The 72,089-nt window shown below is 36.8% G+C and overlaps 1 protein-coding gene, 1 long non-coding RNA gene and 3 pseudogenes across 2 annotated transcripts; 4 read left to right on the forward strand and 1 right to left on the reverse strand.

Moving 5' to 3' along the window:
• The first annotated feature begins 1,029 nt into the window (after window positions 1–1,029).
• On the forward strand, window positions 1,030–47,607 carry LOC137724833 (disease resistance protein RUN1-like; annotated as a pseudogene).
• On the forward strand, window positions 1,736–6,412 carry LOC137725707 (disease resistance protein Roq1-like). Its single transcript, XM_068464478.1, has 5 exons — window positions 1,736–1,760; window positions 2,076–2,592; window positions 2,726–3,824; window positions 4,163–4,447; window positions 4,540–6,412. Exons 2-5 carry the CDS (start codon window positions 2,081–2,083, stop codon window positions 6,241–6,243), a joined length of 3,600 nt encoding a protein of 1,199 aa, XP_068320579.1. The 5' UTR covers window positions 1,736–1,760; window positions 2,076–2,080; the 3' UTR covers window positions 6,244–6,412.
• On the reverse strand, window positions 6,668–8,690 carry LOC137725709 (uncharacterized). The gene is made up of 3 exons (XR_011067537.1): window positions 8,358–8,690; window positions 7,352–7,528; window positions 6,668–7,264 (listed from the first exon to the last, which is right to left on the reverse strand). It is a non-coding gene; the product is annotated as an uncharacterized lncRNA (long non-coding RNA).
• Window positions 18,346–25,800, forward strand: LOC137725701 (disease resistance protein RPV1-like; annotated as a pseudogene).
• On the forward strand, window positions 27,565–31,512 carry LOC137726806 (putative disease resistance protein At4g11170; annotated as a pseudogene).
• Window positions 47,608–72,089: the final 24,482 nt, after the last annotated feature.

Consider the following 72,089-nt stretch of genomic DNA (forward strand, 5'->3'; position numbering starts at 1 on the left):
TAAAATAAAATATGAATAAGAAATATAAGTTAGAAATATAATTTTACACAATCAAATTTTATTTTATTTTTTAAATCTTATTTACATGTAATTTTAATATATTTTTAATTATAAAAGAAAAAAAATTTCTCACTCCCACGTTCTTCATCACTCAATTCCTCTCTCTTTCTATTTTAAAAACAAATAGAAATTTTCTCATACACTTTATGTGTGCTTTTCTGTTAATTTTCATTAAATATTATTTTTTATTAAAATACTATCTCTCCACTATACAGACCTTTTCCATTAAATACTATTTTTTTAGGAAAATATTATTTTCCATGGATTTTCCAAAGGCATGTGTCTGCTGACGAGGCTTTACCCAAACGCTACACGGCGGTGAAACAGACAAATTAAAATCCAGTGACTAAACCAATATGAATAAATCCATAATCTTCCAAGAAACGAGGTCGTGCATATATAAAACAACTGCAAAATAATTATACACAGAGCGGCTGTCTGTGAGATAATTTGGTTAAAATTCAAAAATTTTGAAGTTTTTTTTTATTAGTTTTCTTTAATTATTAAGATACATTTAATTTGATTTAACTATAATATAGTAAAGAGATTGATAGTTGTAACGATTGTGTAATATCTTATGGTAAAATCAAACAAATGAATCTATAACTTTAAATTTTTTTTATTAATAATTTAATGAGTTGATTTGTTACTTGTGCTCGGAAATACAGATTTCAAATCTTGTTCAATCTCCATTGGTGAACAACTATACCCTCAGCCCTCTATAATTATGTAGTGTGGAATTCACATATTTTTTTTATGGAAATTGTTTGGAAATTTCTTGAAAGAAAATGGTGATAGACTAATCAAGGAAAATTCAAAACCTGTGCGCAAAGCGCGTAAAGGGAGGGCCCCATCACATGTGCCCCTTTTATCCTTTTGTAACTGGTTGTCTCTTACTCAAAAGTTTTTCCAGAAGGGCCTCTGGAGCTTTGTGCATCTTGTCAAAAGCCAATTCAGGTAAAATCTGGGCTAGTCTCCCTCTACCCCTCTATCGTTTGTTTCATTAGATCCTCCTTAATTCTGAACTACTCTCTCTCTCTCTCTCTCTCTCTCTCTCTCTCGCTTTATTGTATCCTCCTTAATTTTGAACCAGTCTCTCGTTCTCTCTACTGCTGGATCTGAAAACTAAGAAGTAATTGTTTTGGATATATTATTTTGAAGGTGAAGTTTTCTTATTTTGAAGGTGGAGAAAACAAACAAGCCATTGTCAAATTGGTAACTTGTCAGAGGTTCGTCACTGTTTAATGTTTACCGATACTGTTAAAGGCTCTTTCTATATTTTTTGTCATTTCTTTTTAATTAATAAGTTTAGTTGTTATGTTATGCTGGCATTTAATTTACTAATTAGTATTTTTTATGTCTGCTGTTAATTTCTTCTCCGGTGACCTGTCACCGGATGTCAATTTGTTTTGTTCGCATCTTGATCAATTGTCTTCCTTTTGACGTTTGGATTAAACGGTTCTCTTAACAGAGGTTCTGAAAAGCTTCATTACAAAGGATTGAAAGAGAAAGCGCCAATGGAAATAGAAAACAAGGAAGAGAACAGAAGACAAAGGTCTCAAGTTGATTTTTTGCATCCTTTTTGTGTGGTGTTTTTTGGTATGCATGATAATCTGATTTATGTTTATTGACTATACGAAACATAACCAAAACATCACTTGCAGGAATCGATTGTGAGGGGAGCAAAGCAAGGAGAAAAGGTTTGCATTTATATCATTTTATGGTTTTCAAATACTAGTAGCTTTACATGCCGAGAAGTGAGATGACTTTGTTCATGTTAAGATTGCAAATATATGAATATCTTTATTTAAAGTATAGTTTTTTAAAGAAAATACGTGCCTATCATGTGCTCCATTCTCTACTTTCGGTCATCTCTCACTCATTGAAACTTTGTGCATCTACTCAAAAGCCAATTCTAAGTTCTCCTTAATTCCTGCAACGTCATAATATTATTTCTCTTTAATTAACAATTAATCTCTCTGCAACTACATCTTTTTGCTGGATCTGAAAACTAGAGGTTATGGATATCGCTTCTTCTTCTTCATCCACTGCTGCTCCTGCTGATGCTGATGCTGATGATACCAAAAAGTACGATGTGTTTATTAGTTTCAGAGGTGAGGACACCCGCCGTACTTTCACCAGCCACCTCCACGCTGCCTTACTTGAGAAAAAAATCACAACTTATATTGATGACAAGCTTAAGAGAGGAGATGAAATCGCACCTGCCCTTCTCCAAGCAATCAAGGAATCAGAGCTTTCAGTGATCATTTTCTCGAAAGACTACGCTTCTTCCACGTGGTGTTTGGATGAGCTTGTGCATATCCTAGCATGCAAGGAAAAACATGGCCAGTTGGTTATACCCATTTTTTACGACACCCTTCCATCGGATGTACGAAAACAACGGGGGAGTTATGAGGTTGCATTTGCTCAACTTGAGCAACGTTTCCAGAACAGTATCGACAAGGTGCACAAGTGGAGGGATGCTTTGACGAAGGCAGCAGATATATCTGGTTTTGATTCAAAAAATTATGGGTAACTAACTAATTCTTTTAACTAGTATAAAATTATAAATTTTCTTTAAACTTGTGATGATTTTATTGTGCTAAGATTTTGTAAGGTATGAACATTTAAGACTAACTATTACTTTCCTACGTATATATGCCAGGACGGATGCTGATTTAGTTAAGAAAGTTGTTGAAGATATTTGGACCAAATTGTGTCGCGCATCATCCTGCGATTTAAAGGGCTTTGTTGGAATTGAAAGCCGCATCGAGCAGGTCGAATCGCTATTAGGCATTCATTCATCGGATGCTTGCATCACTGTCGGTATTTTGGGCATGGGTGGTATTGGCAAGACCACCCTTGCTGAAACTATATTTCACAAACTTTCTTCTAAATTCGAAGCTTCTTGTTTTGTTAAGAATGTTAGGGAGAACTCAGAAAAAGCAGATGGACTACATCAATTGGAAAAAACACTTCTTAAGGAGATATTAAAGGAAGATGATCTATCCATAGTATCAACTGGTGTTCGAAAAAGGCTCAGCCGCACAAAGGTCCTCATTGTTCTTGATGATGTGAGTAGTTCAATGCAAATAGAACGTTTAGCTGGAGATCGTCTTCGGTATGGCACTGGAAGTAGAATCATTATCACAACTAGAGATAGGGGCACACTTGGGCAAACTGTTGAAGAGGATGATATCTACGAGGTTGAGGTACTAAAACCGGATGACGCTCTTCAGCTCTTCTGTTCGCGTGCTTTCAAGAATAACAGTACGCGTATAACAGATTATAAGGAGTTGGCAGAAAAGGCGGTGGCTTATGCCAAAGGCGTTCCTTTAGCTCTTACAGTTTTGGGGTCCTTGTTCTTCAATTGCAAGAGCAAAGAAGAATGGGAAGATGAATTCAACAAATTGAAACGATTTCCCAATGAAGATATTCAGAAAGTGTTGAGAATAAGTTATGATAGATTGAGAGAAAATGAGGAGGAGATATTTCTGGAGATAGCATGTTTTCATAAAGGGCAGTTTGTCGTTGAGGTAAAACGAATGTTAGATGTTCGTGGATTCTTTGCGACATCTGGAATTAGAATTCTCATTGAGATGTCTCTCATATCAATTGATTCAAAACTGAAAACCATAGAGATGCATGATTTGCTACAAGAAATGGGTCGGAAAATTGTTCAAGAACAAGGTATTAAAGATCCCGGTAAACGGAGTAGGTTGTTCAATCATGAGGATGTTGATCATGTATTGAGCAGTAACATGGTAAGAGCCAAATGCATTCTATTTTTTTTTCTTCTGTTTTTTAGAAAATAAAAATTACAAACTTGAGATGATAACACAACGAAGTAAAACTAATTTATAATAAAGAAGTGAAATTGTTAAAAGATGAATTTGATTGAATATTTATTGTGTTAGGAAGTGTTTGGAATATGAACAAATGTTTGTTTATTTAGACGAGTAGAGGAGGATACAATTATGTTGGATATTTGACTAGACTAAGACACTTGTACATGATTAACATTGCAAATACTCTTTGTTCCAAATGTGCGTTACATTTTAATATGTTAATATTCACATTTAAACTTTATTCTTATTCTCAGGAAACTCCAAATGTTGAAGCCATACGGGTTGATGATTGGTATAAGGAGCGTGAATACCGACCATTGAAACGTGCGGACTTCAAAAAGATGTCTAACCTAATAATGCTAATTGTACAATACGGTCATCTTGTCCTTCCTGATTCTCTAGACCTTCCTGATTCTCTTCGTTATCTTGAGTGGAGGTGGTATAGTCTGGAATCTTTGCCATCAAATTTTTGTCCGGAAAATCTAGTTGAGCTTCATATGCCAGGTAGCAAAGTTAAGGAGCTTTGGAAAGAAGAGCAGGTATATTATATTATATGCCTATTTTAATTCTTGTATAAAATCAAGTGTAGAAATTATATTAATTCTTTATATTTCTATTTCATTTGTTGCAGATACTTGTCAACTTACAAGTTATCGATCTGTCAACCTGTGAGGATCTAACTAAAGTTCCAAATCTCTCTAGGAGTCTAAAAATTGTGAAGATAAATCTCTGGGGCTGTCACAGTTTGGTTGAAATTCCTTTGTATTTTCAACATCTTGACAAGCTTATTCATCTTAGTTTGGGGGACTGCACGAGTCTCAAGTATCTTCCAAAGATGCCAGGAAGTATTCAATACTTAAATTTAAGTTACACTGGTATAAAGGAGGTGCCTGAATCAGTTTGGTCTAACGAAAATATTTCTTACTTGAATATAAGTTGTTGCAAAGACCTTAAGAAACTTCCAAGCAGCAGGTGTAAGTTGAAAAATCTCAATCTCCATAGGTGCCCTAAATTTGAAAACTTTCCAGAGATTTTGGAGCCAGTGGAACATTTGAAGTCCATAGTTTTAATTGAAACAGCAGTTACAGAGCTACCCTCATCGATCTGTAATTTGAAATATCTTGAGAGTCTTGATCTCTCCTTTTGCTCTAGATTTTCCAAATTCCCTGAAATCTTGAAGCCAATGGAACAATTGGTGTCTCTTTGTTTGGTAGGCACAGCTGTCGAAATGCTTCCTTCGTCAATTGGAAATCTAAATAGGCTTCAAGATTTAGACCTTAGTTGGTGCGAGCAACTTAAGGATGTCCCAACAAGTATCTCCAGTTTAACCAATCTTAAACGTCTCAAATTTGAGGGCTGTCGGAGACTTGAAAAATTGCCTTCCACTCTCTGTTTTTGCTCTTTAGAAGAACTAGAACTGAGCCGGAGCGGTATATTGGAAATACCAGCAAGCATCAAACAAGCTTCTCGGTTGTCTATGCTCGACTTAGGCGGGTGCGATCAGCTTCAATCTATACCAGAGCTCCCAGTGCTATGTGATGTTCACGCTCAAGGCTGCACGTCGCTGAAGATAGTGTCAAGTTCAAGGACAGCACTCACACAAGGTTGGGATAAACCTAAGTATTGTTGCAGAATCTTTACTAATTGCCCAAAATTGGATAATAATTCAAGGAGCAACATAATGGATGAAGCACAGATTGCAATTATGCGAATGGCAACTGTTGCGCCTTTTGAGTACCATCGCCGGCATCATAATCCCTGGCCTCAGATTAAGATTGCATATTCAGGAAAAGAAATTCCAAATTGGTTCAGCTATCAAAATGAGGGATCTTCAGTAGACATCGAGCTTTGTCCAGATTGGTTTCGAACAGGTTTATTTGGTTTCGCTCTCTCTGTTGTTGTTTCTCGGGTTTCAAATGTGCTGTATAAACCCTGGAGGGTAAGAGCCCATTTCATGGTCAAATTCTTGGGTGAAAACCATGAACTGTTCAGTTCTAAGTACATTATCCCAGGCAAAGGCTACCGTAACGGCCAACATCACGTGCATGTGTGGAATGAGGCCTTTAGAAGTGAAGAGGTAGGAAAAAACTGCTCCCCTGATGTTTACAAACTTGCCAAAGAGGCCTCTGTTGTCTTCTACCCGGAACTTGGAAATTCTGCTTCCAAAATGAAGGTGGAAAGCTGTGGTATATGCCCATTGTATGCGGAAGATGCTGAGAAATTCAAATTTGGTCATGTGTTCAAGTCGAGGGGACCAAAAGTAGAAGAAGAAACAAGACAAGATGATGATTCCAAAGGTGGTGGATCAAGTGATGAGTCTGAAGCAAATGACTGATTAGGAAAAACTTTTTAAGGCAAATTTGTACTTTGATAGCTCACTTGTCTGACCAAGAAATAAGACAACAACTAGGCAAGGGCTTTATTATTTTGGTATTGTTTATGCTTTATACATAATAAAGCGCTAGTTATGGAAGTGTATAATAGCCTATTTGTTATCTTTAAAACTTGATTTACCTTTATATCATAACCATAGACATTAATTAACACACCATGCCAGGGCAAAGTAAAAATCTCACAACCAAGCACGATAGTTTGAACATTCAACACGACAAAAATATGCGATTGTTCAATGGCTGAACTGCAATGAGCCAAAAATATGAACGGCCCGATTGGACTAACACCGGCAAAGCTCAGTGTTCTTGTTTGCACCAAACAAAGATCAGCGAAACAAATTTTATTAGAGAGGGTAAAAAATTACAGAGTATTAAGGCTGAAAATAGAAAGGCACAGCCCCAGTTTAATTATCCAGTCATCAAATTTGTAACAACGATAAAGTTATAGGGCTCTTTGCTTCAATAGGACTAGGAACTTTCCAAAATTAAGGAGAAAAATTATACGTCGCGCTACAAGCTAAAGGAAGAAAAGAATGAAGATACATTACAGGTTCGATTGCTGAACTGCATTTTGACCCGGAAATATTCAATTTTCTCTCTAGCATCCAAGATTTCTTTCCCCAAGTCTCTGGGATATTTGTTATGATTTGACACTTACCAGGAAGTAACATGCACACATAACTTTGCTGCTCAAGATGAGAAAATTGGGGAAACATTAAAGTTCTAAGTACCTTTTTATCAGCTTCAGTTGCTTCTTTGAACTTGAGTTCAGTGAGTTAACCTCCTCTGTACTCAGTTGATCTACAAGATGTTTCTCCAATTCCAGTACTCTGGGTTTCCGCTAATTGGCCTGCTGCTTTTCCTCAGCATGAGAAGGAGCAACTGTCTTCGGTGGCCTTCCTCCAGCTAGGGGTGCCATGTGCCGAGCACCAAGACCAGGCATCAGTTGCTGTTGTTGAAAGCCTTTTAAAGTGAAAAATAAGAAACTATTCTCCAACGAAGAAAGACATGTTTCAAAATATAAAAGTGATTTGTTTTATGGATGAATACCAGAAGCAGGTCTCCAGGCTACATTGCCAACATTGGAGTAATTATTTGCAGGTTCACAAATATTGGATTTAGCAAACATAACATTGCTTGGTAGCACTGCTGGAAGAGGGCATCCCTCCCTAAACCGCTCCATCAAAGATAATGCGGCATGATGGGTAGTCATTCTATCAATCTAGACTGCACATTTAGACATGACTCAGTTTAATAGTATATATTTATGGATGTTCGTATGTCAATTGGCCAGCAAAAGATTACTCCTAATCACAAATTAAATTTTATATCTACAAAATATCTATGGCATATGTAAGTTTTTACATCAAAATGCGAACACATCATGCAACGAATGAACATCCAGCAGCAAAGCATCTCGCAGAAAAATATGATTGATTGAGCCTGTTATGTTCAGCAATTCAAGCTAATGAGAGAGTGCATTCATATAATCAATATTTAACATAATATGCCCCTGGTTTATCATTTTATATGGCAATTCCTTCAGCAAAACAAGTATACAGCTTTAAGAACCTATTTGTCGATATGATCCTGACCCAAGAACATTTCCCCCGTATGCGACAATCCTAACTACTCCATAGTCATCTTATACTGCAGGTTTTCACTACTGCACAATTTCTAAAGTCTGCTTACCCCCTCAGGTCGAACGGATACACCAGAAGGTATATTAATGAACTGATAACATAACTCTCTCAACCTCACTAACTGTAGTATAAATTTTTCATCTACTTATTTTCTACCATTTGAACATCAATTGCGCATTTATACTAACACGAAATAAAAAACTCAGCTTAGATAAGAGAATTAAGCTACAATTAGACTACACATTTACCACTTCAACTACAATTAGACTACAAATTCAAAATCAATCTGATTCGGAACACAAATATAATCATACACACACATCCAATTATACATATACACACATGCATATACATATATATATATATATATAGAGAGAGAGAGAGAGAGAGAGAGAGAGAGAGAGAGAGAGTACCTGAGCAAGGACCTGTTTGGGTGACCAGAGCCCTGGAAGAAAGTGACGGCTTCATTGCCACTAATCCGGCCATCGCGGTCCAAATCGGCCCGTCGGAAATACGCATCGAAGAGATCCACATTTGCCGATTGGTTCTGCAGCGATGCCATCGCCACCGTCGGATTGCGATTCGCGGGAGATCAGACCACGGAATCAATCGAGAGCGCCGCGCGCTCAAGCTGCAGTACACATAAGGAGCGCCCGGAAGAATCAGAAAACCACGAATTCGGAGGACCATGATTTGGTTGCCTTTCTTCTCCGATTCGGAGGAAAATCAAAAGACGACGGAGACACTGAGCGATGCCGGTGGTTTGGGGTAGAAAAACGATGATTTTTCGTTTTGATTTTTTGTGACAAAAATGGTGCTGTATTTGTGTTATATTTCAAAATTACCACTGGTCGTAATGAGCCCGGCCCATTAGGTACTACCATTTAGAAATCGAGTTGGTTTGCAAGTTTATGTTTTCGATTTGTCGACTTAATGCGAGATTGAGAAGGAAGCTACAATTTAATGCGAGATTGAGAAGGTGCACATATAGAAAGGTGCAAATTCATGCGAGATTAAGAAGGAAGCTACAATTTAGAAATCAAAGTCATTTGTTTGTCGGATATTTGCTATGTTACATTGTGAGATTGTAAATCGCAGATGTACATTTGGACATCGTTCTGTAAATCCGTCTAAAGAAGAAACCTAATTGATAATCTATACACACCCATACGTATTAACTACTCTTATCATGGCCAACAAGTAGCTCATGTCCACAACGGTTTTGTGTTCACGTTTCGTCGGTTTCACGTCTTCTTTTTCTTTAAGGGCACGATCAATGATTAGCATTCTAAATATGATTATAAACCCTTCAAATAACTTCATTAGTTGGTACAATTAAGGCATTTTGATTGATCCCTTTTGTGATCACCTCATTTTTGCCATTTAATTAATCCCTGAAACTTCTTGCATTACATGATGTGCATGGAAAGGTCTATTAAATAAAACATTGGGGATCTTTGAAGTAGTACTATGTTTCATATCAAAATCAAAGAACCGGCCTAATAATTGATGTAATTAGTAAACATTGACACATAATGTAATGCATTCTTAATTGGAGCTACAACCTTGTCTAGTTTCCATTTTTTGTAAATGTATATGTTAGTTTGGCGTATGTCATCGGCCACTCTAGATTGAATTGGGCAACTTCGTTGTGGATGCTTCTTTTGTTCTCAGTTGTAGCAAAAATGTCTCAATCACTAAGACGAATTTCTCGAATTTTATCAAGTACATGTCAATTTATGTGCTCCTAACTATTTTTTAGTATAAATAGTTGCACCTTCTTATTTGCAAATATTAAGAACAGTTGCTCACGTGTGCGTAAACGGTAGGCTATGAATACAAACATAACTTATATTCTAATAGGATATTTGGTGTTAAAAGATAAATAATAAAGTTGAATATTTTTTAGTATACCGAAAATACGATCTAATACATCAAGTGCTGTTTTCCAATCATGGACTATATTTAATAAGTTACTATTTTTTTTTTTTTGAGATATATTTAATAAGTTACTATTAAAAGATAACTCTTGATTTGGTTAATATGAAAAGAAAAGGAAATTAGGGTATTATTATTTTATATTAATATGAATATTACTTAATTATTTTGTCAGACATTTATCCATTAGCTGGTGTAGCAGCTAATGGGAGGCCTGGACTGCATACGGCGCTTCCCCAACGCCCACTTCCACCGCCATTTATGTCCCCTGGCCTCTCCACCTCCTCCGTCTTCATCACCGCCGGCGAAAACCCTCCTCCTATTCTCTCCCACATCAAACACCCAAACTAGAACAATCAACACCAAAAATGCCAGTGCTGGGTACAAGAAGGAAAAGATGAAGATGGCAGAGATCTGACTCTCAGACCTCCTTTCTCCCTCCCTCAAAACCAACAAACCCAGCAACAAAAACAACAAAACGATGAGGATGACGATGACAAAGCAGAAGAACAAGAAGAAGGGGAAGATGAAAACATCATTATTCGGACTTTTAATCCAACAATCCTAAACATCATTATCCAATAGAATTAGGAAAAACCTCAGGTCGAACGGATACACCAGAAGGTATATTAATGACCTGAGAACATAACTCTCTCAACCTCACTAACTGTAGTATAAATTCTTCATCTACTTATTTTCTACCATTTCAACATCAATTCCGCATTTTACTAACACGAAATAAAAACCTCAACTTAGATAAGAGAATTAAGACATCCCCAACTCACATTTACCACTTCAACTACAATTAGACTACAAATTCAAAATCAATCTGATTCTGAACACAGTTCCACCACCATCAAATCCCGATCAACCACTACAATTACAAAAATATAATCATACACACACACATCCAATTGTACATATATACACAAGCACATACATATATGTATATAGAGAGAGTACCTGCGCAAGGACCTGTTTGGGGAGACCAGAGCCCTGGAAGAAAGCGACGACTTCATTGCCACTAATCCGGCCATCGCGGTCCAAATCGGCCCGTCGGACATACGCATCGAATAGATCCACATTCGCCGATTGGTTCTGCGTCGATGCCATTGCCACCGTCGGATTGCGATTCGCGGAAGATCAGACCATGGAACCAATCCAGAGCACCTCGCTCTCAGGCTGCCGTACGCGTGAGGAGCGCCGGAAGAATAAGAAAACCACTAATTCGAAGGACCAGGATTTGGTTGCCTTTCTTCTCCAATTCGGAGGAAAATCAGAAGACAACGGAGACACTGAACGATGATTTTTTCCATTTTATTTTTTTGTGACAAAAACGACACTGTAGTTGTATGATATTTCAAAATTACCACTGGCCCTAATGAGCCCAGCCCCATTAGGTACCACCACAACAAATACAATTTAGAAATCAGGGTTGGTTAGCAAGTTTATGTTTTCGATTTGTCAAATTGTACAAAGTGGGGAAACAAAAACGTGCACATTTGTCAACTTGTACAAATTAATGCGAGATTAAGAAGGAAGCTACAATTTAGAAATCAGAATAATTTGTGTTGTCGGATATTTGACATGTTATATTGCCAGATTGTAAATCGTAGCTGTACATGTAGACATTGCTCTGTAAAAATCTAAAGAGAAAACCTAATTGATAATCTGTACACACCCATATAGATTAACTACTCTTATCATGGCCAACAAGCAACTCATGTCGTTCACGCTTCGTCAGTTTCAGATCCTCTTCTTCTTTAACTAGACGATCAATGTTTAGTGTTTTAAAATATGATTATAAATACTTTAAATAACTTCATTAGTTGGTACAATTAAGGCATTTTGATTGATCCCTTTTGTGATTACCTCATTTTCTCTATTTAATTAGTCCGTAAAACTTATTGTATTACATGATGTGCATGGAAAGATCTATTAAATAAAACATTAGGGATCTCTGAAGTTGTACTAAGTTTCAGATCAAAATTACAAAACAGGCCAAAATCCTCAGAACTGGTCAGCTTAATAATTGATGTAATAAGTAAACATCAACACATAATGTAATGCATTCTTAATTGGAGTTACAACCTTGTCTAGTTTCCCTTTTTTTTTTGTAACTGCATATGTTGGTTTGGCGTATGTCGCCGGCCAATCTGCATTGACGTGTTCAACTCCATTGAGGGAGCTTCTTTGGTTCCCAGTTGTAGCAAATATCTCAATCACCGAGACGAATTTCTCAAATTTTGTCAAGTACATGTCAATTTATGTGCTCCTAACTATTTTTAGTATGAATAGTTGCACTTTCTTATTTGCAAATGCTAAGAACAGTTGCTCACATGTACATAAACTGTAAGTTATGAATACGAACATAACTTGGATTCTAATTGGGAATTTGATGTTACAACATAAATATTAAAGTTAAGCATTATTCATGTGGTATGTGTGATGGTATGTATCGCTCAAGTTTCAACATCCTTCCAATTACATTTAATAACAAAAGTATTCTGTGCAAAAGATCTGTTCTCTATTCAAAGAACAGTATTTCCATTATTTTTTTATCAATGACAAATTGCCACTCAATTCCACATATAGGAGAAATTTTTTTAATGTGCCGAAAATACGGTCTAATACACCAAGTGTCATAACATAAGTTGTTGAATTTTTGTTTTCTTCAAATATCGAATCATTTGTAATATGACATAGTATAATGGACCTTGTTTCAGACGCACTATCATTGCACACATAGATGGACTATATGAAAGGATCCTCTTTAAATCCCAATTGATTTAAAGAAAAAATGGAAATATTGATTCTAATATGGAAGGATCCTCTTTAAATTGTGTCCTCCACATAAAATGCTTGTAATGCTTGTGATGCTAATATGAAAGGATCCTCTTTAAATCCCAATTGATTGAAATTCACCATAGTAAACTTTGACTATTAACCCATTCGCACTTAAATAACATCACAACTCGACCCCTATCTCCTGCCTCGGTAGGACCACAATATTTAACCTCGAACATATCTACAACTCTGCCATAACAATTCACTTGCCCAATTGCTCCAGGAACATTTGCAGGTACAAAGACACCACAATTTTGATTCTTATGCTTATCATCCACAAATTTTATACGAAATTTGAACCCATGAACAATGTGACTTTTATATCTACTCACAACCCTACTAGGGTAATTAGCTAGCCAATGCAAGTCTTGAGATATCAACGTGTCATTAGCATGACATCTTGAATTCATCTGTAATAAGTATGAAGATAAAAATTGACAGAATAACTATAAACATGTTATAATTAAAATGCAAAACTTAATGTGATTGTTATATCAACTCACATGTTGCTTGAACCATTCTGGAAATTATTTCTTGCTTAGCTCCTTAATTTGTCGCATAGTTAACCTTTCTCGACGATGTTTAGTTTTCAAGAATTCCTCATGTTGCCTAGACAATTATGTCCAAATTTAGATAATTAATTTTTCAAAGTTAAGAACAGCAATAAAACATTAAGATGTATGATTAAACGCTCTTACCTTCTAAATGGGCTAACTTCATCATAATTATTTAGAATGTATTTATGGCACTGATCAAGAACATTTAGGTTAAGCTCCACATTTTGTCCTGAACCCATATAACATCTTTTCGAGTCAAAAATTGATAACCCACCAGATACTCCACGTCCAATACCATCTTCATTTCGGCCTCTACGGGTACGACGAGACTCAACATCTCTAAGATACATGGAACAAAAGGACAAACACTCATCCACCAAATATACTTCAGTAATAGAACCTTCAGGACGACCCTTATTACGAATATAGCGCTTCAATGTTTGCAAATACCTATAATTATAAAACGAAATACAAATTATTATAATTATTAATTAGTTATGACTACAATAAAAAATTTATAAAAATGTATTCATTACCGCTCAATTGGATATATCCATCTATATTGAACAGGCTCTGCAAGAGCTGCTTCATTTGCCAAGTGAACTGGGAGGTGCACCATTATATCAAAAAATGCATGAGGGAATATTTTTTCAAGTTGACATAATGTCGAGGCAATTCTTGAATTCAATTACTTGAATCCTTCCTCAGACTCATTCTTACTACACAACTGTCTGAAAATTGCACTCAACTCTAATAATACCATAGTAACAGCTTTAGGCAAAACCGAGTGTATTGCAAGCGGGAGTAACTGCTGCATTAAAACATGGCAACCGTGACTTTTCAACCCATTTATTTTTCATTCATTCACGTGCATATATCGCGACAAATTTGATGAATATCCATTAGGGACCCGAATAGTAGACAACACTTTGCAAAACGTAGTTTTTTCTTCTCTTTTCAACGTGAACAATGATGGAGGTCGAAATTTCTATTTCCTTCTCTACGTGGGTGTTGATAAAAAAATAGATGCCACCAATAAGGTAGTTCATAAAAAATAGATTTCTTCTTCCATTGATTGTTACTACTTGTAATGCTCGAAGTTCTTCTTCTGCGTTGCCAAATTGAATCATCTTTGTTTGGTTTTCCAAAAATAAATCTCAATGCAGAAAGTTCTTCGAGACATTGTAAACCAGTCCACTGCCTTGGTGCACTACGATATTCTCGACGACCATAAAAGTTATGGTTTGCCTTCAAAGCCTATGATTATCTTCAAGAAATCGTCGATACCCCATATAACAAATCTTACGACTCGCTGAGAAGTAAATAGATTCTTTATCATGCATGCAATGTGGACAAGCTTTATAGCCATGTGTACTTCATCCTGACAACATTCCATAAGCCGGAAAATCATTTATAGTCCATAAGACGGCAGCCTTCATCGTAAAACTTTGGTTGGAATACGCATCATAAGTGGGAATGCCCACCTCCCACAACTCATTCAACTCGTTAATCAATGGATGTATGTATATATCAATCTCTTTACCAGGACTGCGCGGTCCTGGTATTGAGACAACAACAAATTTGGTTGCTTCATGTACATCTAAGGCGGCAAATTGTAAACATAAAACACCATAGGCCATGTGCTATGGTCATGCCTCATTTTCCCAAAAGGATTAAATCCATCACTGGCCAACCCTAATCGGACATTTCGAATTTCCGACGCAAAATCCGAATATAAATTATCCCAATGCTTCCATGCTGGAGAATCTGAAGGATGTCTCATAAACTCATCCTTAGGACATTCAGTTGTGTGCCACCTCATATGTTCAACCATATGCTTCGACATAAAAAATCTTTGTAATCGTGGTTTTAAAGGAAAATACCATATAACCTTAGCTGCGATCTTTTTTCTCGAGCTATCCTCTTTTACCACAAACCGAGCACACGGTCAAATCCGAAGTGTCTTTCTAATAGATCATGTAATCATTGGGACATGCATCAATTTTCACATACGTCAGACCCAAGTCATTTATAAGTTTTTTTGCCTTATAACAGGATTAGGGCAAACAATCCCCTTCAGGCAACATTCTTTTAATTAACTTCAGTAAAGTGGTGAAGATCTCGTCTAGCATTCCCGCTAAACACTTGATATGATACAGTCTTACAACTGCTTCCAATTTCTTAAACTCCGTACAACTTGGCCACAAATCTTGATCTGCCTCTTCAAGCAACCTAAAAAAAGTCTCCACCTCTTCTGGACGCCCTTCCCAAATAGAGGGTTCAGTAGACGGCCCAACACCTTCTTCTGTTAATGGTTGGACAAATACATCATTAAGAAAATCATGCATGCCAATCACCTCATCTCATATTTCTTCTTCTCCAATTGCCACGTTTTGCTCGCCATGATGTCGCCACCAAGCGTTTTTATAATCTTTATCCATATCATACAATATGAGATGCTCAACAATAGTGTTCCTAACAAAAGTATATCGATTACAACATCTTTTGCAATGACATCTAAACTTATCAAGACCAACACCATTTGCAACTGCTTGATCCAAAAACAAATTAATTCCAGTTGTATACGCTTCAAAATTTTGGGGTATCGTCAACCAACTCTTGTCCATGTTTTACCACTTTACGAGGGCAAAATATTACGTTGACACTAAGATGCCTACAATCTTTCAATCCCTATCATGTAGGCATAACTATTAGAATTTTCAATTTTTATCTTTCAACCCTCGAACTCTATCACGATTGCAATCTTTTAATTTTCAACACCTATTATGGTAAAAACAAATTAAAATAACAATTAGAGTGCAAAACAAATTAATTTAACATAATATATTTTTATATTACTAAATATTATAAGTTTATGTTATATTTAATATTGTTAATTTAACATAAATGCTTATAAATATTATTCATTTTCATTTTTTCATAACATTCAAGTGACAAAATTAATTAATTCGACTAATTATTTATTAATTTAACAAAAATAGTAGAAATTTATCTAAGTACTTAAATTAGAATTTTTAAATAAATAAACTTGTGTATTATACAATTTAAAAATTAAAGAATTTAGTGATAGAAACATGAATTATGGAAGAATTCCGTTGTAGATCAATTATTTATGTACTCAACCAGCTCAAATTAATTCCCTACAAGAATAATTGAAATTCTTAATTATGCGCGGAATTAATCCTAGGCTTGGGTATCCCATTAGATGAATTAGGTCAGATACCCAAAGTTCTGGCAACGATGGAAGAAATTTATTCTACTTTTTTTAGTACCTTTGTTAGCCTAGAAACATGGTTAAGCTTTGCATTGTTAGCCTAGAAACATGGTTAAGCTTTTGCAGAGTCGGATAACTTTGTGTTCTGTGTATTGTGTATGGTCTGTGTTTTGTACGTGTGTGTTGTGTGTTTTATGTGTGTGCGCGCGCATTGCTTATTCGTGGAGTTTGATTGATGATTTTTCCCCTAATCTTGAACTTTTCCACATTAATCACTACATCTGTTCATATATTATTGTTGTTGGCATGCCATCCTTTATTTTTCTCAACTGTGTAGTCTCTCATCCTTTATTTTTCTCTACTGAATTGATATTTTAGTTGGTATGAAATTTCAGATTAGCTTAAGGTAAAAAGCTCAAATTTCAATTGATATGAAATTGGGCTGACAAAATTTTAAGCCGAAGTCCAAATTTCAACCCACAAGCCCAAAATCTCAAGTTTCAACCCACAAACCCAAAACCCAAAAATCCAGTCCCAAAATACAGAAAACATTTCGAGAATTTTGAAATTCGAGAATACTGAAATTTCGAATCAGGATCGGTCTTCAGATTCTTGTCTTGAAAATGATCGGTTCAGGATTCAACATCCCTTATCAAACCAGCCATAATCATGACTTTCTTACTTTGGCCAAGGCACATATATTCAGATGAAATTCTAGACCTTTTTATGACCTCTCGATAGCCTTGGAAATAGAAGTCATAAACTAACCCATTGAATTATTAATGAATAACTAAGGGAGCTTTAATGAAAATGACTTGGATTAAGTTTATTTTTAAAGAGAAAATTATAGAAATGGTCCATCAACTAAATATCCATTATCATTGGTTCCTTAACTCATCAAAATGCACAACTATGGTCTTTTTCGTTAACTTCGTTAGAATTCCTTCAAAATGAATTATATTGAAACGACCATTGCTCTAATTGGGTTATAGTTGAGGGACTGTTGCTTCAATTGGGTTAAGTTGAGGGACAATTTCTCTAGATGAGTTAAAGCCAAGGGACTATTATTACAATATTTCTCATTTGATTTGCCCCTCGATTCAGTCTCATAGCGTAGCACATGACTTTTTTTTTTTACGGAAGTTCTAACATAGTTGCTGCATATGAATAAATCCAATGACTATTTGTCCAAAAAATAAAAAATTCCAGTGACTAAACCAATATGAATAAATCCATAATCTTCCAAGAAACGACGTCGTGCATATATAAACAACTCCTGAATAATTTATACATAAAGTTGCTGCCTGTGAGATAATTTGGTTAAAATTCAAAGTTCTGAAGTTTTTTTTCATTAGTTTTATTCAACTATTAAGATCTGTTTAGTTTTATTTGACTATAATATGGTAGGGAGATTGATAGTTGTAACGATTGTGAAATATCTTATGGTGAAATCAAACAAAATAAGTCTGTAATTCTTAAAGATTTTTCATCAACAATTCAATGAGTTGATTTCTCACTTGTGCTTGGAAATATAGGTTCCAAATCTTGTTCAGTCTCTATTGGTGAACAACTATATTCTTAGCCCTCCATGATTCTGTAGTGTGGAACTCACTTATTTGCTTTTGGAAATTATAAAAATGTCCTCAATTGAAATTACTTGGAAATTGTCCGGAAAACTTAGCGAGAAATTGGTGACTTACTAACTGGGAAAATTCAAGACCGTGTACGCGTAAAGACCTTTTTAGTGAGAAAATTCAAGACCTTTTTAGTCATGGCATTTCCAGAAGGGCCTTTGGAACTTTGTGCATGTAGTCAAAAGCCAATTCAAGTAAAATCTGAAATAGTCTGCCTCTCCCTCCCTCTCTCTCTTGTTTCATTAGATCCACCTTAATTCTGAAGTCTGAACGTCTCTCTCTCTTGCTTTATTGGATCCTCTTTAATTTTGAACCAGTCTCTCTCTCTCTCTCTCTCTATTCACAGTTAATCTCCCTGCAACTACTACTTGCTGGATCTGAAAATTAGAGGTTATGGATATGTCGTCTTCTTCTTTGTCATCCGCTACCGCTCCTGCTGATGCCGATGATACAAAACAGTAATTGTTCTGGATATATTATTTTGAAGGCGAAGTTTTCTTATTTTGAAGGTTAAGAAAACAAAGAAGCCCTTGTCAAATTGGTAACTTGTAAGAGGTTAGTTAGTGTTTATTCATTGATACTGTTTAAGCTCTTTCTGTATTTTTTTGTGATTTCTTTTTAATTAGTAAGTTTTGGTGTTGTGTTATGCTGGCATTTAATTTTCTAATTAATTTTTGTTATGTCTGCTGTTAATTTCTTCGCTGGTGACCTGTCACCGGATGCCACTTTGTTTTGTTTGCATCTTTATCACTAGTCTTCCTTTACTTGCCCCATTTTCTATTTTCGTTCGTCTCTCACTTGTTGAAACTTTGTGCATATAGTCAAAAGCCAATTCTAAGTTTATTCTCCTTAATTCGGTGCAATGTCATAATATTATTTCTCTTTAATTAACAATTAATCTCTCTACAACTACATTTTTTTTGCTGGGTCTGAAAACTAGAGGTTATGGATATCGCTTCTTCTTCTTCATCCGCTGCTGCACCTGCTGATGCTGATGATACCAAAAAGTACGATGTGTTTATTAGTTTCAGAGGTGAGGACACCCGCCGTACTTTCACCAGCCACCTCCACGCTGCCTTACTTGATAAAAAAATCACAACTTATATTGATGACAAGCTTAAGAGAGGAGATGAAATCGCACCTGCCTTCTCCAAGCAGTCAAGGAATCAGAGCTTTCGGTGATCATTTTCTCGAAAGGTTACGCTTCTTCCACGTGGTGTTTGGATGAGCTTGTGCATATCCTAGAATGCAAGGAAAAACATGGCCAGTTGGTTATACCCATTTTTTACGATACCCTTCCATCGGATGTACGAAAACAACGGGGGAGTTATGCACTTGATCTACTTGAACAACGTTTCAAGAACAGTATCGACAAGGTGCATAAGTGGAGGGATGCTTTGACGAATGCAGCAAGTATATCTGGCTTTGATTCAAAAAATTATGGGTAACTAATTCTTTAACTTGTATTAAATTATAAATTTTCTTTAAACTTGTGACGATTTCGTTTGTGCTAAGGCTCTCTAAGGTATAAATTATGACTACTTAGTACTACGGTCTGGTGGTATTCCTTTTTACTTAGAAGTGAGAGGTCTTAGGTTCGAATCTTGTGTGGCTTAGTTGAAATGCCCCTCCTCTTAGTGTAAAAATATTGATGTATTTCCAAAAAAAAAAAAAAAAAAAAAAAAAAAGAAAAACTTTGTAAGGTATTATATTTAAGACTAACTATTGCTTTCCTTCATAATCATATATGCCAGGACGGATGCCGACTTAATTAAGGAAGTTGTAAAGGATATTTGGACCAAATTGTGTCACGAATCATCCTGCGATTTGAAGGGCTATGTTGGAATTGAAAGCCGCATCAAGAAGATTGAATTGTTATTAAGCATTCATTCACTGGATGCTTGCATCACCGTATGTATTTGGTGCATGGGTGGTATTGGCAAGACCACCCTTGCTGAAGCTGTATTTCAAAGACTCTCTTCTAAATTCGAAGCTTCTTGTTTTCTTATAAATGTTAGGGAGAGAGAACAAAAACAAGGGCTAGAACAGTTGCAAAAGACACTTCTCAAAGAGATATTAAAGGAAGAAGGTCTATCCATAGGATCAACTAGTGTTCGAAAAAGGCTTAGCCGCACAAAGGTCCTCGTTGTTCTTGATGATGTGAGTAGTTCAGTGCAAATCGAACGTTTAGTTGGCGATCGTCCTTGGTATGGCACTGGAAGTAGAATCATTATCACAAGTAGAGATAGGAGCATGCTTGGGCAAACTGTTGAAGATGATAAGATCTATGAGGTTGAGGGATTAAAACCAGATGACGCTCTTCAGCTCTTCTGTTCGCGTGCCTTCAAGAATAACATTACTCGTATAATAGATTATAAGGAGTTGGCAAAAAAGGCGGTGGCTTATGCCAAAGGTGTTCCTTTAGCTCTTACAGTTTTGGGGTCGTCGTTCTGCAATTGCAAGAGCAAAGATGAATTCAAGAAACTGAAACGATTTCCCAGTGAAGATATCCAAAAAGTTTTGAGAATAAGTTATGATAGATTGGGAGAAAATGAGAAGGAGATGTTCTTGGATATAACATGTCTTCATAAAGGGGAGCCTGTGGATAAGGTACAACGAATGTTAGATGTTTGTGGATTCTCTGCGACAAGTGGAATTAGACTTCTCATTGATATGTCTCTCATATCAATTGTTTCAAAATGGGGAAGGGAAACCATAGAGATGCACAATTTGCTACAAGAAATGGGAAGGACAATTGTTCATGAACAATGTATTAAAGATCCCGATAACGAAATAGGTTGTTCACTGGTGAAGATGTCTATCATGTATTGAAGAGTAACACGGTAAGAGCTAAACGTATTCAGTTTTTTTCCTTTCTTTTTTTTTTTTCAGCAAAAAAAAAGTTACAAACTTTAGATGATTACACAACAAAGTAAAACTAATTTATAACAAAGAAATCAGATTGTTAAAAGATGAATTTGATTGAATTTATATTGTGTTAGGAAGTGCTTGTAATATGAACAAAATTTTGTTTTTTTAGACAAGTAGAGGATGATACATTTTAGGGAACTTTTATGAATAGGGCTTGTGCTAAGTTTATTTTAACTAAAACCCAAGCTGTAACTTTAATGAAAAAATAATTAAATAGTAATGAAAAAGAATTAAATTTTAATAAAGATGATGAAGTAACTTAAATTTTAATGAAAATGACACAATTTTAATGTAAAGAAAATTAAAAAAAAAAAAAAAAACCTGATGCATGGGACCCGTATGTCCATCATAGACATTGTTTATGAAACTGAACACTATTTATGAAACTAAATAGTATTTATGAAACTGAACACTATTTATGAAACTGAACGGTACAACACTATTTATTGGTCAAGTTTCATAAATAGTGTCTAGTTCTTGGTCAACTTTCATAAATAGTGTTAGTTCTTGGTCATTTTTCATAAATAATGCCTAGTTATTCGGTCCAATTTTATAAATAGTATCTCTTTTTTGGTCCACTTTCATAAATAGTATCTAGTCCTTTGTCATATTTCATAAATAATATCTAGTTCTTGGTACATTTTCATAAATAATTTCAACCTATTGGTTTACTTTTAGAAATAGTGTCTAATTATTGGTTTCGTTTCATAAATAGTATCTACTTATTGGTCTAGTTTCATACAAGTGTCTAGTTATTGGTTTAGTTTATAAATAATGGAAAGGGATCCTCTCCGGATCCCTTCCACCAAATCCCTTTGAAATTTGATCAAACGGCTAAAAACAAGGGTCCCTTTAAAAGGTATAATAACTTTAGCTGTTGGATTAAATTTCAAGGGTCCGGATTGATTGATTGGGTGGATTTGACGGAAGATATCTGGAGAGGATCCCTTTCCATAAATAATGCCTACTTATTGATCAAGTTTTATAAATAGTGTCGAATTTTTGGTTCAGTTTCATAAGGTTTGAAACTCAAACCCTTTTTGGTCCTGTAACAGCACCCATTACACCGAAAAGATGAACCCAGAAGTGATCATTTAGATCAAGATCTTGAGAAGATTATATTCTCAGTAATTGTATTTGAAAAGCTGTTTTTGATTACCAAATTAAAATTCCCACATATTTTTTTACGTACCTACAATAATAAATATAGCTCTCCATCCGATTTCTTGAACTTGGGTGTCATCTTGAAAAAGAATTTCCTTGCATCCGGAACACAAGTGGTATATTGCATGTTATTATGTAAGTGGTGATAAATTTTATTTTTTATGTTATTAATTTTTTAACACAAGATCTCACCACTTGTAGAGACACGTGGTGTACCATCCCGTGTTCCGGGCACATTGAAAAATATCTCGTCACCTTAACTACTATTGAAAAACAACACCAAAAAAAATAAAACTGGGGAATGTAATTTAATATGAAGTTTTTTTTATTGTTCTAAGAAAAAAAAAAAATCTCTTAATGCAGCTAACAATGAGAGAAGAGGGGGAGTGCGGGGGGAGGGGGGGGCACCCAGCGCGTATTTGGTTTTTTGTATTTTTTTTTTTTATCATTAAATAAAATTAGTATATGATTTTTTATTAAAATGCAAAAATTTGAATCTCTTTTCTTTTAGTTTTCTTTATATTTTGCTAGACTAAGACACGTGTACATCATTACCATTGCAAATATTCTTTATTCCAAATGTGCGTTACATTTAACATGTTGAAAACATTATATATATATATATATATATATATATTCACATTTAAACTTTCTAGTTATTCTCAGGAAACTCCAAATGTTGAAGCCATACGGGTTGATTGGTCTTACGTTGAAAAGCGAGCATTGAAACGTTCAGACTTCAGAAAGATGTCTAACCTAATAATGCTAATTGTGGTTGGTGGCTACCAATTCACCGCTTCTCTAGACCTTCCTGATTCTCTTCGTTATTTTTACTGGCCTCTTTATCTACTAGAATCTTTACCGTCAAATTTTTCTCCGGAAAATCTAGTTGAGCTTCATATGCCCAATAGCAAAGTTAAGAAGCTTTGGAAAGAAGAGCAAGTATATTATATTATATGCCTATTTTAATTCTTGTATAAAATCAAGTGTAGAAATTAATTATACTAATTCTTTATACTTCTATTTCATTGTTGCAGATACTTGTCAACTTACAAGTTATCGATCTGTGTGACTCTGAGTATCTAATTGAAGTTCCAAATCTCTCTGGGTGTCTTAAAATTGTGGAGATAAATCTCTGGGGCTGTAAAAATTTGGTTGCAATTCCTTCGTATTTTCAACATCTTGACAAGCTTACTCGTCTTGATCTTGGAGCCTGCAGGAGTCTCAAATATCTTCCAAAGATGCCAGGAAATATTACATACTTATGTTTACAAAACACTGGTATAAAGGAGTTGCCTGAATCAGTTTGGTCTAACAAAAATATTTCTTACTTGAATATACGTCATTGCAAAGACCTTGAGAAACTTCCAAGCAACAGGTGTAAAATGAAAGTTTCTGATTGTTTTAATCTAGATGGCTGCACATCCCTTGGCGAGTTTTCTGAGCTTCCCAAGGATATAACCACATTATCATTGGTTGATTGCAAGAGACTTGTGAGTCTACCAACCAACCTTTGTAAGTTGAAATATGTGGAGGAACTCGATCTCTCTTGGTGCTCTAAACTTGAAGACTTCCCCAAGATCCTGAAGTCAATGGAACATATGAAGTCCTTAAATTTAAGTGGAACAGCGGTTAAAGAGCTACACTCATCAATTGAGTTTCTCCCTGCTCTCAAAAGAATTTATCTAGTAGATTGCAAAAGGCTTTCAAGGATCCCAAAGAGCATATGTAAGTTGAAATGTCTCGAGGAACTCGATCTCTCTTGGTGCTCTAAACTTGAAAACTTCCCTGAGATCCTAGAGTCAATGGAACATATGAAGTTCTTAAATTTAAGTGGAACAGCGGTTAAAGAGCTACACTCATCAATCGAGCTTCTCCCTACTCTCAAAAGTATTTATCTAGAAGCTTGCGAAAGGCTTTCAAGTATCCCACAGAGCATTTGTAAGTTGAAATATCTTGAGAGACTTGATCTCGAAAATTGCTCTAGATTTTCCAATTTCCCTGAAATCTTGAAGCCAATGAAACATTTGGTATCTCTTAGTTTGCAAGGGACAGCTGTCAAAATGCTTCCTTCGTCTTTTGAAAATCTATTTAGGCTTCAAACTTTAGACCTTAGTGGCTGCAAGCAACTTAAGGATGTCCCTGTCTGTCTCTTTTGCTCAAGCTCATTGGAAGAATTAAATCTGAGTGGAACCAAGATTAGGAGCATACCTGCAAGCATCAAACATGCTTATCGGTTGTCTATACTCAACTTAGTCGACTGCAAGCGGCTTCAATCTTTACCAGAGCTCCCAGTGCTATGTAATGTTGAAGTTCAAGGATGCACGTCGCTGAAGACAGTGTCAAGTACAAGGACAGCACCCACACAAGGTTGGGTTAAACGTGATGATCATGAGTTTGAAGCTAGTGAATCAAGTGATGAGTCCAAAGCAAATGAAAGTGATGATCATGAGTCTGAAGCCAATGGAACTGAAGATGATTCGGACTTTTAATCCAACAATCTTAAGCATCATAAAGCACAAGTTATGGACAAGTGTGTAATATCCTATTTTAAATATTGTTTTATTATTTTAGTATTGTTTATACTTTATACATATAAAGCGCAAGTTATGGCAAGTGTGTAATATCCTATTTGTTATCTTTACAACTTGATTTACAAGTGCAGTGGCATCTTGAAATAGACCTTTATATCATAAACTTAGACATTAATTAATACGCTATGCCAGGGCAAAGTAAAAATCTCATGACCAAGTGCGATAGTTTGAACATTCGACACTACAGAGATATGCGATTGTTCAATGGTTGAACTGCAATTTGCAAAAATTATGAATGGCCAAACTGGACTAGCACCGGCAAAACTCACTGTTCTTGTTTGAACCAAACAAGATCAGCGACACATTTTATTAGAGTGGGTAAAAAATTACAACAAATTAAGGCTGAAAAAAGAAAGGCACAGAACCAATTTAATAATATAATCATCAAATTTGTAACAACGATAAAACTATAGGAGTCTTTGCTTCAATAGGACTAGGAACATTCCAAAATTAAGAAGAAAAACTATACATCGCACTACAAGATAAAGGAAAAAAAAGAACGAAGAAAAAGCAAGATGCATACACAAAGAAATGAAATACAAAATATACATTACAAGTTCGATGGCTGAATTACATTTTGACCACGAAATATTCAATTTTCTCTCTAGCATCCAAAATTTCTTTCTCCAAGTCTTTGGGATATATTTGTTATGATTTGACACTTATCAGGAAGTAACATGGACACAAAACTTTGCTACTCGAGATGAAAGAATTGGGGAAACATTAAAGTTCTAAGTACCTTTTTATCAGCTTCTTTTAACTTTGCGTTCAGTGAGTTAACCTCCTCTGTACTCAGTTGATTTACAAGATGTTTCTCCAATTCAGGTACTCTGGGTTTCTGCTGATTGCCTTGCTGCTTTTCCTCAGCATCAGGAGGAGGAGGAGCAACTGGCTTCCGTGGCCTTCCCCCAGCTGGGGGTGCCACGTGCTGAGCACCAGGACCAGGCATTGGTTTCTGCTGATAACATAACTCTATCAACCTCACTGACTGTAGTATAAATCCTTCATCTACTTATTTCTACCATTTTAACATCAATTCCGCATTTATACTAACACGAAATAAAAATATCAGCTTAGATCAGAGAATTAAGAGATCCTGAGCTCACATTTACCACTTCAACAACAATTAGACTAAAAATCAAAATCAATCTGATTCGGAACACAGTTCCTCCAGCATCAAATCCGGATCATCACTATAATTACACAAATATAATCATACACATCCAATTATACATATATACACAAGCATACATATATAGAGAGAGTACCTGCGCAAGGACCTGTTTGGGGAGACCGGAGCCCTGGAAGAAAGCGACGGCTTCATTGCCACTAATCCGGCCATCGCGGTCCAAATCGGCTCGTCGGAAATATGCATCGAAGAGATCCACATTCGCCGATTGGTTCTGCGCCGACGCCATCGCCACTGTCGGATTGCGATTCGCGGAAGATCAGAACAAGGAATCAATCGAGAGCGACTCGCTCTCGGGCAGTACGAGTGAGGAATGCCGGGAAGAATCAGAACACCACGAATTCAGAGAACCAAGGTTTCGATGCGTTAGGAAACGACGACGTACAGTGGGGATTTGGTTGCCCTTCTTCTCCGATTCGGAGCAAAATGAAAAGACGACGGACAATGCCAATAGTCTGAGGTAGAAAAAGGCTCGTCGTCAATCGATTTTCCCGTTCTGTTTTCTGTGACAAAAATGGTACTGTATTTGTTGTGATATTTCAAAACTGCCACTGATCCTAATGAGCCCCGCCCATTAAGTACTGCCACAACAAATACAATAATCAGAGCTGATCAGAAAGTTTATGTTTGGATTTGTCAACTTGTACAAGGTGGGGAAACAAAAACGTGCACATATAGAAAGGTACAAATTAATGCGAGATTGAGAAGGAAGTTACAATTTAGAAATCAAGGTGCTTTATTTGTTAGGATTAGACATGTTATATTATCATAGTGTATGCAAATCGTTCTGTAAATCCGTCTAAAGAGGAAATCTAATTCATATCATGACCAACAAGCAATTCATGTCCACGATGGTGTTGTGTTTGCGTTTCATTGGTTTCACGTCCTCTTTTTTTTTTTTTTTAACGAGCGATCAATGATTAATGTTCTAAAATATGATTATAAACCCTTTAAATAACTTCATTAGTTGGCAAAATTAAGAGAATTTGATTGATCTTTTTTGTGATCGCCTCATTTTCGCTATTGAGTTAGTCCTTGAAACTTGTTGTATTACATGATGTGTATGGAAAGGTCTATTAAATTAAACCTTAGGGATCTTTAAAGTAGTACTAAGTTTCAGATCAAAATCAAAGAACCGGCCCTAGTAATTGATGTAATTAGTAAACATCGACACATAATGTAATGCATTCTTTATTGTATATGTTAGTTTGGTGTATGTCGCTGGCCACTCTCCATTGATGTGTGCAATTCCATTGTGGGAGCTTATTTTGTTCTCAGTTGTAACAAATGTCTCAATCACTAAGATGAATTTCTCGAATTTAATCAAGTACATGTCAATTTATGTGCACCTAACTATTTTTTAGTATGAACAGTTGCACCTTCTTATTTGCAAATGCTAAGAACAGTTGTTGTGCTTAAACTGTAAGTTATGGATACAGACATAACTTGGATCCTAATTTGAAATTTGATGTTACAACACAAATATTAAAGTTGAGCATTATTCATGTGGTATTTGTTGTAATATTTCAAAACTGCCCTTCTCGAAGCAATCGAGGAATCATAGCTTTCGGTGATCATTTTCTCGAAAGACTATGCTTCTTCCACTTGGTGTTTGGATGAGCTTGTGTGTATCCTAGAATGCAAGGAAAAACATGGCCAGTTGGTTATACCTGTTTTTTACGACACCCTTCCATCGGATGTACGAAAACAACGGGGAAGTTATGCACTTCATCTACTTGAACAATGTTTCGAGAACAGTATCGACAAGGTGCACAAGTGGAGGGATGCTTTGACGAATGCGGTAAACATATTTGGCTTGGATTCAAAAAATTATGGGTAAATAAAGTCTGTTTGTTACTCTACTTGAATCCAACTTTTTAAATTTAAAATCAATTTTCAAGTTTTAGGTTTTAAAAACTCGTTTGGTATGACTATTTTCAAAAATTGAACTCAAGACTAACTAAAAAATATAGTCTATTATCTAAAAACACAAAAAATGAGTTTTTAAAGTTTTTAAACTTAAACTCACTCCTTTCTTTTCTCTCCCTCCTCTCCTCTCACTTCAAATTTATCTCTCTTTTCTTCTTTCTCTCTCCCCCTTCTCCTTTTTTTTTTTTTTTTTTTTTTTTTTTTTTAACCTATTTCGTCTCTCCTTCAATCCACTCTCTTCTTTCTCTCACTCCTCTTTCTCTCCATCTCCTCCGATCCTTTCACTTCTTTCACTTTCCTCCGATCATTTCTTACTTTCTTTCCTCCTCTCTCATCTTTCTCTCTTGACCCCCTCTTTTTGGATCTCTTTGTCCAGTTTAAGTTGTAGGATTCAAAACTTTTAAATCACATGCCAAACAATTTTTTTAAGTCTTAAAGATAATTGTTTTCAAGAAAAATTCTTAAGAAATGTTTTGAGAAATTATAAAAATTTTCAAATACGATACCAAACAAGCCCTAACTAATTCTTTAACTTGTATTAAATTATAAATTTTCTTTAAACTTGTGACAATTTTATTTGTGCTAAGATTTTTAACGTATATATATATTTAAGACTAACATTTGCTTTCTTTCATAATCATATATGCCAGGACGGATGCCAACTTAGTTAAGGAAGTTGTAAAGCATATTTGGACCAAATTGTGTCGCGAATCATCCTGCGATTTAAAGGGCTATGTTGGAATTGAAGGCTGCATGAAGAAGATCGAATCGCTATTAAGCATTCATTCACCGGACGCTTGCATTACTGTAGGTATTTGGGGCATGGGTGGTATTGGCGAGACCACCCTTGTTGAAACTGTATTTCACAAACTCTCTTCTAAATTCGAAGCTTCTTGTTTTGTTAAGAATGTTAGGGAGAACTCAGAAAAAGCAGATGGACTAGATCACTTGGAAAAAACACTTCTTAAGGAGATATTAAAAGAAGAAGGTCTATCCATAGGATCAACTATTGTTCGAAAAAGGCTCAGCCGCACAAAGGTCCTCATTGTTCTTGATGATGTGAGTAGTTCAATGCAAATGGAACATTTAGCTGGCGATCGTCTTCGGTATGGCACTGGAAGTAGAATCATTATAACAAGTAGAGATAGGGGCACACTTAGGCAAACTGTTGAAGAGGATAATATCTACAAGGTTGAGGTATTAAAACTGGACGACACTCTTCAGCTCTTCTGTTCGCGTGCTTTCAAGAATAACAGTACTCGTAGAATAGATTACGAGGAGTTGGCAGAAAAGGCCATGCATTATTTCAAAGTCATTCCTTTAGCTCTTATAGTTCTGGGGTCCTTGTTCTTCAATTGCAAAGCCAAAGAAGAATGGGAAGATGAATTCAACAAATTGGAACGATTTTCCAGTGGAGATATCCAGAAAGTGTTGAGAATAAGTTATGATTGATTGGAAGAAAAAAAAAATGAGGAGGAGATATTTATGGATATAGTATGTTTTTATAAAGGGTGGCCCATGGATGAGGTAAAACGAAGGTTAGATGTTCGCGGATTCTTTGTGACAGTCGGAGTTAGAATTCTCATTTATATGTCTCTCATATCCATTGGTTGAAAAGGGGGATGGGAAACCATAGAGATGGAGGATATATTTTTCTTAGATATGTCTCTCATAGAGATGCACGATTCACCACACGAAATGAGAAGGACAATCGTTCAGGAACAAAGTATTAAAAATCCTGGTAAACGGAGTCGGTTGTTCACTTATGAGGATGTCTATCGTGTATTGAAGAGTAACACGGTAAGTGCCAAATGCATTCTCTTTTTTTTTCTTTCTTTAGGAAAAAAAATTACAAACTTTAGATGATAACAAAACAAAGTAAAACTCATTTAAAATAAAGAAGTTAGACTGTTAAAAGAAGAATTTGAATGAATTTTTATTGTGTTTGGAATATGAACAAAATTTTGTTTATTTAGAAAAGTTATGAGGGTACACTTATGTTGGATATTTGACTAGACCAAGAGAGTTATACATCATTACCATCGCAAATACTCTTTGTTCCAAATGTGCATTACATTTGGAACATGTTGAAAAAAATGTGCGTTACATTTTAACATGTTGAAAACATATATTCACATTTAAACTTTCTTCTTATTGTCAGGAAACTCCAAATGTTGAAGCTATAAACGTTAATTGGTCTATGATTGAGGAGCGAGCATTGATAGATATGTGCAAACTTCAAAAAATGTCCAACCTAATAATGCTAAGACCGTTTGGCGGAATGACCGCTTCTCTAGACCTTCCCGATTCTCTTCATTATCTTGAGTGGCCTCATTATCCATTGGAATCTTTGCCGTCAAATTTTTGTTTGGAAAATCTAGTTGAGTTTCATATGCCAAGTAGCAAAGTTAAGAAGCTTTGGAAAGAAGAGCAGGTATATTATATTAGATGCTTCCTTCGTCTGTTGAAAATCTAATTGGGCTTCAAACTTTAGACGTTAGTGGCTGCAAGCACCTTAAGGATGTCCCTGATGGTCTCGTTTGCTCAACCTTATTGCAAGAATTAAATCTGAGTGGAACCAAGGTTAGGAGCATACCTGCAAGCATCAAACAAACTTCTCGGTTGTCTAAACTCTTCTTAGTCGGCTACAAGCAGCTTCAATCTTTACCAGAGCTCCCAGTGCAATTTATTGTTGAAGCTCAAGGCTGCACGTCGCTGAAGACAGTGTCAAGTACAAGGACAGCACTCACACAAGGTTGGGTTCTAACATGATTGTTTTTGCAAACATTTTATTAATTGACCAAAATTGGATAACAATGCAAGGAGCAACATAATGGAAGAAGCACAGATTATAATTATGCGAGAGGCAACTAGTGTTCCATCAAAGGACACTCCTTGGCCTAAGATTAAGGTTATATGTCCGAGAAAAGAAATTCCAAATTGGTTCAGCTATCAAAGTGAGGGATCTTCTGTGAACATCAAGCTTCATTCAGATTGGCTTTCAAAGCGGCATTGTTACTTGACTGCAAATGCTAATTTCATTGGCAAATTCATGGGTGAAAGACCGTTCACTTCTAAAATCCATATCGGAAGCAGCCGCCAGAACTACTATTACAACCAACAACACGTGTATGTGTGGAGTGAGGCCTTTAGAATTGAAGAGGTAGAAGAAGAATGCTCCCCTGATGTTTACAAACTTGCCAATGAGGCCTCTGTTGTCTTCTGCCTGGTGGTTTTAAAACAACTTGCTTCTGCTTCCCGTATGAAGGTGGAAAGCTGTGGTACATGCCAGTTGTATGCCAAAGATGCTGAGAAATTCAAATTTGATCATGTCTTCATGTCAAGGGAACCAAAAGTAGAAGAAAAAACAAGACAAGATGACGATTCCAAAGGTGGTCGATCAATTGATGAGCCTAAAGCCAGTGGATCAAGTGGTATGTCTGACACAAATTTTTTTTTGAGTTATGAAGATGAACATGGTCTGAAGCCAGTTGAACTTATTAGGATTTGGACTTTTAATCCAACAATCCTTAGCATCATTATACAATAGAATTAGGAAAAACTTTATGAGAAATTGTACATTGAGAGCTCACTTGTCTCCAAGAAATAAGACAACAAATAGGCAAGGCTTTTATTATTTTGGTATCTTTAAAGCGCAAGTTATGGACAAATATGTAATATCCTATTTGTTATCATTAAAACTTGATTTCCAAGTCCAACGGCATCTTGAAATTTGCCTTTATATCATAAACATAGACATTAATTAACACACCACACCAGGGCAAAGTAAAAATCTCACGACCAAGCGCCCTAGTTTGAACATTCAACACTACAAAAATATGCGATTGTTCGATGGCTGAACTGCAATGAGCAAAAAATATGAATGGCCCAATTGGACTAACACAGGAAAAACTCAGTGTTCTTGAAACACAACTCAGTGTTCTTGTTTGAACCAAACAAAGATCAGCGAAACAAATTTGATTAGAAAGGGTAAAATATTATAGCAAATTAAGGCTGAAAAAAAAAGGCACAGACCCAATTTAATAATACAATCATCAAATTTGTAACAACGATAAAACTGTAAGGGTCTTCGCTTCAATAGAACTAGGGACATTCCAAAATTAAGGAGAAAAATTCTACGTCACACTACAAGATAAAGGAAAAAAAGAATGAAGAAAAAGCGAGATGCATACACAAAGAAATGAAATACAAAAGAAACATTACAAGTTCGATGGCTGAACTGCATTTTGACGCAGAAATATTCAATTTTCTCTCTAGCATCCAAAATTTCTTTCTCCAAGTCTTTGGGATATTTGTTATGATTTGACACTTATCAGGAAGTAACATGCGCACATAACTTTGCTGCTCAAGATGAAAAAATTGGGGAAACATTTATGTTCTAAGTACCTTTTTATCAGCTTCGATTGCTTCTTTGGACTTTGAGTTCAGTTAATTAACCTCCTCTATACTCGGTTGATTTACAAGATGTTTCTCGAATTCTGGTGCTCTGGGTTTCTGCTGATTGCCTGCTGCTTTTCCTCAGCATGAGAAGGAGCAACTGGCTTCGGTGGTCTTCCTCCAGCTGGGTTTGCCATGTGCCGAGCACCCGGACCAGGCATCCGTTGCTGTTGTTGAAAGCCTTTTAAAGTGAAAAATAAGAAACTATTCTCCATCGAAGAAGGACATGGTTTCAAAAAATAAAAGCGATTTGTTTTATGGATGAATACCAGAAGCAGGTCTGAGGTCTCCAGGCTACATTGCCAGCATTGGAGTAATTATTTGTAGGTTGAGAAATATTAGATAAATTAAACATAACATTCCTTGGTAGCATTGCTGGAAGAGGGCGTCCCTCCCTAAACTGCTCCATCAAATATAATGTGACACAGTGACAAGTCTAAGGGCATTGTAAAACTCCGCCCGACCAAGGAAACCAGTCTGCCTCTGGTCTGCATGTGCCCATGTCTGCCAATAAATATAAGCAACCAATATAAACTAGAACAGATCCAAACTTCTGTTACGAAAAGATAATGAGAAAGTGCATTCGTATAATCAATATTTAACATAATATGCCCCCGGTTATCATTTTATACGGAAATTCCTTCAGCAAAACAAGTATACAACTTCAAGAACCTATATGTCAATATGATCATGACCCAAGAACATTTCTCCTGTACGCGACAATCCTAACTACTCCATAGTCATCTTATGCTGCAGGTTTTCACTGCTACACAATTGTACAGTAAAAAACCATCCTTGGGTCATATAACACATTTCAAACGGATACACCAGGTAAATTAATGACTTGATAACATAACTCTCTCAACCTCACTAATTGTAGTATAAATCCTTCGTCTACTAATTTTCTATCATTTGAACATCAATTCCGCATTTATACTAACACGAAATAAAAATTTCAGCTTAGATAAGAGAATTAAGACATCCCGAGCTCACATTTACCACTTCAACTACAATTAGACTAAAAATTCAAAATCACTCTGATTTGGAACAAATTTCCACCAGCATCAAATCCCAATCAACCACTATTATTACACAAATATAATCATACACACTACAATACACATCCAATTATACATATATACATACATATAGAGAGAGAGAGTACCGCGCAAGGGCCTGTTTGGGGAGACCGGAGCCCTGGAAGAAAGCAACGGCATCATTGCCACTAATCCGGCCATCGCGGCCCAAATCGGCTCTTCGGAAATACGCATCGAAGTGATCCACATTCGCTGATTGGTTCTGTGCTGACGCCATCGCCACCGTCGGATTGCGATTCGGGGAAGATCAGACCATGGAATCAATCGAGAGCGCCGCGCGCCCAGGCTGCCGTATGCTTGAGGAGCGCCAAGAAGAATAAAAAAATTAAAAAAAAAAAACTAATTTGAAAACTAATTTTAATGATAAGAACGAAATAAATGATAAAGTGAATAGTACCGGATTGATTTTTTAGTGTAAAAATATGATTTTTCGTTAAAATAAACAGTACCGTGGACTTTTCGTTAAAACTTCCTAAAAAAAACCACGAATTCGGAGGACCAAGATTTCGATGCCTTTAGAAAACGACGACGTACAGGGTTTTGGTTGCCTTTGTTGTCCGATTCAGAGGAAAATCAGACTCTGAGAGATGCCAATAGTTTAAGGTAGCAAAACGACCGTCGTTAATCGATTTCAAGATTTCGATGTCTTTAGAAAACAACGACGTACAACGGGGATTTGGTTGCCTTTCTTTTCCGATTCGGAGGAACAGAAGACGATGGAGACATTGAGAGATGCCAATAGTTTAACCTCACAATGGATTATCAATAATGTAGTTCAAATTCGTCTTTGGCGAGAATCGAATCTAAAACCTTTCACTTGCAAATGAAAAGGAATACCAATAGGTCATAGTACTAAGTGGCAATATAGAAATCAGAGTTAATTAGCAAGTTTATGTTTTCAATTTGTCAACTTGTACAAAGTGGGGAAACAAAAACGTGCACGTGGAGAAACGTACTAATTAATGCAAGATTGAGAAGGAAGCTACAAATTTGAAATCAGGGTGATTTGTTTGTCGGATATTTGACATGTTATATTGTTAGACTGTAAATTGCAACTGCACATTTAAGCATCATTGGGTAAATCCGTCTAAAGAGGAAACCTAATTCATAATCTAAACATACCCATAGATTATCTATTCTTATCAGGGCCAACAAGCAGCTCATGTCCACAATGGTGTTGTGTTCATGTTTCGTCGGTTTCATGTCGTCTTCTTCTTTAATGAGACCATCAATGATTAGTGTTCTAAAATATGATTTTAAACCTTTTAAATAACTTCATTAGCTGGTACAACCATTTTGATTAATCCCTTTTGTGATCGCCTCATTCTCGCTACTTAATTAGTCCCTGAAACTTGTTGTATTACATGATATGCATGGAAAGCTCTATTAAATAAAACATTAGGGATCTCTAAAGTTGTAGGATCAAAACCTAAGAATGGGACCTAATAATTGATGTAATAAGTAAATATCAACACATAATGTAATGCATTCTTAATTGGAGCTACAACCTTGTCTAGTTTCCATTTTTTTTGTAATTGCATATGTTGGTTTGGTGTATGTCACGGGGCACTCTACATTGGAGTGTGCAACTCCGTTGTGGGAGCTTCTTTCGTTTTCAATTGTAGCAAATCTCTCAATCACCAAGATGAATTTCTCGAATTTTATCAAGTATCAATTTTTTGTGCTCCTAACTATTTTTTTTAGTTTGAATAGTTGCACCTTCTTATTTGCAAATGCTAAGAACAATTACTCACGTGTGCATAAACTGTAAATTATGAATATAGACATAACTTGGATTCTAATTGGAATTTGGTTTTACAACATAGATAATAAAGTTGAGCATTATTCCTGCGGTATGTGTGATGGAAGGGATTTTTTCATGGAACAGAGATTCCAGGGAAGACAAGATAACTTTGGCAATGGTAGGACAGAGCATCTTTACAATGACTAAGGTAAACGTTAATGCTAAAGGTTTCTTGTGTGCTGGCGTGGCTATCTTGTGTACAAATACACCAAATTGTATGCATCACTCAAATTTCACCATCCTTCCAATTGCATTTGGTAACAAAAATTTTCTATGCAAAACCTATGTTCTTCGTTCAAAGAACAAAATCTCCATCAATGTTATAAAATGACATATTGCCACTTAAATCTAAAGTTATGAGAAATTTTTCAATATACCGAAAACACAGTCTGATACATCAAGTGCCGTTTTCCAATCACGAAGGACTATATTTAATATGTTACCATTAAAATAACACTTGATTTGGTTAATACGAAAAGAAAAGGAAATTAGGGTATATTATTTTATATTAATATGAATTAAATACTTTGTCAGACATTTATCAATTAGTTGGTTGGGATTGGACTGAACAGTTGGCTCAACTGGTGTAGCAGCTAAGAGCAACTCCAGCCCATGCCCAATGGACTGGCACCAAGTGAAGAAAATGGACTGGCACCACATTTTTCTGCTCCAGCCCGTGCAATTGACTGGCACCCAGCCCGTGCCAGTCAACAGCCCAGCCCAAAATGGACAGACCCATTCCCCGGTCTGTTTCTGGCGCGTGCAACACACGCGGTGCCCGGGGCGCGTAGCCGACAGGCTGTGCAGGCGCTGGGGCCCGCGTGCAGGCCTACTTGCAGTCGTCCGGGGTGAAGGATACGTAGCCTCCTCAGAGCCGTTGGATTTCCAACGGCTAGTTTTTTAGGCCGTTGGATTTCCAACGGTAAAAAAAATTTAAATTTAAATTTTAAATTGGACCGTCCGATCACAGATCAACGGTCCACGTTTATTTCACCAAAAAATTTTTTTTAAAAAAAAAAGGCCCAACGGTCAGAAATTTGACCGTTGGCCACGTGGCGTAATGAGTGCTGTTGGATTTGATTATTTTTCAAATCCAACGGTCCCGATTAATTACAACATTAAAATTTATTAAAAATTAATTAAAAAATGTCAAAAATTTTAAAAAAATACAAAAAAATTTTAAAAAATTAATTTTTTTTTTCTATAAATACCTAACCCTCATCTTCCATCTTACACCACATTTCAATATTTTCTACACTTTCTACACTTTCTACATTTGAATATTTTGTACACTTTGAGAGAAAAAAAAATGACTTCGTGGAAGCTCAGTGAAGATGTTACGTTGTGTGAATGTTGGGTTCGCACTACTTGAAAAAAATGACTTCTGCTGCTCTTGCAATTGTTTATACGCTCTCCTTGAAGAAGACATTGTAAAAGAACTCAAGATTTGAAAACGATAAAGAAGAATTCTGAGCTAAAAAAAAGGATTGAGTTTAGTGTGAGGATGGATGTAGGGATGTAGGGTTTATATGGACAAAAAAAAAGAAGATGAGGTTCTGGACAATGCCACGTGGCACTACATGATTGGTTGAAAATCTTAGCGGAAATCTATTCAAAAAATAGTACGTTCAGATAATGACACGTGGCGTGACGAGATTGGTTAAAAATCTTATCGACATCTTGCCTAAATTATTGTAAACAGGAAGTGACACGTGGGTTGTCGGGATTGGTTGAAAATCTTAGCGGAAATCTATTAAAAAAATAGTACGTTCGGATAATGACACGTGGTGTGACGAGATTGGTTAAAAATCCTATCCGAAATTAAAACTATTTTTTTTATTTTATAAAAAAATTATTTAATATTTTAAATGGACTGGGTGCCAGCGTATTTTGTAGGGGTGGAGATCGTTTGTGCCAGCGCATTTTTTAGACTGGGTGCCAGCACATTTTTTTTGGGGTGGAAATGCTTTGGCCTATTACTGTTCATTGGGTCTATTACTGTTCAATTAAGTGGATAAATGCGCTGGGTGCTGGCGCAAAGTGGATAGGGGTGGAGTTGCTCTAATGGGAGGCCTGCACTGCATACGGCGCTTCCCCAATGCCCACTTCCACCGCCAATTATGTCCCCTTGCCTCTCCTCCTCCTCCGTCTTCATCACCGCCGGGAAAAACCCTCCTCCTATTATCTCCCACATCAAACACCCAAACCAGAACAATCAACACCAGAAATGCCAGTGCTGGGTACACGTCAAACACTAGAAGAACTATTAAACCCATAAAAAATGGCAGAGCTCTGACTCTCTCAGACCTCATTTCTCCCTCCCTCAAAACCAACAAACCCAGCAACAAAAACAACAAAACGATGACGATGACGATGACAAAGCAGAAGAACTAGAAGAAGGGGAAGATGAAAACAGAGCACAAGGCCGTGGCCGAGGGAACTGGACGATAGTGCTGTCGTCGAGCTTGGTGGGTCTGCTCACCAGAATCGGCGTCGTCCTCTTCAACTACTCTGTATGTTTGATTTTTACCCATTACTCAATTGTCCATTTTTGCTTTTCTTGCTTGCTTGTTTGCAAAGTTTTGAGCTTTTATCCGAAATTTTACGCAAATTGTAAATATTTATGAGATGCATTAGCATTGTAGTCTGCTAGTGATCTTTAAGTGTTTTTGTTATTCGTTGTGAGGATGTTAAAGAATTGGCTCACATAGGAATGTGTGTTGTCCATCTGTTTGGCTTGAGTGCTGCAACATGTGAGGGGCACATGAGGTTATGAAAAACTGTACCACATCAGAAAGTTAAGGAACCTTGCATTAACTTGAAAGGAGTCGGGCTACTCCCCAATTTCCAATTTGGGGCGGAACCTCAGATTCCGTCACTCATTACCCACTTTTTCTCTGCTTTTTTCTTGCTTGCTTATACATAAAAGTTTTGAGCTTTTTCTGAGTTATTGATATGAATGGGAAGGTCCTAGCGTTGAGATTGGAACTTCTGTAGCGAAGGGTAATGGTGCTGTGTTCGATAAAAGTTCACTCTTGTGGCTGCCGGATCATCTGCTGGAATTGCTTCTGGTTGGTATTCAGTTTTGTGTATGTCTGTGCTGCCATTATCAATACATGTTTGCCCTCATTGTAATTGTTGTTGTTCTGTTTTGACAAGGTTTAATGCTGCTGTTTCCGGTTGTTTCTTTGCCGAAGAGTCAGTCCTGTGGCCATCACCACCTGATTCCTCATCCATTTCACTTGTGAATACCACTTCTATGGTCATACTTAGACCTGGTTTGGTACTGAGGTGATTCTGAAAAAAGCTGCTATCAAAAAAAGCTGGGAGCTGTTTTTGTGTTTGGTAAACACTCAGCTTCAGCTTTTTTTCACAGTTTTGGGTGAAAAAAAGCCAAAAACAAGAAGCTGCAAAACCTAGCTTTGAAAAACCGGCTTTTTTCACATCTGTTTTACATAAAAGTTTACCAAACACTCTAATACTGTTTTTTTTTTCAAAAGCACTTTTACAAAAAAGTTTACCAAACACTCTGCTGCTTTATTTCACAGCTGCTTATTCTCACAGCACAGCAGAAGCAGCTTTTTTTCAAAGCACAGCAATACCAAACCAGCCCTTAGTGCAGTGATAGCTTCTGTAGTTTCAGAAGTTGGTCTTGGTTCTGAACCAGCCTTTAAGGTCTCATACTATGACTTCTGCTTACCTACTCGTACACTATCATTTATCTGTCGATTCTTGAAAATGATACGTAAAAAAACCTGGATTAGTTGGAAATGCTAATTAACTATTTTTTTATTAGGGCCAATTTATGTGCTCTTTAACTATTTTTTGGTATGAATAGTTGCAACTTCTTATTTGCAAATGCTAAGAACAGTTGTTCACGTGCACTTAAACTGTAAGTTATTAATAATAGATATTAAAGTTGTGCATGAATCCTGTGGTATGTGTGATGGAATGGATTTTTCATGGAAAAGAGTTTCCAAGGGAAGCCAAGATAACTATGGCAAATGTGGATCTTCACGTGTTTTTTACGCATCTAAGCTATTACTAGCAAAAAGACCCACGTGATGTTGCGGGTGTTTAAAATATTGTGAAAATATACTATAGAAAACAAAGGTTATAGAAGTTAGATTTTATAGCTAAGTTCTTTGTTATCAAAAGATTGGTTGCTCACTGTTCAAAAGATAATTTCAATATGGACAAAGTCTAACGTCTGAAATCAATCAAATGAAAAAGGTTTCCCAAGCGTAGGCGCAGTACTGCTGTGTTTGTCTAGAGCACCATATAAACAAAGTTTATATTCTTATAATCATATTACATCTATAGATATGCATGCATAGTACGTACCAATATATTTAAGCATGCCGAGATTAATAAAGATCCTCAGTTCATTACTCCGAGCATTCGAAATCAGGTCTGTAACAAACCTGAAACGGAAGGAGAACTTGTCATAAATTATTTCGTCGAAACTTGTGACAGCAATGCATAAAGAGTGCTTTAATCAACAAAGTATCTGCAGAAGCTCAACATAAAACACGATGGGGATTGAAGTAGAGCAACTTTTTGTAATATTCAAGGTTTAATCCGATGCCATACGTACCATTCACCCACACTTATACAAAGAGAGTGCTTTATATATATATATCCTCTCAAAATTACCTCAATATGCCACTTAATTTAAAACAGAGTGAATTGCACTATATGCAATTGAAAAATAAAGAAAAAATAGCTAGTCAAACAAAGAAAAGATGGATTCAAGCTGTCCACTACAACACATAATACAAATTACTGATGTATATGAACATATCAGTTTAAGACAGTCACTATCACATACATTTAAATTGATATTTCACGGACATGATCTTTATAAAACGAATATGTGTTCAAGTAGCAAGGGAGCAATCCCTAGTTTATTGTTTTATAAGAAACCCATGAATATGTATGAGCATAGTTGGTTTCGAATGCCATGCAGCAGTCAAGGTGTTTGTTACCAATTTTGCGGTTCCATTGGGAAGTATTTGTATATTGAAATATAAAAAGCTAAGTATACAGACTCTATACCCCTCCCAAAGAAATGCTTGGAATGCAACTGATGGAATGTTATGTTCGGGTGACTGGAAAAGTGCCGCATGTGTACCGAATGATCTTTGTGAGATTTAACATTAGGTTCAAGAATTGAGGTAAGAAATTCACAAAGTTGCCTTTTGGTATCCTCTTTTTGAGTTAGAGGCAACTTTTCAGGCTTATCTTTAAACTCCAATAGAAGGATGTCCACACATGGCCATATGTGTCATTCGAAAGTTCATGGTTATGTAACCAATTTTTATCTCTAGCTTCCAAAATTATTCACGTTTCTTTTTACACGTCCTGACTTTGAATGGACAATTTATGAGCCGAGATCTTGAGTTTCTCTTTCTTTCATCTAGTGAAGTTTTAAAAGCTCAATAATACCCATCTCTATCACAACCAATAACAACATATGTATTTGTCTTAGATCTTTTAATAACGGTCGCAAACCTTTGCATTAATACTATCTTACGAACTTCACCGATGAGGTCTTCTCGACTTCAAAACATTTCGCCAACAAAGATAGCATTTTATCGGGCTCATCAATTGTTGATTGACTTCCTGTTTATCACACACCTACACACACACATATATATATATATAGAATATACATATACTTTTTATCAAAGGGCTATACATATTTTAGTTTGCTTTTATCTTTAATTGAAGAGTCGTGTACATTTTGGTACGTTACTGAGTGCTACGGTGACTCACTAGGTGTAAGTTAGATGTCTTTGTCAAGATTAAATTTCATTGAATGACCTGCTGATCTAAGCTGAATCTAGTAAGATGGAAAAAAAAAAAAAAAAACTTTGTACATAAAGCGCGTAAGGGATGACTAGTAAGTTGTGACTTGTCAGCTGTAATGAAGGTTATGAACTTATGTTGGTGTGCCCTTATTTTGTCTTTCTTCATATGTGTGAATGCCTTGCATTTTTATACGGGGAAAGGAAGGTTCTTGAGTTGGGTAATTTTATTTGTCCGTTTTCTTTATTTGACATCTCCGTCGGATTGTCCGGAGCCTATAAAACTTTTGTAACCTTTGTGTAAGTCAAGTCAACTAGTACAATTGCTGAACTCAACTGATCTAGTCTCGGTGGGCAACTACTCTATCCTCCCTTGCTTGCTTTTCATTCCCAATTTCTACCTCTGTTTGTCTTTTACTTAGTTTAGTGCCTAGATAAATAGAGAGAGATGGTGGATCATGACTCGCTTACTTGGGACAAGTCACATAATTTTAGGCGGAGTGATGGACTCTCTCTTATGACCTCTCGATAACTTCAGAAATAAAAGTGACAAACTAGCCCATTGATTATTAATAAATAACTATTAAGATCCGTTTAGTTTGATTCTTATCATAACATGGTGGTGAGATTGATAGTTATAATGATTGTGTAGTACATTATGCTGATATCAAACAAAATAACTTTGAGACTTAATGGTTTTTCATTAATAGTCCAATAACTTAATTTGTCACGTGTGCTTGGAAAGTCAGATACTAAATCTTATTCAATCTCTATTGATGAACAACTATATACTTTTTTTTTTTTTAAATGAGAATAAATAGTAGCAAATCACGACTATTTATGCGCTTTTTTGTGTGAAAATTATTAAAAAGTCTTCAACCGAATGTATTTGGAAATTTCTTAAAAGGAATTGGTGACTAATTAATTGGGAAAATCCAAAATCGTGGACACAAAACGCGTGAAGGGAGGGCCCCATCCCATGTGCCCCCTTTTTATACTTTTGTAACCGGTCATCCCTTGCTCATTGCTTTTCCCAAAGAGCCTTTGGAACTTTGTGCATGTAGTCGAGAGGAGACTTTTTTAGTGTGATTGTCACACGAAATGGTACATCACGTGTTTCTATATAAATGATTGGTTATATGAATTAAAAGGTTAATAACTTAAAAATTAAAAATTTTCATTACTACATAAAAATACGTAATATACCATCTGTATTTTCGTCATAATTAAAAAAATTTTGCGCTCAAAAGCCAATTTCTCAGTAAATTCTGAAGCCAATTCTTTGTAAATTCTGAACTAGTTTCCCTCTCTCTCTCTAGTTTCATGAGATCCGCCTTAATTATGAACCACTCTCTCTCTCTCTCCCTCTCTCTCTCACTTTACTGGATCCTCCTTAATTCTGAGCCAGTCTCTCTCTCTCTTTCTCTCTATTCACAATTAACCTCTCTGCAACTGCTACTTCCTGGATCTGAAAACTAAAGGTTATGGATATGGCCTTTTCTTCTTATTCTTCTTCATCCGCGATGCTGATGATGCAAAAAAAAAAAAATTGTTTTGGATATTATTTTGAAGCTGGAGAAAGCAAATAAGCCCTCGTCAAATTGGTAACTTGTCAGAGGTTAGTCAGCGTTTATTGATACTGTTTAAGGCTCTTTCTGTATTTTTTGTCATTTCTTTTTAATTAATAAGTTTAGGTGTTATGTTAATTTCTTCGCTGGTGACCTGTCACCGGATTTCCCTTTGTTTTGTTTGCGTCTTTATCAATTGTCTTCCTTTTGACGTTTGGATTAAACGGTTCTCTTAACAGTTAACACAGGTTCTGAAAAAGCTTCAGTACAAAAGATTGAAAGAGAGAGCAAATGGAAAAAGAAAACAAGGAAGAGAACAGGAGAAAGAGGTCTCAAGTTGATTTTGCATCCTTTTTCACATCTGATTTTTGTTTTTTGACGGTATGAAACATAACCAAAACTTGATTTGCAGGAATCGATCAGGTGACGATGATGATACTGATTGTGAGGCGAGCAAAGCAAGGAGAAAAGGTTTACACTTGTTCATATTAAGATTGCAAATATATGAGTATCTTTCTTTAAATTATAGTCTTTTTAAAGATAATAGGTCCTCTCATGTGCCCCATTTTCCACTTTCGTATTTCTCACTCGTTGATTTCGAGCCTTTGAAATTTTGTGCATGTAGTCAAAAGCCAATTCAAGTAAATTCTGAACTAGTCTCTCTCCCCCCTCTTGCATCCTCTTAATTCGGTGCAACGTCCTAGTATTATTTCTCTCTAATTAACAATTAATCTCTTTGCAACTACATCTTTTTGCTGTTTCTGAAAACTAGAGGTTATGGACATTGCTTCTTCTTCATCATCCGCTGCTGATAACCCCCCACGTCGAGAAAAGTATGATGTGTTTATCAGTTTCAGAGGCGAGGACACCCGCCTTGGTATTACCAGCCATCTACATGCTGCCTTACTTCAGAAGAAAATTGAAACCTACATCGATTACAAACTTCAGAGTGGAGAAGAAATCGGACCTGCCCTTCGACAGGCAATCGAGAAATCCACGATTTCGGTGATCATTTTCTCTCAAAACTATGCTTCTTCCACATGGTGTTTAGATGAACTCGTGCATATACTCGAGTGCAAGGAAAGATATGGCCAGATGGTTATACCCGTATTCTACCACATCAATCCATCTGATGTACGAAAACAGCACGGGAGTTATGCGGCTGCATTTGCTCAACTTGAAAAACGTTTCGACAACAGTATCGACAAGGTGCACAAGTGGAGGGATGCTTTGACGACTGCAGCCAATTTATCTGGGTTTGATTATTCAAACAAATCCGGGTAACTAACTCATTCTTTAACTTGAAGTTATAAATTTTCTTTAAACTTGTGACAGTTTGATTTGTGCTAAGATTTGGTAAAGCGTATTTGAGACTAACTATTGCTTTGCTACCTAATCATATACGTCTATACTCCAGGACGGAGACGGAGGCAAATCTAATTCAGAAAGTTGTCAATCATATTTTGGCCAAAATGTGTCGCGAATCATCCTGCGATTTAAAGGGTTTTGTTGGAATTGAAAGCCGCATCAAGCAGATTGAATCGCTGTTAGGCATTTGTTTACCGGATCCTTGCATCACTGTAGGTATTTGGGGCATGGGTGGTATTGGCAAGACCACCCTTGCCGAGGCTGTATTTCTCAGACACTCTTTTAAATTCGAAGCTTCTTGTTTTCTTAAGAATGTAAGGGAGAACTCAGAACAAGCAGGTGGACTAGATCACTTGGAAAAAACACTTTTTAAGGAGATATTAAAGGAAGAAGTTTCTTTGCCCGTAAAATCAACTTTTCAAGAAAGGCTCAGTCGTACAAAGGTCCTCATTGTTCTAGATGACATGAGTGATTCATTGCAAATGGATCGTTTAGCTGGCGATCATCTCCGGTATGGCAGTGGAAGTAGAATCATTATCACAAGTAGAGATAGGGGCAAACTTGGGCTAACTGGTGAAGAGGCTAAGATCTACAAGGTTGAGGGATTAAAATCGGATGACGCTCTTCAGCTCTTCTGTTTGCGTGCTTTCAAGAATAACGGTGCTTGTGCTTTCAAGAATAATGGTGCTTGTAGAACAGATTTTAAGGAGTTGGCAAAAAAGGTGGTTGCTTATGCTGGACGCGTTCCTTTAGCTCTTACAGTTTTGGGGTCCTTGTTCTTCAATTGTAAGAGCAAAGAAGAATGGGAAGATGAATTCAACAAATTGAAACGATTTCCCATTGAAGATATCCAGAAAGTGTTGAGAATAAGTTATGATAAATTGGGAGACAATGAGAAGGATATATTTCTGGATATAGCATGTTTTCATAAAGGGAAGTCTGTGGTTGAGGTAAAACGAATGTTAGATGTTCGTGGATTCTTTGCGACATCTGGAATTAGAATTCTCATTGAGATGTCTCTCGTATCAATTGATTCAAAAGGGAGAATGGAAACCATAGAGATGCACGATTTGCTACAAGAAATGGGAAGGAAAATTGTTCAAGAACAAGATATTAAAGATCCCGGTAAACGGAGTAGGTTGTTCAATGATGAGGATGTCCATCGTGTATTGAGAAGTAACGCGGTAAGAGCCAAATGCATTCAATTTTTTAGAAAATAAAAATTACAAACTTGAGATGATAACAGAAGAAAGTAAAACTAATTTATAATAAAGTAGTGAGATTGTTAAAAGATGAATTTGATCGAATAATTATTGTGTTAGGAAGTTTTTGGAATATGAACAAATGTTTGTTTATTTAGACAAGTAGAGGAGGATACAATTATGTTGGATATTTAAACTTTCTTCTTATTCTCAGGAAACTCCAAATGTTGAAGCCATACAGGTTAATTGGTATAATCTTCAAAAGCGACCATTAAATCGTGCAGACTTCAAAAAGATGTCTGACCTAAGATTGCTAATTGTTGGCTCGGGGTTTTCTCTAGTGCGTACCGATGTCAAATTCAACACTTCTCTGGAGCTTCCCAATTCTCTTCGTTATCTTGAGTGGTGGAGATATCCATTGGAATCTTTGCCGTCAACTTTTTCTGCGGAAAATCTAGTTGAGCTTCATATGCCAAAAGGCAAAGTTAAGAAGCTTTGGAAAGAAGAGCAGGTATATTATATTATATGCCTATTTTAATTCTTGTATAAAATCAAGTGTAGAAATTATATTAATTCTTTATATTTCTATTTCATTTGTTGCAGATACTTGTCAAGGAGTAGTACAGATCTAACTGAAGTCCCAAATCTCTCTGGGAGTCTAAAAATTGTGAAGATAAATCTCAGGGGCTGTCAAAGTTTGGTTGAAATTCCTTCGTGTTTTCAACATTTGGACAAGCTTACTCATCTTGATCTTGGATTCTGCAGCCGTCTCAAGTATCTTCCAGAGATGCCTGGAAATATTCAATACTTAGATTTACAATGCTCTGGTATAAAGGAGTTGCCTGAATCAGTTTGGTCTAACGAAAATATTTCTTACTTGAATATAACTGATTGCAGAGACCTCGAGAAACTTCCAAGCAGCAGGTGTAAGTTGAAAAATCTCAATCTCCATTGGTGCTCTAAATTTGAAAACTTTCCAGAGATTTTGGAGCCAGTGGAACATTTGAAGTCCTTAAGTTTAATTCAAACAGCAGTTACAGAGCTACCCTCATCGATCTGTAACTTGAAATATCTTGAGAGTCTTGATCTCACCAAGTGCTCTAGATTTTCCAAATTCCCTGAAATCTTGAAGCCAATGGAACAATTGGTGTCTCTTTGTTTGGAAGACACAGCTGTCGAAATGCTTCCTTCGTCAATTGGAAATCTAAATAGGCTTCAAGATTTAAACCTTGCTGGCTGCTGTCAACTTAAGGATGTCCCAACAAGTATCTCCAGTATAACCAATCTTAAACGTCTCAACTTTAATGGCTGTTGGAGACTTGAAAAATTGCCTTCCAGCTCTGTCAGTTTTCGCTCTTTAGAAAAACTAGAACTCAGCTGCAGCGGTATATTGGAAATACCAGCAAGCATCAAACAAGCTTCTCGGTTGTCTATACTCGACATACGCTGGTGCCATCAGCTTCAATCTATACCAGAGCTCCCAGTGCTATGTAATGTTAAAGCTCAAGGCTGCACGTCGCTGAAGATAGTGTCAAGTTCAAGGACAGCACTCACACAAGGTTGGGATAAACCTAATTATTGTTGCAGAATCTTTACTAATTGCCCAAAATTGGATAATAATTCAAGGAGCAACATAATGGATGAAGCACAGATTGCAATTATGCGAATGGCAACTGTTGCGCCTTTTGAGTACCATCGCCGGCATCATAATCCCTGGCCTCAGATTAAGATTGCATATTCAGGAAAAGAAATTCCAAATTGGTTCAGCTATCAAAATGAGGGATCTTCAGTAGACATCGAGCTTTGTCCAGATTGGTTTCGAACAGGTTTATTTGGTTTCGCTCTCTCTGTTGTTGTTTCTCGGGTTTTCGATAGGCCGTGTGACGTCTGGAGCTTAAGAGCTAATTTCATTGTCAAATTTATGGGTGAAAACCATGAACTGTTCAGTTCTAAGTACATTATCCCAGGCGAAGACTACCGTAACGGCCAACATCACGTGCATGTGTGGAATGAGGCCTTTAGAAGTGAAGAGGTAGGAAAAAACTGCTCCCCTGATGTTTACAAACTTGCCAAAGAGGCCTCTGTTGTCTTCTACCCGGAACTTGGAAATTCTGCATTTCATAATTCTGCTTCCAAAATGAAGGTGGAAAGCTGTGGTATATGCCCATTGTATGCGGAAGATGCTGAGAAATTCAAATTTGGTCATGCGTTCATGTCGAGCGGATCAAAAGTAGAAGAAGAAACAAGACAAGATGATGATTCCAAGGGTGGTGGATCAGGAGATGAGCCTCAAGTTAGTGGATCAAGTGATGAGTCTTAAGCAAATGAAAGTCATTAGGAAGAACTTTTTAAGGCAAATTTGTACTTTGACAGCATACTTGTCTGACCAAGAAATAAGACAAAAAAAAAGGCAGGGCTTTTATTATTTTGGTATTGTTTATGCTTTATACATTATAAAGCGCTAGTTATGGGCAAGTGTGTGATAGCCTATTTGTTATCTTCAAAACTTGATTTACCTTTATATCATAAACATAGACATTAATTAACACACCACGCCAGGGCAAAGTAAAAAACTCACGACCAAGCGCGATAGTTTGAACATTTAACACGACAAAAATATGCGATTGCTCGATGGCTGAACTGCAATGAGCAAAAAATATGAATGGCCCGATTGGACTAACACTGGCAAAACTCAGTGTTCTTGTTTGCACCAAACAATGATCAGCTAAACAAATTTTATTAGAGAGGGTAAAATATTACAGCAAATTAAGGCTGAAAAAAGAAAGGCACAGCCCCAGTTTAATAATACAATCATCGAATTTGTAACAACGATAAAACTATAGGGCTCTTTGCTTCAACGACCAGGAACATTCCAAAATTGAGAAATATTAAACGTCGCGCTACAAGCTTAAGAAAGAAAAGAATGAAGAAAAAGCGAGATGCATACACAAAGAAATGAAATACAAAAGATACATTACAAGTTTGATGGCTGAACTGCATTTTGACCCGGAACTATTCAATTTTCTCTCTAGCATCCAAGATTTCTTTCCCTAAATCTCTGGGATATTTGTTATGATTTGATACTTAACAGGAAGTAACATGCACACATAACTTTGCTGCTCAAGATGAGAAAATTGGGGAAACATTAAAGTTCTAAGTACCTTTTTATCAGCTTCAGTTGCTTCTTTGAACTTTGAGTTCAGTGAGTTAACCTCCTCTGTACTCAGTTGATCTACAAGATGTTTCTCCAATTCTGTTACTCTGGGTTAACCTCCTCTGCTTTTCCTCAGCATGAGAAGGAGCAACTGTCTTCGGTGACCTTCCTCCAGCTGGGGGTGCCATGTGCCGAGCACCAGGACCAGGCATCAGTTGCTGTTGTTGAAAGCCTTTTAAAGTGAAAAATAAGAAACTATTCTACATCAAAGGAAGACATGTTTCAAAATATAAAAGTGATTTGTTCATGGATGAACACCGGACGCAGGTCTCCAGGCTACATTGCCAGCATTGGAGTAATTATTTGCAGGATGAAAAATATTGGATAAATCAAACATAACATTGCTTGGTAGCACTGCTGGAAGAGGGCGTCCCTCCCTAAATCGCTCGATCAAAGATAATGTGGCATGATGGGTAGTCATTCTATCAATCTAGACTGCACATTTAGACATGACTTAATTTAATAGTATATATTTATGGATGTTTGTATGTCAATTGGCCAGTAAAAGACTACTCCCAATGACAAATAAAATTTTATATCTACAAAGTATCTATGGCATGTGTAAGTTTTTACATCAAAATACGAACACATCATGCAAAGTATGAACATCCAGTAGCAAAGCATCTCGCAGAAAAATATGCTTGATTAAGCCTGTTATGTTCAGCAATTCAAGCTAATGAGAAAGTGCATTCATATAATCAATATTTAACATAATATGCCCCTGGTTATCATTTTATATGGAAATTCCTTCAGCAAAACAAGTATACAGCTTCAAGAACCTATTTGTCGATATGGTCGTAACCCAAGAACATTTCCCCTGTATGCGCCAATCCTAACTACTCCATGGTCATCTAATGCTGCAGGTTTTCACGACTGCACAATTCTAATGTAATAAACAATCCTCGATCAATCCTTGGGTCATATAACACATTTCTAAAGTCTGCTTACCACCTCAGGTCGAACGGATACACCAGAAGGTATAAAAACCTCAGCTTAGATAAGAGAATTAAGACATCCTGAACTCACATTTATCACTTCAACTACAATTAGACTACAAATTCAAAATCAATCTGATTCGGAACCACCATCAAATCCCAATCAACCACTAAAATTACAAAAAATATAATCATACACACACATCCAATTATACATATATACACAAGCATATACATATATATATATATATATAGAGAGAGAGAGAGAGAGAGAGAGAGAGAACCTGCGCAAGGACCTGTTTGGGTGACCAGAGCCCTAGAAGAAAGCGACGGCTTCATTGCCACTAATCCGGCCATCGCAGTCCAAATCGGCCCGTCGCAAATATGCATGGAAGAGATCCACATTCGCCAATTGGTTCTGCGGCGATGCCATCGCCATCGTCGGATTGCGATTCGCGAAAGATCAGACCACGGAATCAATTGAGAGCACCGCGCGCTCAGGCTGCAGTACGCGTAAGCAGTGCCGGGAAGAATCAGAAAACCACGAATTCGGAGGACCAGGATTTGGTTGCCTTTCTTCTCCAATTCGGAGGAAAATCAGAAGACGACGGAGACATTGAGCGACACCAATAGTTTGGGGTAGAAAAACGATGATTTTTCGTTTTTATTTTTTGTGACAAAAATGGTGTTGTATTTGTGTTATATTTCAAAATTGCCACTGGTCCCAATGAGCCCGGCCCATTAGGTACTGCCACAACAAATACAATTTAGAAATCAGAGTTGGTTTGCAAGTTTATATTTTCGGTTTGTCAACTTAATGCGAGATTGAGAAGGAAGCTACAATTTAGAAATCAGAGTCATTTATTTGTCAGATATTTGACATGTTATATTGTAAGACTGTAAATCATAGATATACATTTAGACATCGTTCGGTAAATCTGTTTAAAGAATAAATCTAATTGATAATTTGTACACACCCATGTAGATTAACTACTTTTATCATGGCCAACAAGTAGCTTATGTCCATGACGGTGTTGTGTTCACATTTCATCAGTTTCACGTCCTCTTTTTATTTAAGGAGACGATCAATGATTAGCATTCTAAATATGGTTATAAACCCTTCAAATAACTTCATTAGTTGGTACAATTAAGGCATTTTGATCGATCCCATTTGTGATCACCTCATTTTCGCTATTTAATTAGTCCCTGAAACTTCTTGCATTACATGATGTGCATGGAAAGGTCTATTAAATAAAACATTGGGGATCTTTGAAGTAGTACTATGTTTCAGGTCAAAATCAAAGAACCCGCCTAATAATTGATGTAATTAGTAAACATTGACACATAATGTAATGCATTCTTTATTGGAGCTACAACCTTATCTAGTTTCCATTTTTTGTAAGTGCATATGTTAGTTTGGCGTATGTCGTCGGCCACTCTAGATTGAAGTGGGCAACTCCCTTGTGGGAGCTTCTTTTGTTCTCAGTTGTAGCAAAAATGTCTCAATCACTGAGACGAATTTCTCAAATTTTATCAAGTACATGTCAATTTATGTCCTGTAGGTTATGAATACAGACATAACTTGGATTCTAATTGGATATTTGGTGTTACAACATAAACAATAAAGTTGAGCATTTTTCAGTATAGTGAAAACACAATCTGATATACCAAATGCCATTTTCCAATCATGGACTATATTTAATAAGTTACTATTAAAAGAGAACTCTTGATTTGGTTTATATGAAAAGAAAAGGAAATTAGGGTATATTATTTTATATTAATATGAATATTACTTAATTATTTTGTCAGGCATTTATCCATTAGCTGGTCGTGATCGGACTGAATGGTTGGCTCAACCGGTGTAGCAGGTAATGGTAGGCCTGGACTGCATAAGGCGCTTCCCGAACGCCCACTTCCACCGCCATTTATGTCTCCTGGCCTCTCCACCTCCTCCGTCTTCATCACCGCCGGGAAAAACCCTCCTCCTATTCTCTCGCACATCAAGCACCCAAACCAGAACAATCAACACCAAAAATGCCAGTGCTGGGTACAAGAAGAAGGGGAAGATGAAGATGGCAGAGACAATCAACCCTCCGTCTTCATACCTTCTTTTTAGAAGTAGAATGTGTTTCCTGCAATTGTATTGGTTCTAAAGTGTCGAATGGTCTTTTGACAATTGACAATGAGGGTACATAATATCATTCTCCATGGTAAACTTGAAAAGTCCGAACTTTTCTCGGTGAATATATTATTTCTCTTTCTGGTATTTGTCTGCTAAATTCTGAAGGTATCCCAAAATCTGGATGGAGTTGACAATCGGAGAGATTCCATTTTCAGGTTGGAATGGGTGATAGTCTTGCAGGAGTCTGTTGCTTTTTGAATTGACACAAGATTATCGTATTGTGCTGCCGCCACTTGGAGCTGTGGGGTTATCTTCGTGGATTACATCTGGACAGACGAGGACAAAAGTTATCGGGAAGACTAAGAAACTCAAACAGGGAAACATTAGTAGCATTCAACAACCTGAAGTGCTTTCCCCTACTGCAAATGGGATATCTTCAAGTGGTGCTTCAGCTGAAAGGACATCTAATGCAAGTGACCTGTGTGAAATTGAAAGTTCACTCTGTATAGATGGGTCTGATACTGATACTGAACACTCAGCAAGTCTTCCAGTCGATGCTCGATAGCTGAAAAGGGCTGAGAGTTGGTTCTGCCTGAATAACTACAAATCTAAATACAACTGATGGACACAGGAACATAAACAAAGTTATTGGAAGAGAAACCGTCAAATTGGGGTTTTCCTTTTACCATTTTGCCTTGTAAATTGTAATATAGTTACTGGTTTTACTGCAATACCGTATAGGTTATCGTTTGTTAATGAAAAATGAAAATTCTTTTGAGTAAAGAAATGAGTTAAGCAGATTATAATCCTAATTTCTGACATCCAAACTTTTCAAAAACATCGGTCACCTACGCCCAATCATTCATGATAGCGCGGGTTTGAGTCTAGTAATAAATGCTTCCTCTATGAACATCATACAACATCCTAAATTTCTAATCCCATCTTCTTCCCAAATGAAAGAGGAAAATCGGATTTTGGAGCACCAAAATCAGGGGCAGTGGACTACTGATTGAACTTACGATTCCTGAAATAAGCACGGTTTTAGGGTTCCGACCAAAGAATTCGGTTTTGGGATACAACAGTATAATGACAGTTCCATGCCTTCCTATTTAACTTTTAATAGTTCAAAACAGTGAAAAAAAAACATGTACAAGATGCCAAATTTGGGTACTTATCCATGATAGTTTAAACAAGCGTTGAATTCTTACAAAGCATCAAATAAATTACCAACTTCACAAATCGAATGACAGTTAAGTTTGAATGACTTTGCTTGTGGTAATGTTTATATCTGGTCCGCAGGCTTATTCATAGTTTCTTTCACAGTTAGTTCATCCACTGATCCAAAGTCTATATCCAAAAGACTGCAAATATCAATGTCGACAGAGAAAAACAATTAGTCGGAGGGCGTTTTCTTACGAAAGCAGATACTGATTTTAATGATGGGCTTATGTGTTAATTTCACCCTTGCGCCTGTTGTAATCTCATCTACTGCTGGATCATAGCCTAAGCTTCTAGCATTCTCCGAGGTCCCTTTCTGGATCTCCAGTGTGCAAATAAACATAACAAATAGGTTATCATCCATGTTTATGTAAGTTTTAAAATGCGGCACAGCAAAGGAAATGAGCACATCGTAAGAAAGTAATGCTACGTGCAGGATATAAACATATAATCATAAACAGCAGTAGATACCATAGCTGGAAACATTATATTCTCATAAGATAGAAAGGGAACATTACTAATCACCAATGTAGGCTTCACGTAACAATAAACAAGAGACAGGATAACAGAGGGGAGCAACGGAACACTATGAAGAGACAAGCTTCCTCTTTATATATGATTTGGATGGTTTGAATAGATTCTAGTCAAATCCATGTTTTAGTAAGTTTACGGTTGGAGCCGTCAAGAATGGTGCATATTGAGTTGGTTCATTGCATCATCTAAACGAATGAAACAGTATACTCCATGGGAGATTTTGTTTGCCCTGTAACTTTCATGTTTTAGCCTTTCGTCAATATATTTCTGTTTCTTTGCCATGAACAAACAATATAACCACTTGTCCATTGTCAAAGATAATGAGCACAATTTTACTACACATGAACTTCAATGTAGTAGCATTTAAGAATAGACAAATGAATTTGTGAAATCCCGTCCCCAGAATTTCATTATTTAATTTACGTATTTCGTATATATTCGATTTTATTTAACTATATTTTTGTTAATTTTAGAATTTTAATTATTTAGTTACAAAGTTTGGTTTTTCAAAAAAAAAAAAAAATCTGCCAGATGGCAGTGGGAGAGAGAGGAACCAATTAGAAAAGAGAGAAAGAAGGGAAATGAGGGGAGTTAGCCAATCAAGAAAAAAGGAAAGGAGGGGAAAAAAGGGAAAAGAGGAGGAGGGGAACCCGGACCCCTCCCTTCGACCTGCCAACCTAACCCGGCCACATCTCCTTATTTCGGCCACCGTTGATGACGAGGCAGGTGTCAAATTGTTCCTCTCTTCGAACCCAGTTGAACCCTTGTCTCAATTGTACTTATGGGTCCCTATATTTGACAAACAGAGCACGAGAAACCCTCGGTATGCCAGAAACCCTAGAGTAATTAATTTTCTTTTCGGCATCGGTCATGGTGGTGCACCACCTGGTATTGGTAGCCCTTCCTTGCAGGAGTAAAACCCAACAACAGTCACTATCATCAGACCTTCGACAGAGTAGCGGCGAGGCTCGATAGTTTCTAGCCACCGGACTCTTTCGAGGGCTTTTTCAAGTATTTTCTGACTGAATTGGACTTCAGCCCAGGTATGAAAATTTCTCACCTCATTGAGATCTACATGCCTGTGAAATTTGGTAATTTTTGGAGTTAGGAGAATTTTTTCGGTGAGACGAGGCGGCCAGCCGCCCGCGTGTGGCGACGCATGGCCCGAGGAACCGCTTGACCTTCTAGACTAAATTCGATACCCTAATTCCATATGTGACGTCTGATTGAAGAAATCTCGTTGTTTGAACATAGTTTTGATAGAGGCTGCCTTTTGATCATTATATGAATCGACGATCCGACCATTGGATCGACACTAAACTTTAATATGTTATAGTACGTAATATTTGAGGACATTAAGAACCAACGGATCAGGAATCCAATGTGCGGATCTTGATGATTTGAATTTCTAAGTTTGTAAAGCCGAACGTTGACCGCCACTTAATTTAGCAATTGGCCAAGATCCGACCATTGGATCGTTCCGAAATTTTAAGATATTATTCTAGAAGATTAATGAGACTCTTGGGAAGTTACTGATCGAAAATCTAATAGACGGATCTTCTAGATTGGATTACTAAGTTTGATTTTGGTCAAGATGTTCTTAAGCGTTCTTCAGTTCTAAAAGTAGCATTACTAGAGACCTAGTGGAGCCTATCGGGCCTATATGAGTTAGTGAGTTATTCCAAGTGATGTGCACTTCAATTTACATGCAAGTGGCACCTTATTGTGTTATACTTGTTTATTGAACTTCTAGATAATATGAATGAGATATACGATTGCTAGTATAGAGATGCGAGCCTGAAATCTTTTTAGAAGTATTATGTAGAACTTATGTGCTTGTATGACAAGATTGTTAGTGGTCATGAGAAGTTGATAGTGCAGGTGCCTACGTTGTAAATCATAGGGGTTGAGGATGGGTAGGTTGTGTGTTGAACTGACTACATCACGTAGCAGTGGTATATGGATGGTCTTGCTTGGTATATCCGCGATAGGGGACCATACGTATTACATGGGTGATCATGCTTGGTATATGTTAGATGGGTGATCACCGTCTGCACGATTAGGCTATGCTTATGGTTCTACTTGGTATATTCGTAATGGGGGACCATATGCATTCTATGAATGATCATGCTTGGTATATCCGTGATAGGTGATCACTACCTAGAGCTATAGGATATAGTCCTGCTTGATATATCTGCGATGGGGGACTGTTAGGAGTGTTCATGCTTGATATATCCGCGATGGGTGATCACTGCTTACATTATTAGACTATGCTTATGATTCTGCTTGGTTTATCTGCAATGGGGGACCATATGCATTCTAGGAGTGATCATGCTTGGTATATCCGTGATAGGTGATCACTACCTAGAGTTAGGATGTGGTCTTGCTTGGTATATCCGCGATAGGGGACCATACGTATTTCAAGGGTGATCATGCTTGGTATATCTATGATGGGTGATCACTGCCTGCACGTTAGATTATTCTTATGGTTTTGCTTGGTATATCCGCAATGGGGGACCATATGCATTCTACGGGTGATGAGGATTAGTTGTATTTGGTACATTTCAATAGGCGACTATATTTTAGTTAGATTTCATTGAGTGGTCTGGAATCCTTACTCTTGCTCATTTCCATAAAGTTAGTCTGGAAACCTAGATTTGAATGAATGGATGTTACCCACAGTAGACCTTGGGAGTAGGGTTGGGCCGAGCCCAATTTTGAAGGGACCAGACTGGACCCGGGTTTAAAAGAAACAGGTCGGGTCGGGCCGGGGTAGGGATAACATATGTTAATATAGGAACCAGAACTAACTCGGCTCGGTTGAAATGGGTAGGGTCCATGGGTCTTTTTTTTTTTTTTTTTTTTTTTTTGGGATCCTTCGTATTCTTCTGCAACTCAATAGCACTACTCGAACTACCGCCACTTAAGGCCGTCTCCGCCCATGCCCACCTCACCATTAGATCCAAACCCACCAAACCAGTTCCAAATTGCCACCCATAATAAGATTCAACCCTGCCCAACTCAGATCTGCCTTGTCCCCAAATCTGACGAGAAAGCTCACCAATTGCACGACAACCTTCCTTTCTCTGATCAAACTTGAATTGTACAAAACCAAAAGAAGAAAATGCCCAAAATTAGAGCAGAGCAACAGAGAGAAAAGGGCAGAGCAGGCAGCTCAGCTCATGGCTCTGCATAAAGCAAGCATATTTTTGAATGTTATCAGAAAGGAGGAAATGGGTGCAAAGCCAATTTTAGAGAGAGAAGGACATCAAGACGACTTCTATGGGCGTAGAGCTCCATCTTGGTCAATCTGAAGCCCACCGTCATCGATGAGGTTCGCTATCGTCATAGTGCCATCATTGTCCATCTTTGATCTTTGTTATCCCTTAGGTGCCTTAGAGCATCCTCGATTTGCAGCCTCGTGTCATCATCGACTCCATCTTCGACAGCCGGAGTTAAGAGATAGAGACATCGAGTTGGTATTAGGAGAGATGAGCGAGAGAGATGTCACACCCCAATCCCGACATACGTCCAGAATTGACACGTGACGTCACCAAAAATCCGTATCTATCATACCCCACCTCCGGGATACGGGCAAGCACAACTCAATAATCGAATTACATAGTTATTTTTCGTATGCATTATGGCTGCATCTAACCTCCCTGTTAAACTGCCTACGTACCCTAGACAAGGATCAAGCCATTCGTAGTTTGTCATGCACAATAATTGACATATAACACAGTCCGATTAAGTCGAAAGGCATAACATTTCTCAATCAATCAATAGAACTTGACAAGCATGAAATTACTCGACTCGGGGTTACATAACAAACCCACCTGAAAATCATGATTTCCCCTCCATCTATATATAAATCATTATGTCGCAACATGATACCGCAATTCACCACATATATCATTTCAAAGAACCAACGAAGCACAATACCATTCTCTAGCCACATTTATCAACAAGTCTAATCATAAAAATAACCATGATATCTAACATAACAATCCCACATGACGATTAACATTTCCACTTCATCCATCACATAATTCATCACTTTTCCCACATAAAATCGCATTTCATAGTGTGTAACATAGTTAAGAATTAACAAAGTACACATTATTCTCTAGAAATATTAATCAACTAAAATACTCATGATAACCACACTCATATCCAACGTCATTCCATAATCACATCAATCAATAATGCCAACCATCACATCATCAATAACACATACAACATGTCGAAATGCAAGGCTAAAGCAACACAATTCGGTTGAAGACTAGATCTTTGGAAAAGGGTATTTTGGACCACCCAACGGACCAAGGCACCAAAAGGGATTCAGGACCATCACTCAACGGAATCCAAACATAACTTAGTTCCAGACCACCCAACCGAATTGAACAGACATGATTCACGTAATTAAATTCACGTAATTTCAAAGCATAACAACGGCTCGAAGGAACAAGACATGATTCAAGTTACCCAATTCACGAAAACTCAACGAAGCGAAGCAATATCAAGCACAAATCCACATCACAATGGGTTATCGTTCAATTACTAGACCTCACATCTCCCAAGCAATTCAATATGCATTTCAATCACATGTCACAACCATTTCCAATACACAAGTCAAATCACATTTCACTTCATCATACCAATCACTATACTTCCAACATTATATCTCAATACATAGCTTGTAACATATCAAGGAATCACGAAGCACAATATTAATATTTAATTACGTTAATCAATCAGTGAGATAACATATCATTTCACGAAATTAAAGAACTCTACATAATTCCCAACTTGGGTTATGAATAATAACATGGTAATTCTAATTTATTTTCCCAATATCTATTGTGGGTAATTCCCATCTACTCGAATTTAGGATTCTAAGATCACCTTACGGAATGAACAAGAGCAAGGATTTCGGACCACTTAACGGAATCCAACAACATTAGGTTCCGGACCATTCAACGGAACCAAAATATCAAGCGGTTTCTCATAATCTACCCAGACCTGTCATATGTAAAGTCAATGTCAATATTATGGAATTGGTGCACTGGCAAATCAGGCACTCAGATAAGCTGAGAGGCTCGGGTAAGGGACAATAAAATAAGCTTGTGATACAATAATAAGACCAGCCATCAATCATAATTTATAAACCTTGAATATAAATCTTTCATAAGAAATCAATACCAAACTTTTGAAAACTCCGAGGGAGTCACCCAGACATCCAAAAGTTCATTTCAAACAACCATAACATCTCACACCCATATTCACATACACACAATGAAAGTAGAATTAGGGCAACACAGTTCATCCAAAGCCTACACCTTTGCAACCATCTCAAACTAAACTCAATGAACTAAGGTGGATACAATCCAGGACCATCACTCAACGGGATCGCGGAGTAAGAAGGATTCCGAACCATCACCCAACGGAACCCAAACCAAGATACGATTCCTGACCATCACTCAACGGAATCGCGGAGTGGAGTAGGAAGGATTCCGGACCATCACTCAACGGAATCCAAACCAGGATACGATTCCGAACCATCACTCAACAGAATCGCGGAGTACATTGCATAACCACCAATCAATGAAACAACACATGAATCAAGTTACTCAAGTTATAAAAGCTCAACGAAACAAGAAATGAAATAATGAAACGAACATTGACACATGTTTCAAAGCAACAAACCCCGTGACAATGGGTTAATGGTCCACCACTAGCCCTCACCTTCATCAAATCAAGCCACTCATACAAAACAAACCATATTTTCAATATGCACGTCAAATCCCACTTCATATAACTATATCATTGGCTAAATATGAAAATTAACAATTTATAGGAAAAATGATTAGAAAACCATTTCATATTCACATATATTAAAGTCACTTACATTTCATCATATCATACCATCTATGTAAATCAACCACCCTTCGAATATGCACATCAAATCACATATCACGATCATCATCAGTACACAAGCCAAATCATATTTAATAAACATAGGTCTATGGCTAAATATATATATATATATATATATATATATATATATAATCACATTTCAATAGAATCACATTATAAGACCAAGTTAAATTTACAGATGATACCAATATAAGAAATCAAGGTAATAACCATATCACATATGTTCAAGTCACTCTCTAACCAATGTAGGCCCACTAGACTTCACTTAAGTCTCCCATAGTACTAATTTTATTATTTAGAACATTTCGAGACATGTTGACCATAATTCAACTCTCGGTCAACGATGGGGTCCACAACGATCCGCAAATCAGATTTATGATCCATAACTTCCCAAAGTCCACATTATGCTTCGAGAATAACATACTAAAGTTTCATTATGATCCAATGGTCGGATTGTCGTCAATCACACAAACAAGTGGCGGTCCAAATTGATCACTACACCAAACAATTGAATCTTTGGAAACCGAGCTAGACATAGGTTCACATGGTCACTAGAAGGTATTTGAAACCTAGACAACACTCGTGAACGATCCCACGCACCGCCACACGCGGTGGAAGTCAAGATGGAGGGTTTAAAAACCCCGAATTTTCAACATTAACTAGATGAGCTCAAATTTACGTGGTAGCTAGAGCTCAACAAGGGAAACATTTTTCACAACTAGGCCGACGATAAATTCTAACCGGAAACCGTCCAATTTCACCGGAGAAAGCCGGATTTCTAGGGTTTTAAACACCCAACTCTAAAATGAATACAAAAGCACAAACTAAGCATACCCACTTGAAGATTATGAAGAGTAGATGAAATTTCATACCTCAATCAAAGGAAATCGTAGCCGGAATCGTCGGAAAAATGATAAAACCGCCGGAAAAGTCGTGGGCTTTGCGACCTCGAACTGCAAAGATGGAAAAGAAATGGGGAAATCTAACATCATGGAGATGTAGGGCTCGTCAAGAGCTTTCCATGGACACAAAGATCACATAAAACGAAGCTCGGATGAAGAAGATACAAGCGGGTCAAGTTTGGTGGGTTTATGGGTCCAATTCTCCCTAAAACGGGTTAGGCAGCTCCCCTTTCCATTTTCTGAAACCTCTCCCCTTTTTTTGAGGTTTCACTCCAATTATAGCATTTTGGTAAAATTACCAACATGCCACCAACTTCAAATGACTCTAACTTCTCCGTTCGAACTCGGAAATAAGATCTGTTTACGCCTACGCGCTCATGGAATCAAACTCTACCTAACCAATTCAAGAGTTGACTAAAAAGGTTGAGAAAATTTGAAATGACTAAAGAACCCCTCACTTCGTTTTTCTTAAATTTGGAGAAATAAAGAACTAGTTCCAATCAAATCTTCGAAATAGGTCAAGAATAAAATAAAATAATAATTTTGGGGACGGGATATCACAGAGATGTGGACAAAGGATGCTGTAATGCAAGTCTAAGATTGAGATTCAAAGAGAGAGAAAGGGACTGAACGAGTAAAGCATAGAACGGGTTGGTTCAAGGCCCCGAGATTCTAAAATTATGGAACTGCCCCGCTCCTGTAGATACTCTCTCCCTGCCCCGCCTCGAATAAACAATACATGCCCCGACCCATGGGTCTTGTACCCGTTTGCCCAGCCCTACTTGTGAGTATAAATTAGATTTACCATGTTATTATTTATAATCTAAGTGTGGAATTTTGTGGACTTCTTTTATTAAATTAATTAGATTTACCATGTTATTATTTATAATCTAAGTGGGGAATTTTGTGGACTTCTTTTATTAAATTTTGTGAGGTGATATGCGATCTTGTTGATTGATTAACGTAATTAAATGTTGGTATCGTGCCTCTTTGATTCATGAAATTGATTAATGAAAGTGATTGTGGAATGACGTTGGATATGATCGTTATTATTATGATTAGACTCGTTATCCAAGGTGACTAGAGAATATTATTGTGCTTTGTTGATTGTTCCTTGGGATGTTGCATGCCATGAATTGTGGTTTTATGTTGAGACTTAGTGATTTATGTGATGGATGAATTGAAAATATTGTTTGTCATGTGGATTTGTTATGTAGCCCTGAACCTAGTACTTTTCATGCTTGTCAATTTCTAATAATTGATTGAGGAATGCTATGCTTTTCTGCTTAAACGTACTGTGATAAACGTCGAGTGTAGTAAATGATGAACTACAAATGGCTTGATCCCTATTTAGGGTACGTAGGCAGTCTAACGAGGAGGTTAGATGCAGCCATAAAGCATAGGAAAAATTACTACGAAATTGGACCTTGAGTGGTGCTTTGTTCATAGCCCGAAGGCGGGGTACATTAGATTTACGGGTACTTGCTGACGTCACGTGTCGATCCTAAACATACGTCGGGATCGGGACATGACAAAATTGGTAGCCAAATATAGTGAATTATAGTTCAAATGATTCCACACCCAAAAAAAAAAGAGTTGAGTTCCAGAGATGATTTGTGACATACCGGATCTTTAACCTCAAGTTCAATGATCTCTTTCTTTACTCTGCTTGGTAAAGGCTTACTATATAAACCATAAATCAGTATATTGCAAAAGCGAAAGTGCTAGATAATGAGAACAAATAAGGAGAATAAATTGAAGTACCGTTCATCATCAACCTCCATATCAGAATCTGGATCCCATCTCTCGTTTGGGTCATCCTATTCCTCATTCTCTTGAAAGATTTTCACAAAGAATAATATTAAAACATTGAATACTAGCCAATATAACAACGTTAAATATTGAGTACATAACAACTGAAACTAGATTCATTTGAACTAGCAAGCTACATTCTTTATAATAGATTAAAAAATGGAGTTTTGACTCTATTTAAATACACAACTTTTCTTTTGGATTACCTCTATTCTCGTTAAAAAAAAATCTCTGAGACTTCCATCAAATATACTACCAGTTACGCAACAAGAACTATCATATTACAGGCAGGAAGTGGAAAACATAGGAATGTCAAAATGTAAGCTTGGTAGCAAATATATGGAAGGAAAAGATGGAAATTTGGGGTCTTCTACTCGAGAACAATGTGGCCTTGGAGTAAATGCGGGCACCAGTTAGCTCGTTATGTTATAAGAGATCTTGAGAACAACAGGTTCTCTATTACAAGTTACTAATTTAAACATTAGCCTGAAGAAATTAAAGCTCATGCAGTTTAGCTGTATCATGTCAAGTCAGAAAATGATTAGTTGCAGAAACGAATTATGTTTTGATGAATATAGGAGATGGAAAAACGAATTAGTTCCGAGAAAATGATTAGTTGCAGAAACATACCTCTGGAAGCTCAGTACCAGGAGGTCTTCCTGAAATTGGACACTGGGTGCATGCTGAAGTCTGTAGAGGTTTTCAAGAAGCTTTGACCGTATTTCTTCTAGTAACACATGATAATTCTTAGTTTCCATAATACTCGGGGCAACATTCGATCTTCCATATATGCCCTTTCTACTTTTTAACTTTTGGAATTTAGAATACTTTTATTATTTTGTTTTACACTTTTATTTAAAAACACTCCACCATATATGCCCTTCTGTAACTCGTAAGTTCTTCTACTACCAGAGAGATCCCAGAAAATGTATAAGACACCTATTATAAAATAAAATAAATAAAGTTTCGGCAATAAATAAAAATAAAATTATTACCTAATGATATAGCATATATGCATACGTTACATGAATAGTACAAAATACTACTGAGCAACCCAATCCTCATAATAGCAGCCTCATGCCCCAAAAAATATTTCATATATCATTATAAGCTTTTACATCCTACTTGCACTATGTTTGGCCTTAACCTTGTGTTCAAAAGGAGACGTCAATGTTACCAAAAAGATTGAATCAACCCATGCTCTCCAACCTACAAGAAAATGAAAACATGTCAACACAAGGAAAGAAAATTACAAGCTTGATTAGTATTTTTGTGGGGAAAAATAAACGTATGTGTACCTTCATGTGTTCTTTACACATCTAAGCTATTATTAACAAAAAGTTTCTTTGACATATCATTATGCTCCTCACAACTATAAACAATGAACATTAAGTTATACGTATATATAAATAATCATGACCATAGTAGACAATATTAGAAGATAAATCAATAAATAATGACATATCTGTCAAGCACATTTTTGAGCATTCTCCACTATTTCAAACCTAGGGTATTTGTTGATTTCCTTCCTGAACTTGTAAGGAGCTATCAATTTCCCGCATGAACTTTAATTTTAGTCGATTATCTCCTTGAACTTGTAAAATTAGCAAAACGAAATCAAAGATTTTTACGAAAATGAAATCGACGATATTTACGAGAATTAGTTTTACACAGCATATGTTTTATATGTCATGGCCTAGGATGACTCAAATTGATGTTCAGAAGTACACCAATATTTCTGTGAAAGTTGACACAGACAAAGGTGGGAAAATCACTGGTGAGCAAGCCCGGGACCTATTTCTAAAAGGGGACTACCAAGAGGTAATACTATTGTCTTTGTATTCATATTTTGACTTGTGTTTTACAGGTACAGGTGCCATGTTACTTCCTGATAAAAAGGTACTTACAACTTTAATGTTTCCCTAATTTTTTTCATTCTTGAGCAGCAAAATTATGTGTGCATGTTACTTCCTGATAAGAGCAAGTCCAGCGTGGTTAAATGCCAAGAGGACCGGCTGCTCCAGCAACCCAAATCGTCAGCCCAAGCAACTCCAGCCCATTCGAGCTATTGGGCTGAGAGGGAGCTCGAGGGAGAGCTCTGGTGCAAATCCAAGGCCCGAGCGCCTGAGGGGGGATGATGCAAGGTTGACGTTAGCATGGCGTCAGCCACGTTATAAAAAATTTTGCGTCAAGCGCGTGCAACACATGCTCGAGTGGGGGTGCGTCATGACAGGATTTGGAGGCGATGGGGCCCTCGCTGGACAGGCTGTCTGTAGCCATTGCTATAGGTGCATCGTGGCACCTTCTCGACTGTTGGATTTCAATGACTCTTTTTTCTGGACCATTTGATTTCCAACTGTCAAAAAAAAAATTCAAAACTCCCTCAACGGCTAGATGACGTGGCATGATCTGAGTCGTTCAATTCCAAATCAATGGTCCACGTTTTTAGGCTTAAAAATTAAAATTTAAAAAAAAATTGATATGTTACTGTTATGCCACGTGTCATAATCTGGAGGGTTGGATTTCAAATTTTGTGTAATCCAACGGTACAAGTTAATTAAGTTAATAAAAATAAAAAATTATTTTAAAAAAAAATCAGAAAAAAAATTTTAAAATTTTAATTTTATTTTTCTATAAATTCCTTATCATTATCTTCCACCTTACACCTCACTTTCATATTTTCTCAAATACTTTCATCCACATTCCAATCTTTCTATCAAAGTTTCTATATACTTTTGTTTCTAAAAAATGGCTAATGATGCATATACGAATTGGACACTTATTGAAGATGTTGCGTTGTCTTTTAGCTGAGTTGAAGTTACTCATGATTCGACTACGGGTAATGAGATGCAGTTGCAAGAAATGTGGGGCAATATTCATTCCCTTTTTATTGAGAAAATTGGTAGCAAAAGAACGAAACAATCGCTCTCAAGTCATTGGAGAATACTCAGCTAATCGTTTACTCATTGGAGAAATGCCTTGGCACAATCTAGTACTAATATTCAAAGTGGGAAAAATTACGCGGATCAGGTAACAATATATTATTTATTTGTTGGTACTATACCCAAATCTCAATTAGCTACTTTGATTATAATTATTTCTTCTCCCACATTTTGTAGACACTTCAAGCACAAGTTTGGTACAATGCCAAAAACAAAAACAAATCATTCAACCGGTGGGAATGTTGGAATATCATCAAAGATTGTCCTAAATTCAGAGTTGTGCATGTCGGTCTAGAAGTTGTCATGAACAGCACCCCTCTACACTCTACACCAGATCACGACTCGCATGTTCATGAAAGCGACACAGAACAAGTACCGGAAGCGATCCCTGAACAAGTGTCGGGGTCGACCCGTTATCCACTTAGGCCTCAGGGTAAGAAGGCTTCAAAGAGAAAAAGGGAGTTCTTCCAAGATTGATTATGCAAAATATATGGAGGAACTTGCTTGACAAGGTGAATTGACTTTGGCGCAGGAAATGGCTAAATTTGAGGCTGATAAGGCTAGAGATGAGGCAAAAGCTATAGTTGTTAAGAGATTATTTCAAGCTAATAAGAGAGAAAGAGAGCTACTTAGGCATGAAAGGGAGATGCTTAAAGAAGAAAGAAGTGTTCAACAAGATCGTGACATTATAAACATGCCTCTAGATGCGATGTCTCCGAATTCTAAATATTTTTGGAATTCGGAGAAAGCAGACATGATGCGAAGGAGGCGTGCAAGAGACCAAGGAGCAAGTGGAGATGGTCCTAGCACCACAAATTGGTTAGGTGATGATTTTCCGTTCATGAGGGACTAGGGAATTTGTTGTATAATCGGAGCCCATAATTTTCCAATCATTTTGAGTTGTAATTTCGTATTTATTTAGTTTGGTACTTCATGTAATTTCGTATTTATTGAATTTAGTACTTTATATAATTTAGTACTTTATTTAAACTAAGAGTATCTTTATTTAATTTGGTAATTTATTTAAACTAAGAGAATCTTTATTCAAACAACATAAATACACCAAATAAAATTACATAAACACACCAAATAAAAAAAACAAAAAAAAAACACACACACTAAATGAACTTAAAAAACACACCAAATAAAATTACATAAACACACTAAATAAAAGAAAAACACACTAAATGAACTTAAAAGACACACCAAACAAACTAAGAGCATTCTTCTTCCACCACAAGCTTGTTTTTAAGTTTCTTGAACTTGTTTCAATCCCCACAAGTGTTCTATCAAGTCACTTTGCCGGGCTTTGTGATAGTATGAGGATTGGAGTGAAGTATATCGCTGAATGAGCCTTTCGTTGTAACGTCCATCCCTTTGTAATGACTTGTGTTGCACGGGTTATTCGACGGCATCATGAGCACAATATATATGTGCTTTGGAATTGTTCATCGTGTCTGGCTCAAATTCATCAATGGCATCATAATCATACTCATCTTCCACAATCATGTTGTGAAGAATGATAGACATCATCATGATGGATCGAAGCGACTCTAAATCAAACAATTAGGTAGCACCCTTGACAATCACCCAACGATTTTAGAGGATACCAAAACAACGCTTCACATCCTTCCTACACCCCTCTTGACATCTGGCAAAGTGTTTTTCCTTTTCACTTTGTGGACGTGATAGTGTTTTGACAAACGATGTCCACATTGGGTAGATACCCTCTACTAGGTAGTATGCCCCTAAGTGTATGGTTCCATTGATTGTATATGTGACTTGAGGAGCTCTTCCTTGTAGGACATCGTTAAACACTGGGGATTGAGCAAGGACATTAAGGTCATTTTGAGCTCCTGGAACATCGAAAAAAAGCATGCCAAATCCATGTATCAAATGATGACACCGACTCCAAAATGATACTTTTGGCTCATTTTCTGTCCCCATAGCTACTTGCCATGCACTTGGACAGTTTTTCCAGGTCCAGTACATACAATCGATGCTTCCAATCATGCCAGGAAAACCTCGCATCTTACCCTTCTTCAGAAGCCTTTGTAAGTCCATTGTCGTGGGTTTTTGGAGGTACTCTTTGGTGTAGATAGATTCAATTGCAGAGCAAAACCTCATCAGGGACTTAAGAATAGTTGATTTCCCCATCCTTGCTATCTCATCCACTTGGTCTACAGATACTCCATATGCAAGTATCTGCAAGGCAGTAGTAATTTATTGATCATGAAAGAGACCTATGACACCAAAAACATCCTTCTTTTGCACAAAGTAAGAAACATGGTTGCAAACAACACTCATGATTTTGTTGAACAAATGTCGTTGCATTCTATTATGACGTCTAAAGTACGCATCATGGAATGCATTGTTACGGTCAAAATAATCATCCAAGAGATCCTTACCTCGTCGTTGCATGCTTTTATCAATGTTTACAGAATGCTTGAGCTTGGAAATCTTAGCCACAACTTGGATGACTCGACGGGAATGTGAGGCTCTTTGGCTTCTTGCTTCGTCATCTCACCTTCTATGCTCTTTATCCTCTTCATCTTCCTCATCCTCTTCCATCTCATTTTCTGCCTCTTGGAGATTGAACATTTCTTCCCCTTGCTTAGACAATTATTTCTCTTGCTCATCGATTTCCCACAACATCCTTGAAGAAGACATTGTAAGAAGGAAAGAGAAACTATGAATAAAGATAGAGATTTTGATTTTGGTGTGTGATTTATTAGGATGGATGGTGGGTTATATGGAGAAAAAAAAAAGATTAGGTTGTAGATAATGTCACGTGGCACGCCATGATTCATTAAAAATCTTATCAAAATCTATCGTCAAAGATTCTAAACAGATTGTGACACATGGTACGACAGGATTGGTTAAAAAATTTATCAGAAATCTATCTTCAACTATTCTAAAAAGGTAACGACATGTGGTGCGATGAAATTGGATAAAAATCTTATCGAAATCTATCACCAAAAATTATACTTTCAGATAATGACACATGGCGTGACGAGGCCGGATAAAAATCCTATCCAAAATTACAAATAAAATTATTTATTATTATTTTATAAAATAAAAAATACTAATATTTTATTACCTATTGTCATGATTATTCAATTTAAGAATCGAGATGCAAAAAGTAATTACTATTTGTTAAGAGCAATTATTATTCATTGGAGGGGGATTCAATTGCCTATTGTCATTGGAAGTCCTTACACATTGAAATTGTTGTATCACATCATAACTATTGAATTTGTGGATTCTATTAGGCCTTTAATTGATCTCACCAGCCCATTAATGGGCCTTTTATATTAGCCCACATGTGAAAGCCACGTGATGTGGCTAACCTTACGTGGCAGCAGCCGCTGCCTTTAGCAGTCAGCACAGAGGAAAAGAAAGGCAGCCGTCTGCCCCATTTTTTCATTCAAGTTTTCGACATCATTGTCATCGTTGTCGAGTTAAAAATAATCACAAAGTGATACGTAGATTTTTGAATAAAAGAGGATAAAAATACCTGTGAGGTATACCAGGATACCTACGCACGAGCAACGGGCAATCATCCTTCAACCAAGTCAAAAGTGCCCAAGATAGGTAACAATTCAAAATCTATTTCATCCATCCTCGTCCAATATTCTCCGCAAGGTAACTCCCAAAATCTTCCCTTTTTATTATATTGATTAGGTAATTATTTCATAACTCCCAAATTAACACAAATCAAGAACCTAGGCCACAAACAAGCCTAGGTGGCCGGTCCTCTCCCACCCTAGGAGGCCGGCCACTCTCCTATTTAAACCTCATTCTTTTCCTCAAAGTGGACTTCGAATTTTTTTGCCAACATTTCTTAAAATTCTCAAACACTTTCTCTCTAAATTCTAACTTTGACATCAGAGGTTCTTCGGCCAAAGCTCCTTCATTCATCGTGAGTGCGTAAGGCTCTTAGCCTTGACCAAAGGTGTTAATTGTTTTATAGGTACAATTTTGTCCAATATCAAAAAAAGAAGAAATTTGCATCCACACTCGTCATCGAGACTCTGTTTTACAAGTGCTGCAGACCGTTAACATTTTCTTCTTCATCTTCTGCTGCTGATTCTGATGTAGCTGATTTCCGCTGGCTTCTAATTGGTTGGTTTGGGTGGCAAGCTGATAAACTTTGATCAGCTGATAGATACAAACCGCATGACTAACTATTTACAAGCACCTCACGCGGAAATCTCATGCTAAACCAATACTCTCCTATATACATAATATATATATATATAAGCAACGCAAAAAATCTCTTTAATAATTATATAACATTTTCAAGATACGGGTCATCACAAGGATGCCATATTGGCATAGAAGTTACTTTCGTATGGATAACATGATTAGACATTTTCATATAAGTTTTTCTTGCTTATTTTCATACTAAGTTCTAGGCTTTCTTATGACCTCATAGTCTCGAAAGACAGATTCCAAATCTCAGATAATCTCCAATAGTGAAGGACTCTACTTTTAGGCCTCCATGATTTTGTAGTGTGAAATTGACTTGTTTTTATTTTTTTCAGGAATTATAAAAAGGTACTCAATTGATAGTGCTTGGAAATTTCTATGAAAGAAATTGGTCACTAACTGTGAATGTTCAAAACTTTGTACATAAAACATGTAAATTTGATAATTGAATGAGAAATAGCTGTTTTTTTGTTTTAATTACAAGCAATATTATTAATCTCTATTAAGGGAATGTGAGAGGGTTTCAATTGATACACAATGAGTTGAAGATGAATGCCCCAACCATAAGGGCAATCCACCACTCGTTTTTCTCGCTAAGTTCTACGCTCTCTTAGGACCTCCTGATAGCCTCGGAAAGACAGATTCCAAATTTTAGGCAATCTCTAGTAGTGAATTACTATTCTTAGCTCTCCATGATTTTGTAGTGTGAAAGTAGATTTTGTAGTTTGGAATTCACTTGTTTTTCTTTTTTCTAGGAATTATAAAAAGGTACTTAATTGAAGGTGCTTGAAATTTTCTTGAAATAAATTGGTCACTAACTGGGAAAGTTCAAAACTTTGCATGTAAAAGGTGTAAAACACGTCAATTGTATGAGAAAGAGTTATGTGTTTTTTATTTAATTCCAAGCAGCTAACATGAAATACTGGATGTATTTTTGAACCCTCAAGCAACTTCAACTTATAGGCCACTTTTCCTATCTGTTCCACCACTGCATAAGGACCATAGTACTTAGGATGAAGCTTATGGTAAGGATGTGATGCCATAGATTGCAATTGGTAGGGTATCAGCTTCAAATACACTAAGTCTCCCACTTCAAGGACCCTCTCGCTCATGTGCTTATCAAATTGCATTTTCATTCAATTCTGGGCCACTTGCAAGTTTGTTTTCAACATTGACAAGAGTTTGTCTCTTGCTATCAACCTTTGTTCCACTATGTCTAACTTAACAGTACCAAGTTCATAGGATGCAATGTGTGGTGGTGGGTAGCCATAAACCACTTCAAAGGGTGTGAACTTGGCTGAAGTGTGTTAAGAGGTGTTATAACTTCACTCAGCCCAAGTAAGCCATTGAAGCCATTTGTTAGCAACTTGTGAAGCATCTCAGGTAGGTTTCAAGGCATCTATTCACCACTTCTGTCTAGCCATCACTCTGTGGATGGTATCTAAAACTCGTGCACAATTTGGAACATTGAAATCCTTCCAGAATGCACTAAAAAAAAAATGGTGTCTCTGTCACTCACAATTGTGGAGGGCATCCCTTGTAACTTGAACACATTGTCAACAAACTCATGAGCTACCATGCTTGCAGTGTATGGGTGTGCTAATGGAATGAAATGTGAATACTTAGAGAACATGTCCACTATCACCATAATTACTGATTTACCTTTGCACCATGGCAAACCAGTGTGCTCAGGTATTGGCAGGGGATGTAGCAGCCCTAGTGGAAAGATGTTTTCATATTTATTTGGCTGGCATTCTCTGCACTCAACAACCCAGGACTTGATATCCTTTTTCATCCATATCCAATAGAATCCCCTATTCAATCTCTGATAATTCTTGAGAACCCCTTCATGGCCTACACTTGGAGAAGAGTGATGCTCTTCAAAAGCTTTCCTCCTCTAATTTGATTCTGGGCTAAGTACAATTTTGGACTTGTATTTTAAGAAACCATTGTCAAAATGGTATTTGGATATACTGGTATCAACTGTAGTAGATTGATTACAAGCTGTCATTTCTTGAACTTTGTGTTTGATCCAACTATCTTGCTCCAATACCCTCCTAAGTTCATCTAACCACCCAAAATAGGGGTAGGTTATAGCATTGCACTCCACTAGTTCACTGAGAGGTTCTTCTTGTAATTGGGATGATCCAGACGCTCTAGACAATGCATCAACCACTATATTGTCACTATCCTGTCAATATTGTATCTCATAATCAAATCCCAACAATTTTGCCACCCATTTCTGTTGGAATGGAGTGTTGGTTCTTTGACTCAGAAAATATTTCAAGCTGCTATGGTTTGTCTTTATAATGAAATGATGCCCTTAAAGGTAGTTTTGCCATTTTTTTACTGCACTAACAATGGCAATCAACTCGCTTTCATATGTTGGCAGTGCCTGATTCCTAGGTCCCAAAGTTTGACTTGTAAATGTTATAGGTCTGCCATTTTGTTGTTGCACAGCTCTTATCCCATTTCCAAAAGCATCACACTCTAAAGTGAATGGAATAGAAAAATTGGGAAGAGCTAACAACTGTGGAGAGGTCATGGTTCTTTTTAGGTCCTAGAATGTTGTCATAGCTTCATTAGACCAATGGAAACCATCTTTTTTGGTTAACTGGTACAAAGGCTGACACACCTTACCATAAGTAGGTATGAATTTTCTGTAGTGCCCTGTGAGTACTAGAAATCCCCTTAGTTCTTTGACATTCTTAGGTATTGGCTAGTCCAAAATAGTTTGAATCTTGGCAGGATTTACTGCTACCCACTTCTAAACACTATATGCCCCAAATACTCCACTTATGATTGTCTAAAAGAGCATTTAGATTTCTTCACTACCAATTGGTGCTTTTGCAATAACTCAAAAGTTTGATGCAGGTGTGAAAGATGTTCCTCCCAGTTGTTGCTATACACCAAGATGTCATCAAAGAACACCAATATGAATTTTCCTGGGGTATGGCTTAAAGATGTCATTCATGAGGCATTGGAAGGTGGC

Source organism: Pyrus communis, chromosome 2 (assembly GCF_963583255.1).
Source record: "Pyrus communis chromosome 2, drPyrComm1.1, whole genome shotgun sequence".
Lineage (NCBI taxonomy): Eukaryota > Viridiplantae > Streptophyta > Magnoliopsida > Rosales > Rosaceae > Pyrus > Pyrus communis.

Coding starts and splice junctions, on each gene's coding strand:
- LOC137725707 (XM_068464478.1), top strand. CDS start 2,081: ATGGATATCGCTTCTTCTTCTTCATCCACTGCTGCTCCTGCTGATGCT. Junction 3,825..4,162: donor ATGTATTGAGCAGTAACATG/GTAAGAGCCAAA, acceptor TCTTATTCTCAG/GAAACTCCAAATGTTGAAGC. Junction 4,448..4,539: donor AGCTTTGGAAAGAAGAGCAG/GTATATTATATT, acceptor CATTTGTTGCAG/ATACTTGTCAACTTACAAGT.